Genomic DNA, 72,089 nt, shown 5'->3' on the forward strand with positions numbered 1-72,089 from the left:
TTACCATATGATACAGCAGTCCCACTACTGGGCATATACCCAGGCAAAACCATAAATCAAAAAGAGACATTCACCGCAATGTTCATTGCATCACTATTTACAATATCCAGGTAATGGAAGCAACCTAAATGCCCACAGACAGACGAATGCATAAAGATGTGGTACATATATAAAATGGAATATTACTAAGCCATAAAAAGGAATGAAATTGGGTCATTTGTAGAGACGTTGATGGATCTAGAGACTGTCATACAGAGTGAAGTAAGTCAGAAAGAGAAAAAGAAATCTTGTCTATTAATGCCTATATGTGGAACCTAGACAAATTGTACAGATGAACCGTTTTGCAAGGCAGAAATAGAGCAACAGATGTAGACAACAAACGTATGGACACCAAGGGGGGAAAGCTGTTGGGGGGTGGTGGTGGGAGGAGTTGAGAGATTGGGATTGGCATGTATACATTTATATGTATAAAATAGATAACCAAAAAGAACCTGCTGTATAAAAAAATAAAATAAAATTCAAATTACAAAAAGTAAAACAGAAAAAATATTCTTCCCTTCACATACATGTATTTATATGAATAAATTATTTCCATGCTTATATCTGTAAATACAAAAAAGAGGAATAAAATCTACCTTGAACCAAAAAAGAAAAAAAAACAGAACCCACCAGCTACACAGAGGAAAACCGTATCAGGGCACTTGCTCCAGTTGTAAACAATTCTGAAGTTGGTCAGTGGTGGGGAATCATCTCCCATTCAGCCAGCATGCCCCACGCAACAAGCGTCCTCATTGCAAAGCTGGGGGACCGTGCCGAGGCATCTGTGAGTAAACGTGGGCTGAGCCCCAGGCCAGCTGCTGCTGAAATGTTCCCACCCTTCCCAGGTAAAACACCTGAATATGTACAAGGACTTGAAAGCCTAGAGGAAGGGCCATGGAGCCACATGAGCGACAGCATGCCAGCCGACTTGGTGCCTGCAGGCCAGCCAGGATGGTCCTGGCCCTGGGTGCTCTTCTGGAAGCTTTCCATTTCCCTGCCTGAGATACCCCTGCTGTCCCGGCCCCCACTGCTTTCTTCCTCACTCACCTCTGCCCAGGGAGAAATTCCAGCGGCAGGTATGGGTGACACATCCTCTTCTTTAGCAGGTGGCATCTTGGCAACTGCTGCAGAAAGTCCAGCAGAGCCCCACTCACACTGGGCCACCCACAAAGCCGTGGCCTCTCACTCCCTCCCACCAGTCCAGCCCCAAGACTGCTGACAGGGCAGAGAAAATGGCGTCAGGCACAGCTGCAGGGGCTCTTGCTGCCTGGAGCGGTGTTTATATTGATCTGAACCCAGGCACACCTGGGGAGGGCTGGCCGGCACGGTCGGGCTTCCCAGGCCAGCCAATAATCACCCCTCAGGGGCTCACAGTTGCAGAAACTGGAACTTGCTGAATCGGCCAGGTCCAAGGAACAGGTGTGGGCTCCTGAGAGTCAGGATAGACAAGGGGCTGCAGCTCTGGCTTGTTTTCTAATTATATTATCTGGCCCATGAGTGGGAGACAACTTCAAGAAAACCCTCTCCTAATGAGAGGAACCCAGGAGTCAGGGAGAGGAGGGGTGGGTGGTGGGTAGAGACAGAGGCCTGGTGCCCCGGGTGCAGTGGAAGTCTCTGGAAGACCAGGTGGAGGGAGGCCACACAGAGTGATGCCCAGGGTCACAGACCTGTCGGAGCTGCTGTTTGTTAGTTCAAGTCCTGCTCTGAGGTGCTCTGTGTCAGATCTGAGTGACAGGTGAGCTGGGAGTGCTCTGCAATGAGGGCGATATGCACGGTTCCTGTGTTCCCAGCCCTGCTATGGTACCTGCAAGGGTAGCTCTGTATCCTGGGAGGGGCCTGACCACGAGAGCCCCATGGGCTGCAGGGGGACCTGCCCAGGGAGCCCCATATCCTGGGAGGGTCCTGAACACGAGAGCCCCGTGGGCTCGGGTGGGGTACCTGCCCAGGTGAGCTCCATATCCTGGGATTGGCCTGACCTCGAGAGCCCCATGGGCTGCTGGAGTCCTGGTAAAGGATGTCAGGACAGTCAGTGAAGCCACCGAGGATATACCTCCAGTAGTTCCTAAATCCTACACCCTGCTGGTCATTCTACCAACCACCAGGACATGGTATTCTGTATTAGTCTTCAATGATGCCTTCTTTTGTATTCTATTAGTCCCAGAGTCACAAGAAATTTTGGCTTGTGAGTGGCAGGACTCAACATACAACTAAAACAATACTTCCGGGCCGTGTTGCCCCAAGGGTTCAAAAATTCCCACACCATCTTTGGGGAAAGCTCAGCTAAAGACCTAAAAGTTCTACCTCTGGAAAAGGAAACACTCCTTCAATATGCAGACGACATTCTGATCGCCAGCCCTACTGAGGAGACCTCTGAACTACCAAGCCAATAAAGGATACATGTTGTCCAAGAAAAAGCTCAAATATCACAGACTATGGTGACCTTCCTGGGCTTCATTCTCACAGAAGGTCGGAGAAGCCCATCCCAGGAAAGGGAAGAAACAATTTACAGCCATACCCATTTCTAAAACTAGAAGACAGCTTAGGGGTTCCTGGGGAGGCCAGGGTTTGCTGCTTCTGGATCCCTAACTACAGTCTACTAGCTCGGCGTCTATATGAAAAACTGAAAGGAAAAGGTGATGATCCTTTTGAATAGAATGCAGAAGTGGCCTTTCAAGAATGGAAAGAGCAGTCAATTCAGACCCTTGCCCTGGAACTCCCTAATTTAGCTAAACCCTTTGACCTTTACATTCCTGGTGAATGGTGAATCGCCATTGGAGTATTAGTGCAAAACCTGGGACCACTTGAAATGGAACAATGCAAGAATGCGATCCAGGTAGGATAAACTATGGTCACCAAGGGGCTTGGCCCACCGCCACATCTGGCCAAGATACTGGCAGTATCTGATAACCTGGAAATCAGCAGCCCAAAAGGCCACCTCCCTCCTAAGGGAAAAGGAACCCTCGTGGTGATCCTAACCCCCAACCATGCCTGAAGTTGCAGGGTTGGCTCTGTGGGCACACTGATCTTGAGTGAGAAGGCCCTCCAACTCCAACCTCCATAGAGATAACCGGGGCAAAGGGGCACCATGATGACTCACGTGAAGGTGTCTGCACATGCAAATTTAACGCTCATTTCCCACCAGGAATAGGAATTAACCAAAGGCTCAGCATGCCATGCCGGAACCATATTAGGGCCTGAAGCAATCCTGCGGGTTTGCGGCCAGCTCACAAGAAAGCGAGTTGAAGAAAGGAGCTCAGGGGCACTGTAATTCACAAACCTGCAGAGTAAAGAATGACAGCTATCGTCCAAAAATGTTTTGAAGTAAGACTTCGAAGAGGACTTGAAATCGGGGAAGAATTTCAGGAAAACGATTTCAGAGGGTAGACTGGAATTGCACTTAAAGAATAAGATTAGAGGCAGAATGTCGACAATGATGCACTTGGCCAAAAAGGGCGTATGCGTTTTTTCCTGAATATATTCAGGAAAAAACGCATACGCCCTTTTTGGCCAACCAAGCAACCGTGTAAAGGAAATGTGCACTACAATGAAGTCTCACTGCCCCCTGGTCAAAAGGGCCATCTGAAAAATGTGTAAATACCAGAAAGGCAGGACAGGTCATGGAGAACAGGGAGCCTTGTTATGCTGATGGGCGGGATGTAAATTGCCAACAGCCACTCTGGAGAAGTGTATGGTGTTTCCAGAAACACGTAGGAAACAAAGCAACACAGCCTATGGCACTTCCACTTATGGTCCTATAGCATAGAGAAATTAAAATCAAAAACACACAGCCACCCCAAAATTTGGGATGGCTCTGTTTACAAGAACCTCGTTTACGGTACAAGTTAAATATCCGAGAAAGCAAAAAATGGATAAAGAAGTTGTGGTACGCACGTACAATGGAATATCACTCAGCAATGAAACCTACGTCATCAGGCCCGGAGCGGCATAATGAGTGGATTCAGGTACGATGATTCTACGAGACATAAGTCACACAGAAAAAGAAACATCATAAGATATCACTAATCTACGGAATGTAAACTTGGCTACACATGAACTGAATTACAAAACAGAACAGGATCTCAAATTTAGAAAACCAAATTATGCTTGCTTATGGGGAAAGGTGAGTTGGGGTGCTACATCAAACCACAGATTGAAATTAGCACAGATACCGTTCCATAAGCCAAATATATAATATACAAGACCTACTCCTTGCTCAATGAAATGTATCCAACACCCCATATTCAACGCCTGGGAACATACCTGACAAGTAAGAATCTTAAAACCCATGGATATGTCTCCATATGGAAATCAAGTGTGTGTACAGCGAACTAAATGCAGCAGTGAAAATCCGATAAATCCCATTATCAAAATAAATTTTGAAAAAAAAACACAATGACAGTGAAATAGAGAGCAATTCTTAAATAATTCACTCAGGGCTTTTGATGCAACCTGGATTTACCACATACACACGCAGAGCTGTGTGAGACATAAGGCTGGACTCTTTGGGCTGATAGCATTGGTGAGGTTCGGTGAGCAAACGCAGACCCTTTGAAGTCATACTGCCTGGTACCCATTCCAAGGGTCTTAAATCTCCAGGTTTAAGGGATTCTTCCTTCAGCTAAAACATGCATGGGAAACCCAGAGTATGGTCCACCGTGTGATTGGCAAACGTTTCCAAATGCATCTCAGTTTTCGGCCCCTGGTACTCGGGTTCACCATTCCAGACACTTTACTAACACTCTCCCCACTTTGAGAGTCAGTGCCTTTAACCTCCTCTTTGGCACAGTTTGCAATTTCTGCGCAAGTTGAACAGGAATAGGGAGGACCAATGAGAGACTAGCTGTAGGTGTCTGCACGGGCAAATGTAACGCTCATTTCCCACCAGGAAGAGGAATTAACCAAAGGCTCAGCTTGCACTGCCCTAAACAGATTAGGGACTGAAGCAATCCTGCGGTTTTGCGGCCAGCTCACAAGAAAGCGAGTTGCGGAAAGGAGCTCAGGGGCACTGTAATTCACAAACCTGCAGAGTTATGAATGACAGTTATCGTCCAAAAATGTATTGAAGTAAGTCTTTGAAGAGGACTTGAAAGTGGGGCAGAATTTCAGGAAAACGATTTCAGGGGGTAGACTGGATTTGCACTTAAAGCATAGGAAAAGGGGCAGAATGTCGACAATGATGCACTTGGCCAAAAAGGACGTATGCGTTTTTTCCTGAATATATTCAGGAAAAAACGCATACGCCCTTTTTGGCCAACCAAGCCTGCATGTAAAGGAAATCTGCACTACAATGAAGTCTCTCTGCCCCCCGGTCAAAAGGGCCATCTGAAAAAAGTGTAAAATCCAGAAAGGCAGGAGAGGTCATGGAGAACAGGGAGCCTTGTTATGCTGATGGGCGGGATGTAAGTTGCCAACAGCCACTCTGGAGAAGTGTATGGTGTTTCCTGAAATACATAGGAAACAAAGCAACACAGCCTATGGCACTTCCACTTATGGTCCTATAGCTTAGGGAAATTAAAATCAAAAACACACAGCCACCCCAAAGTTTGGGACGGCTCTGTTTACAAGAACCTCGTCTACGGTACAAGTTAAATATCTGAGAACGCAAAAAATGGATAAAGAAGTTGTGGTATGCACGTACAATGGAATATCACTCAGCAATGAAATCTACGTCATCAGGCCCGTAGCGGCATAATGAGTAGATTCAGGTACGATGATTCTACGAGAAATAAGTCACACAGAAAAAGAAACATCATAAGATATCACTAATACACGGAATGTAAACTTGGCTACACATGAACTGAATTACAAAACAGAACAGGGTCTCAAATTTAGAAAACCAAATTATGCTTGCTTTTGGGGAAAGGTGAGTTGGGGTGCTACATCAAACCAGAGATTGAAATTAGCACAGATACCATTCCATAAGCCAAATATATAATAGACAAGACCTACTCCTTGCTCAATGAAATGTACTCAACACCCCATATTCAACGCCTGGGAACATACCTGACAAGTAAGAATCTTAAAACCCATGGATTTACATGTCTCCATAAGGAAATCAAGCGTGTGTACAGCGGCCGAAACGCAGCAGTGAAAATCCGATAAATCCCATTATCAAAATAAATTTTGAAAACAAATCACAATGACAGTGAAATAGAGAGCAATTCTTAAATAATTCACTCAGGGCTTGTGATGCAACCTGGATTTACCACATCTACACGCAGAGCTGGGTGAGACATAAGGCTGCACACTTCGGGCTGATAGCATTGATGAGGTTCGGTGAGCAATCGCAGACCCTTTGAGGTCATACTGCATGGTACCCATTGCATCGGTCCCAACTCTCCAGGTTTAAGGGATTCTTCCTTCAGCTAAAACATGCATGGGAAACCCAGAGCATGGTCCACCGTGTGATTGGGAAACGTTTTCAAATGCATCTCAGTTTTCGAACCCTGGTACTCGGGTTCACCATTCCAGACACTTTACTAACACCCTCCCCACTTGGAGAGTCAGAGCCTTTAAACTCCTGTTTGGCACAGTTTGCAATTTCTGCGCAAGATGAACAGGAATAGGGAGAACCAATGAGAGACTAGCTGTAGGTGTCTGCACGGGCAAATCGAACGCTCATTTCCCACCAGGAAGAGGAATTAACCAAAGGCTCAGCGTGCCCTGCCAGAAACAGGTTAGCGCCTTAAGCAGTCCTGCGGTTTTGCGGCCAGCTCACAAGAAAGCGAATGGAAGAAAGGAGCTCAGGGGCACTGTAATTCACAAACCTGCAGAGTTATGAATGACAGCTATCATCCAAAAATGTATTGAAGTAAGTCTTCGAAGAGGATTTGAAAGCGGGGCAGAATTACAGGAAAACGATTTCAGGGGGTAGACTGGAATTGCACTTAAAGCATAGGAAAAGAGGCAGAATGTCGACAATAATGAACTTGGCCAAAAAGGGTGTATGCGTTTTTTCCTGAATATATTCAGGAAAAAATGCATACGCCCTTTTTGGCCAACCAAGCAAGCGTGTAAAGGATATCTGCACTACAATGAAGTCTCACTGCCCCCCGGTCAAAAGGGCCATCGGAAAAAAGTGTAAAATCCAGAAAGGCAGGACAGGTCATGGAGAACACGGAGCTTTGTTATGCTGATGGGCGGGATGTAAATTGCCAACAGCCACCCTGGAGAAGTGTATGGTGTTTCCTGAAACACGTAGGAAACAAAGCAACACAGCCTATGGCACTTCCACATATGGTCATATAGCTTAGGGAAATTAAAATCAAAAACACACAGCCACCCCAATGTTTGGGACGGCTCTGTTTACAAGAACGTCATCTACGATACTAGTTAAATATCTGAGAATGCAAAAAATGGATAAAGAAGTCGTGGTACGCACGTACAATGGAATATCACTCAGCAATGAAATCTACGTCATCAGGCCCGTAGCGGCATAATGAGTGGATTCAGGTACGATGATTCTACAAGAATTAAGTCACACAGAAAATGAAACATCATAAGATATCACTAATACACGGAATGTAAAGTTGGCTACACATAAACTGAATTACAAAACAGAACAGGGTGTCAAATTTAGAAAACCAACTTATGCTTGCATATGGGGAACGGTGAGTTGGGGTGCTGCATAAAACCAGAGACTGAAATTAGCACAGATACCGTACCATAAGCCAAATATATAATAGTCAAGACCTACTCCTTGCTCAACGAAATGGACTCAACACCCCATATTCAACGCCTGGGAATATACCTGACAAGTAAGAATCTTAAAACCCATGGATTTATATGTGTCTATAAGGAAATCAAGCATGTGTACAGCGGCCTAAACGCAGCAGTGAAAATCCGATAAATCCCATTATCAAAATAAATTTCAAAAACAGAACACAATGACAGTGAAATAGAGAGCAATTTTTAAATAATTGATTCAGGGCTTGTGATGCAACCTGGATTTACCACATCTACACCCAGAGCTGGGTCAGACATAAGGATGGACACTTCGGGCTGATAGCATTGATGAGGTTCGGTGAGCAATCGCAGACCCTTTGAGGTCATACTGCATGGTACCCATTCCATCGGTCCCAACTCTCCAGGTTTAAGGGATTCTTCCTTCAGCTAAAACATGCATGGGAAACCCAGAGCATGGCCCACCGTGTGATTGGGAAACGTTTTCAAACGCATCTCAGTTTTCGAACCCTGGTACTCGGGTTCACCATTCCAGACACTTTACTAACACCCTCCCCACTTGGAGAGTCAGAGCCTTTAAACTCCTGTTTGGCACAGTTTGCAATTTCTGCGCAAGATGAACAGGAATAGGGAGAACCAATGAGAGACTAGCTATAGGTGTCTGCACGGGCAAATCGAATGCTCATTTCCCACCAGGAAGAGGAATTAACCAAAGGCTCAGCGTGCCCTGCCAGAAACAGGTTAGTGCCTTAAGCAGTCCTGCGGTTTTGCAGCCAGCTCACAAGAAAGCGAGTTGAAGACATGAGCTCAGGGGCACTGTAATTCACAAACCTGCAGAGTTATGAATGACAGCTATCATCCAAAAATGTATTGAAGTAAGTCTTCGAAGAGGATTTGAAAGCGGGGCAGAATTACAGGAAAACGATTTCAGGGGGTAGACTGGAATTGCACTTAAAGCATAGGAAAAGAGGCAGAATGTCGACAATGATGAACTTGGCCAAAAAGGGCGTATGCGTTTTTTCCTGAATATATTCAGGAAAAAACGCATACGCCCTTTTTGGCCAACCAAGCCGGCATGTAATGGAAATCTGCACTACAATGAAGTCTCTCTGCCCCCCGGTCAAAAGGGCCATCTGAAAAATGTGTAAAATCCAGAAAGGCAGGACAGGTCATGGAGAACAGGGAGCCTTGTTATGCTGATGGGCGGGATGTAGATTGCCAACAGCCACTCTGGAGAAGTGTATGGTGTTTCCTGAAACACGTAGGAAACAAAGCAACACAGCCTATGGCACTTCCACTTATGGTCCTATAGCTTAGGGAAATTAAAATCAAAAAGACACAGCCACCCCAAAGTTTGGGACGGCTCAGTTTACAAGAACCTCGTCTACAGTACAAGTTAAATATCCGAGAAAGCAAAAAATGGATAAAGAAGTTGTGGTACGCACGTACAATGGAATATCACTCAGCAATGAAATCTACGTCATCAGGACCGTAGCGGCATAATGAGTGGATCCACGTACGATGATTCTACGAGAAATAAGTCACACAGAAAAAGAAACATCATAAGATATCACTAATACACGGAATGTAAACTTGGCTACACATGAATTACAAAACAGAACAGGGTCTCAAATTTAGAAAACCAACTTATGCTTGCTTATGGGGAAAGGTGAGTTGGGGTGCTGCATCAAACCAGAGATTGAAATTAGCACAGATACCGTTCCATAAGCCAAATATATAATAGACAAGACCTACTCCTTGCTCAACGAAATGGACTCAACACCGCATATTCAACTCCTGGCAAGATACTTGACAAGTAAGAATCTTAAAACCCATGGATTTATATGTCTCCATAAGGAAATCAAGCATGTGTATAGCGGCCTAAACGCAGCAGTGAACATCCAATAAATCCCATTATCAAAATAAATTTCAAAAAGAAAACACAATGACAGTGAAATAGAGAGCAATTCTTAAATAATTCATTCAGGGCTTGTGATGCAACCTGGATTTACCACATCTACACTCAGAGCTGGGTGAGACATAAGGCTGGACACTTTGGGCTGATAGCATTGGTGAGGTTCGGTGAGCAAACGCAGACGCTTTGCAGTCATACTGCGTGGTACCCATTCCATGGTTCCCAACTCTCCAGGTTTAAGGGATTCTTCCTTCAGCTAAAACATGCATGGGAAACCCAGACTATCGTCCGCCGTGTAATTGGGAAACGTTTTCAAATGCATCTCTGTTTTCGAACCCTGGTACTCGGGTTCACCATTCCAGAAGCTTTACTAACACTCTCACCACTTGGAGAGTCAGTGCCTTTAACCTCCTGTTTGGCACAGTTTGCAAATTCTGCGCAAGATGAACAGGAATAGGGAGAACCAATGAGACACTAGCTGTAGGTGTCTGCAAGGGCAAATGGAACGCTCATTTCCCACCAGGAAGAGGAATTAACCAAAGGCTCAGCATGCCCTGCCGGAAACATATTAGGGCCTGAAGCAATCCTGCGGTTTTGCGGCCAGCTCACAAGAAAGCGAGTTGAAGAAAGGAGCTCAGGGGCACTGTAATTCACAAACATGCAGAGTTATGAATGACAGACTGTCTTCCAAAAATGTATTGAAGTAAGTCTTCGAAGAGGACTTGAAAGCGGGGCAGAATTTCAGGAAAACAATTTCAGGGGGTAGACTGGAATTGCACTTAAAGCATAGGAAAAGAGGCAGAATGTCGACAATGATGCACTTGACCAAATAGGGCATATGCGATTTTTCTTGAATATATTCAGGATAAAACGCATACGCACTTTTTGGCCAACCAAGCAAGCGTGTAAAGAAATCTGCACTACAATGAAGTCTCACTGCTCCCCGGTCAAAAGGGCCATCTGAAAAAAGTGTAAAATCCAGAAATGCAGGACAGGTCATGGAGAACAGGGAGCCTTGTTATGCTGATGGGCGGGATGTAAATTGCCAACAGCCTCTCTGGAGAAGTGTATGGTGTATCCTGAAACACGTAGGAAACAAAGCAACACAGCCTATGGAACTTCCACTTATGGTCCTATAGCTTAGGGAAATAAAAATCAAAAACACACAGCCACCCGAAAGTTTAGGACGGCTCTGTTAACAAGAACCACGTCTATGGTTCAAGTTAAATATGCGAGAAAGCAAAAAATGGATAAAGAAGTTCTGGTACGCACGTACAATGGAATATCACTCAGCAATGAAATCTAAGTCATCAGGCCCGTAGCGGCATAATGAGTGGATTCAGGTACGATGATTCTACGAGAAATAAGTCACACAGAAAAAGAAACATCATAAGATATCACTAATACACGGAATGTAAATTTGGCTACACATAAACTGAATTACAAAACAGAACAGGGTCTCAAATTTAGAAAACCAACTTATGCTTGCTTATGGGGAAAGGTGAGTTGGGGTGCTGCATAAAACCAGAGATTGAAATTAACACATATACCGTTCCATAAGCCAAATATATAATAGACAAGACCTACTCCTTGCTCAACGAAATGGACTCAACACCCCATATTCAACGCCTGGCAAGATACCTGACAAGTAAGAATCTTAAAACCCATGGATTTATATGTCTCCATAAGGAAATCAAGCGTGTGTACAGCGGCCTAAACGCAGCAGTGAAAATCCGATAAATCCCATTATCAAAATAAATTTCAAAAACAAAACACAATGACAGTGAAATAGAGAGCAATTCTTAAATAATTCATTCAGGGCTTGTGATGCAACCTGTATTTACCACATCTACACCCAGAGCTGGGTGAGACATAAGGCTGGACACTTCCGGCTGATAGCATTGGTGAGGTTCGGTGACCAGACGCAGACCCTTTGAAGTCATACTGCATGGTACCCATTCCATGGGTCCCAACTCTCCAGGTTTAAGGGATTCTTCCTTCAGCTAAAACATGCATGGGAAACCCAGACTATCGTCCGCCGTGTGATTGGGAAACTTTTTCAAATGCATCTCAGTTTTCGTCCCCTGGTACACGGGTTCACCATTCCAGAAGCTTTACTAACACTCTCCCCACTTGGAGAGTCAGTGCCTTTAACCTCCTGTTTGGCACAGTTTGCAATTTCTGCGCAAGATTAACAGGAATAGGGAGAACCAATGAGAGACTAGCTGTAGGTGTCTGCACGGGCAAATGGAACGCTCATTTCGCACCAGGAAGAGGAATTAACCAATGGCTCAGCCTGCCCTGCCGGAAACAGATTAGGGCCTGAAGCAATCCTGCGGTTTTGCGGCCAGCTCACAAGAAAGCGAGTTGAAGAAAGGAGCTCAGGGGCACTGTAATTCACAAACATGCAGAATTATGAATGACAGCTATCGTCCAAAAATATACTGAAGTAAGTCTTCGAAGAGGACTGGAAAGTGGGGCAGAATTTCAGGAAAACGATTTCAGGGGGCAGACTGGAATGGCAGTTAAAGCATAGGAAAAGAGGCAGAATATCGACAATGATGCACTTGGCCAAAAAGGGCGTATGCGTTTTTTCCTGAATATATTCAGGTAAAAACGCATACGCCCTTTTTGGCCAAGGAAGCAAGCGTGTAAAGGAAATCTGCACTACAATGAAGTCTCACTGCCCCCCGGTCAAAAGGGCCATCGGAAAAATGTGTAAAATCCAGAAAGGCACGACAGGTAATGGAGAACAGGGAGCCTTGTTATGCTGATGGGCATGATGTAAATTGCCAACAGCCACTCTGGAGAAGTGTATTGTGTTTCCTGAAACACGTAGGAAACAAAGCAACACAGCCTATGTCACTTCCACTTATGGTCCTATAGCTTAGGGAAATTAAAATCAAAAACACACAGCCACCCCAAAGTTTGGGATGGCTCTTTTTACAAGAACCTCGTCTACGGTACAAGTTAAATACCCGAGAAGTGAAAAAATGGATAAAGAATTTCTGGTACGCACGTACAATGGAATATCACTCAGCAATGAAATCTACGTTTTCAGGCCCGTAGCCGCATAATGAGTGGATTCAGGTACGATGATTCTACGAGAAATAAGTCACACAGAAAAAGAAACATCATAATATATCAGTAATACACGGAATGTAACCTTGGCTACACATGAACTGAATTACAAAACAGAACAGGGTCTCAAATTTAGAAAACCAACTTATGCTTGCTTATGGGGAAAGGTCAGTTGGGATGCTGCATAAAACCAGAGATTGAAATTAGCACAGATACCGTTCCATAAACCAAATATATAATAGACAAGACCTACTCCTTGCTCAACGAAATGGACTCAACACCCTATATTCATTGCCTGGGAAGATACCTGACAAGTAAGAATCTTAAAACCCATGGATTTATATGTCTCCATAAGGAAATCAAGCGTGTGTACAGTGGCCTAAAAGCAGCAGTGAAAATCCGATAAATCCCATTATCAAAATGAATTTCAAAAACAAAACACAATGACAGTGAAATAGAGAGCAATTCTTAAATAATTCATTCAGGGCTTGTGATGCACCCTGTATTTACCACATCTACACCCAGAGCTGGATGAGATATAAGGCTGGACACTTCGGGCTGATACCATTGGTGAGGTTCGGTGAGCAAACGCAGACCCTTTGAAGTCACACTGCATGGTACCCATTCCATGGGGCCCAACTCTCCAGGTTTAAGGGATTCTTCCTTCAGCTAAAACATGCATGGGAAACCCAGAGTATGGTCCACCGTGGGTTTGGGAAACGTTTTCAAATGCATCTCAGTTTTCTTCCCCTGGTACTCGGGTTCACCATTTCAGCGCTTTACTAACACTCTCCCCACTTGGAGAGTCAGTGCCATTAACCTCCTGTTTGGCACAGTTTGCAATTTCTGCGTAAGATGAACAGGAATAGGGAGAACCAATGAGAGACTAGCTGTAGGTGTGTGCACGGGCAAATGGAACGCTCATTTCCCACCAGGAAGAGGAATTAAACAAAGGCTCAGCGTGCCCTGCCGGAAACAGATTAGGGTCTGAAGCAATCCTGCGGTTTTGCGGCCAGCTCACAAGAAAGCGAGTTGAGAAAAGGAGCTCAGGGGCACTGTAATTCACAAACCTGCAGAGTTATGAATGACAGCTATCGTCCAAAAATGTACTGAAGTAAGGATTCGAAGAGGACTTGAAAGTGGGGCAGAATTTCAGGAAAACGATTTCAGGGGATAGACTGGAATTGCACTTAAAGCATAGGAAAAGAGGCAGAATGTCGACAATGATGCACTTGGCCAAAAAGGGCGTATGCGTTTTTTCCTGAATATATTCAGGAAAAAACGCATACGCCCTTTTTGGCCAACCAAGCAAGCGTGTAAAGGAAATCTGCACTACAATGAAGTCTCACTGCCCCCCGGTCAAAAGGGCCATCTGAAAAAAGTGCAAAATCCAGAAAGGCAGGACAGGTCATGGGAAACAGGGAGCCTTGTTATGCTGATGGGCGGGATGTAAATTGCCAACAGCCTCTCTGGAGAAGTGTATGGTGTATCCTGAAACACGTAGGAAACAAAGCAACACAGCCTATGGCACTTCCACTTATAGTCCTATAGCTTAGGGAAATTAAAATCAAAAACACACAGCCACCCGAAAGTTTTGGACGGCTCTGTTTACAAGAACTTCGTCTACGGTACAAGTTAAATATGCGAGAAAGCAAAAAATGGATAAAGACGTTGTGGTACGCACGTACAATGGAATATCACTCAGCAATGAAATCTAAGTCATCAGGCCCGTAGCGGCATAATGAGTGGATTCAGGTACGATGATTCTACGAGAAATATGTCACACAGAAAAAGAAACATCATAAGATATCACTAATACACGGAATGTAAATTTGGGTACACATAAACTGAATTACAAAACAAAACATGGTCTCAAATTTAGAAAACCAACTTATGCTTGCTTATGGGGAAAGGTGAGTTGGGGTGCTGCATAAAACCAGAGATTGAAATTAGCACATATACCGTTCCATAAGCCAAATATATAATAGACAAGACCTACTCCTTGCTCAACGAAATGGACTCAACACCCCATATTCAACGCCTGGCAAGATACCTGACACGTAAGAATCTTAAAACCCATGGATTTATATGTCTCCATAAGGAAATCAAGCGTGTGTACAGCGGCCTAAACGCAGCAGTGAAAATCCGATAAATCCCATTATCAAAATAAACTTCAAAAACAAAACACAATGACAGTGAAATAGAGAGCAATTCTTAAATAATTCATTCAGGGCTTGTGATGCAACCTGTATTTACCACATCTACACCCAGAGCTGGGTGAGACATAAGGCTGGACACTTCGGGCTGATAGCATTGGTGAGGTTCGGTGACCAGACGCAGACCCTTTGAAGTCTTACTGCATGGTACCCATTCCATCGGTCCCAACTCTCCAGGTTTAAGGGATTCTTCCTTCAGCTAAAACATGCATGGGAAACCCAGACTATCGTCCGCCGTGTGATTGGGAAACTTTTTCAAATGCATCTCAGTTTTCGTCCCCTGGTACACGGGTTCACCATTCCAGAAGCTTTACTAACACTCTCCCCACTTGGAGAGTCAGTGCCTTTAACCTCCTGTTTCGCACAGTTTGCAATTTCTGCGCAAGATGAACAGGAATAGGGAGAACCAATGAGAGACTAGCTGTAGGTGTCTGCACGGGCAAATGGAACGCTCATTTCGCACCAGGAAGAGGAATTAACCAATGGCTCAGCCTGCCCTGCCGGAAACAGATTAGGGCCTGAAGCAATCCTGCGGTTTTGCGGCCAGCTCACAAGAAAGCGAGTTGAAGAAAGGAGCTCAGGGGCACTGTAATTCACAAACATGCAGAATTATGAATGACAGCTATCGTCCAAAAATGTACTGAAGTAAGTCTTCGAAGAGGACTGGAAAGTGGGGCAGAATTTCAGGAAAACGATTTCAGGGGGCAGACTGGAATTGCACTTAAAGCATAGGAAAAGAGGCAGAATATCGACAATGATGCACTTGGCCAAAAAGGGCGTATGCGTTTTTTCCTGAATATATTCAGGAAAAAACGCATACGCCCTTTTTAGCCAAGGAAGCAAGCGTGTAAAGGAAATCTGCACTACAATGAAGTCTCACTGCCCCCCGGTCAAAAGGGCCATCGGAAAAATGTGTAAAATCCAGAAAGGCACGACAGGTAATGGAGACCAGGGAGCCTTGTTATGCTGATGGGCATGATGTAAATTGCCAACAGCCACTCTGGAGAAGTGTATTGTGTTTCCTGAAACACGTAGGAAACAAAGCAACACAGCCTATGTCACTTCCACTTATGGTCCTATAGCTTAGGGAAATTAAAATCAAAAACACACAGCCACCCCAAAGTTTGGGATGGCTCTGTTTACAAGAACCTCGTCTACGGTACAAGTTAAATACCCGAGAAGTGAAAAAATGGATAAAGAATTTCTGGTACGCACATACAATGGAATATCACTCAGCAATGAAATCTACGTTTTCAGGCCCGTAGCCGCATAATGAGTGGATTCAGGTACGATGATTCTACGAGAAATAAGTCACACAGAAAAAGAAACATCATAATATATCAGTAATACACGGAATGTAACCTTGGCTACACATGAACTGAATTACAAAACAGAACAGGGTCTCAAATTTAGAAAACCAACTTATGCTTGCTTATGGGGAAAGGTCAGTTGGGATGCTGCATAAAACCAGAGTTTGAAATTAGCACAGATACCGTTCCATAAACCAAATATATAATAGACAAGACCTACTCCTTGCTCAACGAAATGGACTCAACACCCTATATTCATTGCCTGGGAAGATACCTGACAAGTAAGAATCTTAAAACCCATGGATTTATATGTCTCCATAAGGAAATCAAGCGTGTGTACAGTGGCCTAAAGGCAGCAGTGAAAATCCGATAAATCCCATTATCAAAATGAATTTCAAAAACAAAACACAATGACAGTGAAATAGAGAGCAATTCTTAAATAATTCATTCAGGGCTTGTGATGCACCCTGTATTTACCACATCTACACCCAGAGCTGGATGAGACATAAGGCTGGACACTTCGGGCTGATACCATTGGTGAGGTTCGGTGAGCAAACGCAGACCCTTTGAAGTCACACTGCATGGTACCCATTCCATGGGGCCCAACTCTCCAGGTTTAAGGGATTCTTCCTTCAGCTAAAACATGCATGGGAAACCCAGAGTATGGTCCACCGTGGGATTGGGAAACGTTTTCAAATGCATCTCAGTTTTCTTCCCCTGGTACTCGGGTTCACCATTTCAGCGCTTTACTAACACTCTCCCCACTTGGAGAGTCAGTGCCATTAACCTCCTGTTTGGCACAGTTTGCAATTTCTGCGTAAGATGAACAGGAATAGGGAGAACCAATGAGAGACTAGCTGTAGGTGTGTGCACGGGCAAATGGAACGCTCATTTCCCACCAGGAAGAGGAATTAAACAAAGGCTCAGCGTGCCCTGCCGGAAACAGATTAGGGTCTGAAGCAATCCTGCGGTTTTGCGGCCAGCTCACAAGAAAGCGAGTTGAGAAAAGGAGCTCAGGGGCACTGTAATTCACAAACCTGCAGAGTTATGAATGACAGCTATCGTCCAAAAATGTACTGAAGTAAGGATTCGAAGAGGACTTGAAAGTGGGGCAGAATTTCAGGAAAACGATTTCAGGGGATAGACTGGAATTGCACTTAAAGCATAGGAATAGAGGCAGAATGTCGACAATGATGCACTTGGCCAAAAAGGGCGTATGCGTTTTTTCCTGAATATATTCAGGAAAAAACGCATACGCCCTTTTTGGCCAACCAAGCAAGCGTGTAAAGGAAATCTGCACTACAATGAAGTCTCACTGCCCCCCGGTCAAAAGGGCCATCTGAAAAAAGTGCAAAATCCAGAAAGGCAGGACAGGTCATGGAAAACAGGGAGCCTTGTTACGCTGATGGGCGGGATGTAAATTGCCAACAGCCTCTCTGGAGAAGTGTATGGTGTATCCTGAAACACGTAGGAAACAAAGCAACACAGCCTATGGCACTTCCACTTATAGTCCTATAGCTTAGGGAAATTAAAATCAAAAACACACAGCCACCCGAAAGTTTTGGACGGCTCTGTTTACAAGAACTTCGTCTACGGTACAAGTTAAATATGCGAGAAAGCAAAAAATGGATAAAGACGTTGTGGTACGCACGTACAATGGAATATCACTCAGCAATGAAATCTAAGTCATCAGGCGCGGAGCGGCATAATGAGTGGATTCAGGTACGATGATTCTACGAGAAATATGTCACACAGAAAAAGAAACATCATAAGATATCACTAATACACGGAATGTAAATTTGGCTACAGATAAACTGAATTACAAAACAAAACATGGTCTCAAATTTAGAAAACCAACTTATGCTTGCTTATGGGGAAAGGTGAGTTGGGGTGCTGCATAAAACCAGAGATTGAAATTAGCACATATACCGTTCCATAAGCCAAATATATAATAGACAAGACCTACTCCTTGCTCAACGAAATGGACTCAACACCCCATATTCAACGCCTGGCAAGATACCTGACAAGTAAGAATCTTAAAACCCATGGATTTATATGTCTCCATAAGGAAATCAAGCGTGTGTACAGCGGCCTAAACGCAGCAGTGAAAATCCGATAAATCCCATTATCAAAATAAATTTCAAAAACAAAACACAATGACAGTGAAATAGAGAGCAATTCTTAAATAATTCATTCAGGGCTTGTGATGCAACCTGGATTTACCACATCTACACCCAGAGCTGGGTGAGACATAAGGCTGGACACTTCGGGCTGATAGCATTGGTGAGCTTCGGTGACCAGACGCAGACCCTTTGAAGTCTTACTGCATGGTACCCATTCCATGGGTCCCAACTCTCCAGGTTTAAGGGATTCTTCCTTCAGCTAAAACATGCATGGGAAACCCAGACTATCGTCCGCCGTGTGATTGGGAAACTTTTTCAAATGCATCTCAGTTTTCGTCCCCTGGTACACGGGTTCACCATTCCAGAAGCTTTACTAACACTCTCCCCACTTGGAGAGTCAGTGCCTTTAACCTCCTGTTTCGCACAGTTTGCAATTTCTGCGCAAGATGAACAGGAATAGGGAGAACCAATGAGAGACTAGCTGTAGGTGTCTTCACGGGCAAATGGAATGCACATTTCCCACCAGGATGAGGAATTAAACAAAGGCTCAGCGTGCCCTGCCAGAAAATGATTAGGGCCTGAAGTAATCCTGCAGTGTTGCGGACAGCTAACAAGAAAGCGAGTTGAAGAAAGGAGCTCAGGGACACTGTAGTTCACAAACCTGCAGAGTTATGAATGACAGCTATCGTCCAAAAATGTATTGAAGTAAGTCTTCAAAGAGGGCTTGAAAGCGGGGCAGAATTTCAGGAAAACGATTTCAGGGGGTAGACTGGAATTGCATTTAAAGCATAGGAAAAAAGTCAGAATGTCGACAATGATGCACTTGGCCAAAAATTGCGTATGCGTTTTATCCTGAATATATTCAGGAAAAGACGCATACGCACTTTTTGGCCAACCAACCAAGTGTGTAAAAGAAATCTGCACTACAATGAAGTCTCACTGCCCCCCGGTCAAAAGGGGCATCTGAAAATATTGTAAAATCCAGAAAGTCAGGAGAGGTCATGGAGAACAGGGAGCCTTGTTATGCTGATGGGCGGGATGTAAATAGCCAACAGCCACTCTGGAGAAGTGTACGGTGTTTCCTGAAACACGTAGGAAACAAAGCAACACAGCCTATGGCACTTCCACTTATGGTCCTATAGCTTAGGGAAATTAAAATGAAAAACACACAGCCACCCCAAAGTTTGGGACGGCTCAGTTTACAAGAACCTCGTCTACGGTACAAGTTAAATATCTGAGAAAGCAAAAAATGGGTAAAGAAGTTGTGGTACGCACGTACAATGGAATATCACTCAGCAATGAAATGTATGTCATCAGGCCCGTAGCGGCATAATGAGTGGATTCAGGTACGATGATTCTACGAGAAATAAATCCCACAGGAAAAGAAACATCATAAGATATCACTAATAAACGGAACGTAAACTTGGCTACACATGTAGTGAATTACAAAACAGAACAGGGTCTCAAATTGAGAAAACCAACTTATGCTTGCTTATGGGGAAAGGTGAGTTGGGGTGCTGCATAAAACCAGAGATTGAAATTAGCACAGATACCGTTACATAAGCCAAATATATAATAGACAAGACCGACTCCTTGCTCAAAGAAATGGACTCAACACCCCATATTCAACGCCTGGCAAGATACCTGACAAGTAAGAATCTTAAAACCCATGGATTTATATGTCTCCATAAGGAAGTCAAGCGTGTGTACAATGGCCTAAACGCAGCAGTGAAAATCCGATAAATCCCATTATCAAAATAAATTTCAAAAACAAAACACAATGACAGTGAAATAGAGAGCAACTCTTAAATAATTCATTCAGGGCTTGTGATGCAACCTGGATTTACCACATCTACACCCAGAGCTGGGTGAGACATAAGGCTGGACACTTCGGGCTGATAGCATTGCTGAGGTTCGGTGAGCAAACGCAGACCCTTTGAAGTCATACTGCATGGTACCCATTCCATGGGTCCCAACTCTCCAGGTTTAAGGGATTCTTCCTTCAGCTAACACATGCATGGGAAACCCAGACTATCGTGCGCCGTGTGATTGGGAAACGTTTTCAAATGCATCTCAGTTTTCGTCCCCTGGTACTCGGGTTCACCATTCCAGACGCTTTACTAACACTCTCCCCACTTGGAGAGTCAGTGCCTTTAACCTCCTGTTTGGCACAGTTTGCAATTCCTGCGCAAGATGAACAGGCATAGGGAGAACCAATGAGAGACTAGCTGTTGGTGTCTGCACGGGCAAATTGAATGCTCATTTCCCACCAGGAAGAGGAATTAACCAAAGGCTCAGCGTGCCCGGCTGGAAACAGATTAGGGCCTGAAGCAATCCTGCGGTTTTGCGGCCAGCTCACAAGAAAGCGAGTTGAAGAAATGAGCTCAGGGGCACTGTAATTCACAAACCTGCAGAGTTATGAATGACAGCTATCGTCCAAAAATGTACTGAAGTAAGTCTTGGAAGAGGACTTGAAAGCGGGGCAGAATTTCAGAAAAACGATTTCAAGGGGTAGACTAGAATTGCACTTAAAACATAGGAAAAGAGGCAGAATGTCGACAATGATGCACTTGGCCAAAAAGGGCGTATGTGTTTTTTCCTGAATATATTCAGGAAAAAACGCATACGCCCTTTTTGGCCAACGAAGCAAGCGTGTAAAGGAAATCTGCACTACAATGAAGTCTCACTGCCCCCCGGTCAAAAGGGCCATCTGAAAAAAGTGTAAAATCCAGAAAGGCAGGACAGGTCTTGGAGAACAGGGAGCCTTGTTATGCTGATGGGCGGTATGTAATTTGACAACAGCCACTCTGGAGAAATGTATGGTGTATCCTGAAACACGTAGGAAACAAAGCAACACAGCCTATGTCACTTCCACTTATGATCCTATAGCTTAATGAAATTAAAATCAAAAACACACAGCCACCCCAAAGTTTGGGATGGCTCTGTTTACAAGAACCTTGTCTACGGTACAAGTTAAATATCCGAGAAAGGAGAAAATGGATAAAGAAGTTCTGGTATGCACGTACAATGGAATATCACTCAGCAATGAAATCTACGTCTTCAGGCCCGTGGCAGCATAATGAGTGGATTCAGGTACGATGATTCTACGAGAAATAAGTCACACAGAAAAAGAAACATCATAATATATCAGTAATACACGGAATGTAAACTTGGCTACACATCAACTGAATTACAAAACAGAACAGGGTCTCAAATTTAGAAAACCAACTTATGCTTGCTTATGGGGAAAGGTGAGTTGGGGTGCTGCATAAAACCAGAGATTGAAATTAGCACAGATACCGTTCCATAAGCCAAATATATAATAGACAAGCCCTACTCCTTGCTCAACGAAATGGACTCAACACCCCATATTCAACGCCTGGGAAGATACCTGACAAGTAAGAATCTTAAAACCCATGGATTTATATGTCTCCATAAGGAAATCAAGCGTGTGTACAGCGGCCTAAACGCAGCAGTGAAAATCCGATAAATCCCATTATCAAAATAAATTTCAAAAACCAAACAAAATGACAGTGAAATAGAGAGCAATTCTTAAATAATTCATTCTGGGCTTGTGATGCAACCTGGATTTACCACATCTACACCCAGAGCTGGGTGAGACATAAGGCTGGAGACTTCGGGCTGATAGCATTGGTGAGGTTCGGTGAGCAAATGCAGACCCTTTGAAGTCATACTGCATGGTACCCATTCCATGGTTCCCAACTCTCCAGGTTTAAGGGATTCTTCCTTCAGCTAAAACATGCATGGGAAACCCACAGTACAGTGCACTGTGTGACCGGGAAACGTTTTCAAATGCATCTCAGTTTTCGTCCCTTTGTACTCGGGTTCACCATTCCAGACGCTTTACTAACACTCTCCCCTCTTGGAGAGTCAGTGCCATTAACCTCCTGTTTGGCACAGTTTGCAATTTCTGCGCAAGATGTACAGGAATAGGGAGAACCAATGAGAGACTAGCTGTAGGTGCCTGCACGGGCAAAAGGAACGCTCATTTCCGACCAGGAAGAGGAATTAAACAAAGGCTCAGCATGCCCTGCCGGAAAGAGATTATGGCCTGAAGCAATCCTGCGGTTTTGCGGCCAGCTCACAAGAAAGCGAGTTGAAGACATGAGCTCAGGGGCGCTGTAATTCACAAACCTGCAGAGTTATGAATGACAGCTATTGTCCAAAAATGTATTGAAGTAAGTCTTCGAAGAGGACTTGAAAGCGGGGCAGAATTTCAGGAAAAGGATTTCAGGGGGTAGACTGGAATTGTACTAAAAGCATAGGAAAAGAGGCAGAATGTCGACAACGATGCACTTGGCCAAAAAGGGCGTATGCGTTTTTTCCTGAATATATTCAGGAAAAAACGCATACGCCCTTTTTGGCCAACCAAGCAAGCATGTAAAGGAAATCTGCACTACAATGAAGTCTCACTGCCCGCCCGGTCAAAAGGGCCATCTGAAAAAAGTGTAAAATCCAGAAAGGCAGGACAGGTCATGGAGAAAAGGGAGCCTTGTCATGCTGATGGGCGGGATGTAAATTGCCAACAACCACTCTGGAGAAGTGTATGGTGTTTCCAGAAACACGTAGGAAACAAAGCAACACAGCCTATGGCACTTCCACTTATGGTCCTATAGCTTAGGGAAATTAAAATGAAAAACACACAGCCACCCCAGAGTTTGGGACGGCTCTGTTTACAAGAACCTCGTCTACGGTACAAGTAAAATATCCCAGAAATTAAAAAATGGATAAAGAAGTTGTGGTACGCACGTACAATGGAATATCACTCAGCAATGAAATCTACGTCATCAGGCCCATAGCGGCATAATGAGTGGATTCAGGTATGATGATTCTACGAGAAATAAGTCACACAGAAAAAGAAACATCATAAGATATCACTAATACACGGAATGTAAACTTGGCTACCCATGAACTGAATTACAAAACAGAACAGGGTCTCAAATTTAGAAAACCAACTTATGCTTGCTTATGGGGAAAGGTGAGTTGGGGTGCTGCATAAAACCAGAGATTGAAATTAGCACAGATACCGTTCCATAAGCCAAATATATAATAGACAAGACCTACTCCTTGCTCAACGAAATGGACTCAACACCCCATATTCAACGCCTGGCAAGATACCTGACAAGTAAGAATCTTAAAACCCATGGATTTATATGTCTCCACAAGGAAATCAAGCGTGTGTACAGCGGCATAAACGCAGCAGTGAAAATCCGATAAATCCCATTATCAAAATAAATTTCAAAAACAAAACACAATGACAGTGAAATAGAGAGCAATTCTTAAATAATGCATTCAGGGCATGTGATGCAACCTGGATTTACCACATCTACACCCAGAGCTGGGTGAGACATAAGGCTGGACACTTCGGGCTGATAGCATTGGTGAGGTTCGGTGAGCAAACGCAGACCCTTTGAAGTCATCCTGCATGGTACCCATTCCATGGGTCCCAACTCTCCAGGTTTAAGGGATTCTTCCTTCAGCTAAAACATGCATGGGAAACCCACAGTACAGTGCACTGTGTGACCGGGAAACGTTTTCAAATGCATCTCAGTTTTCGTCCCCTGGTACTCGGGTTCACCATTCCAGACTCTTTACTAACACTCTGCCCACTTGGAGAGTCAGTGCCATTAACCTCCTGTTTGGCACAGTTTGCAATTTCTGCGCAAGATGTACAGGAATAGGGAGAACCAATGAGAGACTAGCTGTAGGTGCCTGCACGGGCAAAAGGAACGCTCATTTCCCACCAGGAAGAGGAATTAGCCAAAGGCTCAGCATGCCGTGCCGGAACAAGATTAGGGCCTGAAGCAATCCTGCGGTTTTGCGGCCAGCTCACAAGAAAGCGAGTTGAAGAAAGGAGCTCAGGGGCACTGTAATTCACAAACCTGCAGAGTTATAAATGACAGCTATCGTCCAAAAATATATTGAAGTAAGGCTGCAAAGAGGACTTGAACGCGGGGCAGAATTCCAGGAATACGATTTCAGGAGGTAGACGGGAAGTCCTCTGAAAGTATAGGAGAAGAGGCAGAACCTCGACAATGATGCACTTGGTCAAAAAGGGCATATGCGTTTCTTCCAGGGCCCTTATTAAAGAGGGTAGGAGGCTCCCAGCATGCTTCAGTGGCCAACAGAGGGCCTATGTCGCCAAGGCGACATGAGACATCCAGGCAGGAGTGACCTCACATCAGAGGGCCCACCTCACAGAAGGGTAAGGAACCCAGTCAGGATCAGACTCTCACCAGAGTGCCCACATAAGCAAGGGGCTGGGAACCAGGCAGGAGTGTCCTCACACCCGTGGGGCCACATCATCGAAAGTTGAGGTACCCAGCACATGTGGCCTCAAACCAGAGGACCCACATCACCATGGGTCTCGGAGCGAGGCAGGCAGGATTAACCTCAAAACACATGTTCCATTGTATAAAAAAGGTGAGGAATCCAGCAGTTGGAACATCCCAGCAGGCGGCCCAGAGCACCGAGGCTATGGGATCCAGGCAGTGATGAACTCACAACAGAGGGCCCTCATCGTGATACTGTAAGCAACCCAGCCGTTGTAACCTCAGAGCACAAGGCCCACATCCCCATGGGGAAGGGAACCAAGCAGGAGTGTCATCGCACCAGTGGGCACACATCAGAAAAGGTGGGGAGCACAGCAGTTAGGGCCGGACGCCAGAGGGCCCTCATCACTGAGGAGAGGAGGCTCCCAGCAAGCTCCAACTGCTACCAGAAGGCCGACGTCGCCAATGCGGGGTGTGCCAGCCAGGCAGGAGTGACCTCAGAGCAGAGGGCCAATCACACAAAAGTGTGAGGAACCCAAAGAGGATCAGACTCTCACCGGAGGGCCCACATCACCAAGGGAATGGAAACCAGGCAGGAGTGTCCTCACACCAGTGGGGCCACATCACCGAAATGTGACGGACCCAGCACACGTGGCCTCAAACTACAGGACACACATCACCAAGGGGCTGGGAGTGAGGCAGGCAGGAGGAGCCTCCAAACAGAGGGCCCATAGCGTAAAAAAGGTGAGGAATCCCGCAGTTGGAACCTCCCAGCAGGTGGCCAGGAGCAGCGAGGCTATGGGATCCAGACCTGACTGAACTCAAAACAGAGGGGCCTCATCATGAAACTGTGAGCAACCCAGCCGTTGGGACCTCAGAGCAGAAGGCCCACATCCCCATGGGGTTGGGAACATGGCACGAGTGTCCTCACACCACTTAGCACGTATCAGAAAATGTGGGTACCCAGCAGTTAGGGCCTGAAGCCAGAGGGCCCTCATCACCGAGGGGAGGAGGCTCCGAGCAGGCTCCAACTGCCACAAGAGGGCCGACATTGCCAAGGCGGGGTGTGCCAGCCAGGCAGGAGTGACCTCACAGCAGAGGGCCCAACTCACAGAAGTGGGAGGAACCCAGCCAGGATCAGACTCTCACCAGAGGGCCCACATCACCAAGGGGATAGGAACCAGGCAGGAGTGTCCTCACACCAGTGGGGCCACATCATCGAAAGGTGAGGGACCCAGCACACGTGGCCTCAAACCAGAGGACACACATCACCAAGGGGCTGGGAGTGAGGCAGGCAGGAGGAGTCTCAAAACAGAGGGCCCATAGAAGGAAAAAGGTGAGGAATCCCGCACTTGGAACCTCCCCGCAGGAGGCCAGGAGCAGCGAGGCTATGGGGTCCATGCCGGAGTGAACTCACACCAGAGGGCCCTCATCATGAAACTGAGCAACGTACCATTGGGACCTCAGAGCAGAAGACCCACATTCCCATGGGGTTGGGATCCTGGCAGGAGTGTACTCGCACCACAGGGCGCACATCAGAAAATTTTGGGAGCCCAGGAGTTAGGGTCTGACGCCAGAGGGCCCTCATTACCGAGGGGAGGAGACTCCCAGCAGGCACCAACTCCCAACTGAGGGCCCACGTCGCCAAGTTGACGTGTGCCAGCCAGGCAGGAGTGACCTCACAGCAGAGGGCCTACCTCACAGAAGGGTGAGGAACCCAGCCAGGATAAGACTGTCACCAGAGGGCCCACATCACCAAGGGGATCGGAACAAGGCAGGAGTGTCCTCACACCAGTGTGGCCACATTATAGAAAGGTGAGGAACCCAGCACATGTGGCCTAAACCAGAGGACCCACATTTCCAAGGTGCTCTGAGTGAGGCAGGCAGGAGTAGCCTAACAACACAGGGCCCACAGAATAAAAAATGTGAGGAATCCAGCAGTTTGAACCTCCCAGCAGGTGGCCCAGAGCATGGAGTCTATGGGATCCAGGCCACAGTGAACTCACAGCAGAGGGCCCACATCATGAAACTGTGAGCAACCCAGCCAGTGGGACCTCAGAGCAGAAGGCCCACATCCCCATGGGGATGGGAACCTCGCAGGAGTGTCCTCGCACAACTTAGCACGTATCAGAAAATGTGGGAACCCAGCAGTTATGGCCTGACGCCAGAGGGCCCTCATCACTGAGGAGAGGAGGCTACCAGCAGGCTCCAAATGCCACCAGAGGGCCGACGTCACCAAGGCAATGGGAGCAAGCCAGGCAGGAGTTACCTCACAGCAGAGGGCCCAACTCACAGAAGTGTGAGGAGCCCAAACAAGATCAGACTCTAAGCAGAGCACCCACATCACCAATGGGATGGAAACCAGGCAGGAGTGTCCTCACACCAGTGGGGCCACATCAGCGAAAGGTGAGGAACACAGCACATGTGGCCTCAAACAAGGGGACACACATCACGAAAGGGCTGGGAGTGAGGCATGCAGGAGGAAACTCACAACAGAGCGCCCATAGAATAAAAAAGGTGAGGAACCCCGCAGTTGGAAGCTCCAAGCAGGTGGCCCAGAGCACCGAGGTATGGGATCCATGCCGGAGTGAACTCACAGCACAGGGCCCACATTCTGACACTGTGAGCAACCCAGCCTTTGGGACCTCAGAGCAGAAAGCCCACATCCCCATGGGGATGGGACCCTGGCTGGAGTGTACTCGCACGACAGGGCGCACATCAGAAAATTTTGGGAGCCCATGAGTTAGGGCCTGACGCCAGAGGGCCCTCATTACCGAGGGGAGGAGACTCCCAGCAGGCACCAACTCCCAACTGAGGGCCCACATCACCAAGGTGACGTGTGCCAGCCAGGCAGGAGTGACCTCACAGCAGAGGGCCCACCTCCCAGAAGTGTGAGGAATCCAGACAGGATCAGACTCTCACCAGAGGGCCCCCATCACCAAGGGGATGGGAACCAGGCAGGAGTGTCCTCACACCAGTGGGGCCACATCAATAAAGGTGAGGAAACCGGTACATGTGGCTTTAAACCAGAGGACCTACATCACAAATGGGCTGGAAGTGAGTCAGGAAGTAGGAGCATGAAAACACAGGACCCAAAGAATAAAAGAGGTAAGGAATCCAGCAGTAGGAACCTCCCAGCAGGCCGCTCAGAGCACAGAGTCTATGGGATCTAGGCCTGGGTGAACTAACGCCAGAGAGCCAACATCATGAAACGGTGAACAACACAGGTGTTGGGACCTTAGAGCAGAAGGCCCACATGCCCATGGGGATGGGAACCTGGCAGGAGTGTCCTCGCACCACTTAGCACGTATCAGAAAATGTGGGTACCCAGCAGTTAGGGCCTGAGGCAAGAGGGCCCCCATCACCGAGGGGAGGTTCCCAGCAGGCTCCAACTGCCACAAGAGGGCCGATGTTGCCCAGGTGGGGTGTGCCAGCCAGGCAGGAGTGACCTCACAGCAGAGGGCCCCCCTCACAGAAGGGTGAGGAACCCAGCCAGGATCAGACTCTCACCAGAGGGCCCACATCATCAAGGGGATAGGAACCAGGCAGGAGTGTCCTCACATCAGTGGGGCCACATCATCGAAAGGCGAGGGACCCAGCATACGTGGCCTCAAACCAGAGGACACACATCACCAAGTTGCTGGGAGTGAGGCAGGCAGAAGGAGTCTCAAAACAGAGGGCCCATAGAAGAAAAAAGGTGAGGAATCCCGCAGTTGTAACCTCCCAGCAGGTGGCCAAGAGCAGCGAGGCTATGGGATCCAGGCCGGAGAGAACTCGCAGCAGAGGGCCCTCATCATGAAACTGAGTAACCCACGGTTGGGACCTCAGAGCAGAAGGCCCACATTCCCATGGGGTTGGGAACCTGGCAGGAGTGTACTCGAACCACAGGGCGCATATCAGAAAATATTGGGAGCCCAGGAGTTAGGGCCTGACGCCAGAGGGCCCTCATTACCGAGGGGAGGAGACACCCAGCAGGCACCAAATCCCACCAGAGGACCGACGTCGCCAAGGTGGGGTGTGCCAGCCAGGCAGGAGTGACCTCAGAGAAGAGGGCCCACCTCACAGAAGTGTGAGGAACCCAACCAGGATCAGACTCTCACCGGAGGGCCCACATCACCAAGGGGATGGGAACCAGGCAGGAGTGTCCTCACACCAGTGGGGCCACATCAGCCAAAGGTGAGGAACCCAGCACATGTGGCCTCAAACCAGAGGACACACATCACCAAGGGGCTAGGAGTGAGGCAGGTGTCTGGAGGGGCACATTTAACTCTAATTTCCCACCAGGAAGTGGAATGAACCAAAGTCTCAGAGTGCCGTGCCGGACCCTGATTACGGCCTGAAGCAAACCTGCGGTTCTGTGGCCAGTTTTCAAGGAAACGAGTTAAGAAAGGAAATCACGGGCACTGTAATTCACAAACCTGCAGAGTTATAAATGACAGCTATTGGCAAAAATATATGGAAGTAAGTCTGCAAAGAGGACTTGAAAACGAGGCAGAATTGCAGGAATCATATTTCAGGAGGTAGACTGGAATTGCATTTAAAGCATGTGAAAAGCGGCAGATCTTTGACAGTGATGCACTTGGACCAAAGTGCGTAAACATTTTTTCCTGAATATATTCAGGAAAAAACACATATGCCCTTTTTGGCCAACCAAGCACTCGAGCAATGGAAATCCGCACTACAATGAAGTCTCATTTCCCATTCGTCAAAAGGGCCATCTGAAAAAAGTGTAAAAACCAGAAACACAGGACAGGCCATGGAGAACAGGGAGCCTTGTTATGCTGATGGGCGGGATGTAAATGCCAACAGCCACTCTGGAGAAGTGTATGGTGTTTCCTGAAACACCTAAGAAACAAAGCAACGGAGACTACGGCACTTCCACTTATGGTCTTATAGATCACGGAAATTAAAATCAAAAAGAGACAGCCACCCCAAAGTGTCGGACGGCTCTGTTTACAAGAACCTCGTCTACGGAACAAGTTAAATATCCCAGAAAGCGAAAAATGGATAAAGAAGTGTGGTACGTACGTACAAATGAATATCACTCACCAATGAAATCTATTTCATCAGGCCCGTCGCGGCATAATGAGTGGATTCAGGTACGATGATTCTAAGTGAAATAAGTCACACAGAAAATGAAACATCATAAGTTATCACTAATACACGGAATGTAAACTTGGCTACACATGAACTGAATTACAAAACAGAACAGGGTCTCAAATTTAGAAAACCAACTTATGCTTGCTTAAGGGGAAAAGTGAGTTGGGGTGCTGCATAAAAGCAGAGATAGAAATTAGCACAGATACCTTTCCATAAGCCAAATATGTAATAGTCAAGACCTACCACTTGCTCAACGAAATGGACTAAACACCCCATATTCAACGCCTAGGAATACACCTGACTAGTAAGAATCTTCAAACCCATGGATTTATATGTCTCCTTAAGACAATCAAGCGTGTGTACAGCTGCATGAACGCAGCAGAGAAAATCCAATAAATCCCATTATCAAAATGAATTAGAAAAACAAAACACAATGAGAGTGAAATAGAGAGCAATTCTTAAATAATTCATTCAGGGCATGTGATCCAACCTGGATTTACCACATCTACATCCAGAGCTGGGTGAGACATAAGGCTGGACACTTCGGGCTGATAGCATTGGTGAGGTTCGGTGAGCAAACGCAGACCATTTGAAGTCATACTGCATGGTACCCATTCCATGGGTCCCAACTCTCCAGGTTTAAGGGATTCTTCCTTCAGCTAAAACATGCATGGGAAACCCACAGAACTGTGCACTGTGTGACCGGGAAACGTTTTCAAATGCATCTCAGATTTCGTCCCCTGGTACTCGGGTTCATCATTCCAGACGCTTTACTAACACTCTCCCCACTTGGAGAGTCAGTGCCATTAACCTCCTGTTGGCACAGTTTGCAATTTCTGCGCAAGATGTACAGGAATAGGGAGAACCAATGAGAGACTAGCTGTAGGTGCCTGCATGGGCAAATGGAACGCTCATTTCTGACCAGGAAGAGGAATTAAACAAAGGCTCAGCGTTCCCCCCCGGAAAGAGATTATGGCCTGAAGCAATCCTGCGGTTTTGCGGCCAGCTCACAAGAAAGAGAGTTGAAGAAAGGAGCTCAGGGGCACTGCAATTCACAAAACTGCAGAGTTATGAATGACAGCTATCGTCCAAAAATGTATTGAAGTAAGTCTTCGAAGAGGACTTGAAAGCGGGGCAGAATTTCAGGAAAACGATTTCAGGGGGTAGACTGGAATTGCACTTAAAGCATAGGAAAAGAGGCAGAATGTCGACAATGATGCACTTGGCCAAAAAGGGCGTATGCGTTTTTTCCTGAATATATTCAGGAAAAAACGCATACGCACTTTTTCGACAACCAAGCAAGCGTGTAAAGGAAATGTGCACTACAATGAAGTCTCACTGCCCCCCGGTCAAAAGGGCCATCTGAAAAATGTGTAAAATCCAGAAAGGCAGGACAGGTTTTGGAGAACAGGGAGCCTTGTTATGCTGATGGGCGGGATGTAAATTGCCAACAGCCACTCTGGAGAAATGTATGGTGTATCCTGAAACACGTAGGAAACAAAGCAACACAGCCTATGTCACTTCCACTTATGGTCCTATAGCTTAAAGAAATTAAAATCAAAAACACAAAGCCACCCCAAAGTTTGGGATGGCTCTGTTTACAAGAACCTTGTCTACGGTACAAGTTAAATATCTGAGAAAGGAAAAAATGGATAAAGAAGTTCTGGTACGCACGTACAATGGAATATCATTCAGCAATGAAATCTACGTCATCAGGCCCATAGCAGCATAATGAGTGGATTCAGGTACGATGATTCTACGAGAAATAAGTCACACAGAAAAATAAACATCATAAGATATCAGTAATACACGGAATGTAAACTTGGCTACACATAAACTGAATTACAAAACAGAAGAGTGTCTCAAATTTAGAAAACCAACTTATGCTTGCTTATGGGGAAAGGTGAGTTGGGGTGCTGCATAAAATAAGAGATTGGAATTAGCACAGGTACCGTTCCATAAGCCAAATATATTATAGACAAGACCTACTACTTGCTCAACGAAATGGACTCAACAGCCCATATTCAACGCCTGGCAAGATACCTGACAAGTAAGAATCTTAAAAACCATGGATTTATATGTCTCCATAAGGAAAACAAGCGTGTGTACAGCAGCCTAAACGGAAAAGTGAAAATCCGGTAAATCCCATTATCAAAATAAATTTCAAAAACAAAACACAATGACAGTGAAATAGAGAGCAATTCTTAAATAATTCATTCAGGGCTTGTGATGCAACCTGGATTTACCACATCTACACCCAGAGCTGGGTGAGACATAAGGCTGGACACTTCAGGCTGATAGCATTGGTGAGGTTCGGTGAGCAAACGCAGACCCTTTGAAGTCATACTGCATGGTACCCATTCCATGGGTCCTAACTCTCCAGGTTTAAGGGATTCTTCCTTCAGCTAAAACATGCATGGGAAACCCAGATTATTGTCCGCCGTGTGATTGGGAAACGTTTTCAAATGCATCTCAATTTTCGAAACCTGGTACTCGGGTTCACCATTCCAGAAGTTTACTAACACTCTCCCCACTTGGAGAGTCAGTGCCTTTAACCTCCTGTTTGGCACAGTTTGCAATTTCTGCGCAAGATGAACAGGAATAGGGAGAACCAATGAGAGACTAGCTGTAGGTGTCTGCAAGGGCAAATGGAACGCTCATTTCCCACCAGGAAGAGGAATTAACCAAAGGCTCAGCATGCCCTGCCGGAAACATATTAGGGCCTGAAGCAATCCTGCGGTTTTGCGGCCAGCTCACAAGAAAGCGAGTTGAAGAAAGGAGCTCAGGGGCACTGTAATACACAAACATGCAGAGTTATGAATGACAGGTATCGTCCAAAAATGTACTGAAGTAAGTCTTCGAAGAGGACTTGAAAGCGGGGCAGAATTTCAGGAAAACTATTTCAGGGGGTAGACTGGAATTGCACTTAAAGCATAGGAAAAGAGGCAGAATGTCGACAATGATGCACTTGGCCAAAAAGGGCGTATGCGTTTTTTCCTGAATATATTCAGGAATAAACGCATACGCCCTTTTTGGCCAACCAAGCAAGCGTGTAAAGGAAATCTGCACTACAATTAAGTCTCACTGCCCCGCGGTCAAAAGGGCCATCTGAAAAAAGTGTAAAATCCAGAAAGGCAGGACAGGTCATGGAGAACAGGGAGCCTTGTTATGCTGATAGGCGGGATGTAAATTGCCAACAGCCACTCTGGAGAAATGTATGGTGTATCCTGAAACACGTAGGAAACAAAGCAACACAGCCTATGGCACTTCCACATATGGTCCTATAGCTTAGGGAAATTAAAATCAAAAAGACACAGCCACCCCAAAGTTTGGGACGGCTCTGTTTACAAGAAACTCGTCTACAGTACAAGTTAAATATCTGAGAAAGCAAAAAATGGATAAAGATGTTGTGGTACGCACGTACAATGGAATATAACTCAGCAATGAAATCTACGTCATCAGGCCCGTAGCGGCATAATTAGTGGATTCAGGTACGATGATTCTACGAGAAATAAGTCACACAGATAAAGAAACATCATAAGATATCACTAATACACGGAATATAACCTTGGCTACACATGAACTGAAATACAAAACAGAACAGGGTCTCAAATTTGGAAAACCAACTTATGCTTGCTTATGGGGAAAGGTGAGTTGGGGTGCTGCATAAAACCAGAGATTGAAATTAGAACAGATACCATTCCATAAGCCAAATATATAATAGACAAGACCTACTCCTTGCTCAACGAAATGGACTCAACACCCCATATTCAACGCCTGGGAAGATACCTGACAATTAAGAATCTTAAAACCCATGGATTTATATGTCTCCATAAGGAAATCAAGCGTGTGTACAACGGCCTGAACGCAGCAGAGAAAATCCGATAAATCCCATTATCAAAATAAATTTCAAAATCAAAACACAATGACAGTGAAATAGAGAGCAATTTTTAAATAATTCATTCAGGGCTTGTGATGCAACCTGGATTTACCACATCTACACACAGAGCTGTGTGAGACATAACGCTGGACACTTCGGGCTGATAGCATTGGTGAGGTTCGGTGAGCAAACGCAGACCCATTGAAGTCATCCTGCATGGTATCCATTCCATGGGTCCCAACTCTCCAGGTTTAAGGGATTCTTCCTTCAGCTAAAACATGCATGGGAAACCCACAGTACAGTGCACTGTGTGACCGGGAAACGTTTTCAAATGCATCTCAGTTTTCGTCCCCTGGTACTCGGGTTCACCATTTCAGACGCTTTACTAACACTATCCCCACTTGGAGAGTCAGTGCCTTTAACCTCCTGTTTGGCACAATTTGCAATTTCTGCGCAAGATGAACACGAATAGGGAGAACCAATGAGAGACTAGCTGTAGGTGTCTGCACGGGCAAATGGAACGCTCATTTCCCACCAGGAAGAGGAATTAACCAAAAGCTCAGCGTGCCCTGCCAGAAAGACATTATGGCCTGAAGCAATCCTGCGGTTTTGCGACCAGCTCACAAGAAAGGGAGTTGAAGAAAGGAGCTCAGGGGCAGTGTAATTCAGAAACCTGCAGAGTTATGAATGACAGCTATCGTCCAAAAATGTATTGAAGTAAGTCTTTGAAGAGGACTTGAAAGCGGGGCAAAATTTCAGGAAAACGATTTCACGAGGTAGACTGGAATTGCACTTAACGCATAGGAAAAGAGGCAGAATGTCGACAATGATGCACTTGGCCAAAAAGGGCGTATGCGTTTTTTCCTCAATACATTCAGGAAAAAACGCATACGCCCTTTTTGGCCAACCAAGCAAGCATGTAAAGGAAATCTGCACTACAATGAAGTCTCACTTCCCCCCGGTCAAAAGGGCCATCTGAAAAAAGTGTAAAATCCAGAAAGGCAGGACAGGTCATGTAGAACAGGGAGCCTTGTTATGCTGATGGGCGGGATGTAAATTGCCAACAACCACTCTGGAGAAGTGTATGGTGTTTCCTGAAACACGTAGGAAACAAAGCAACACAGCCTATGGCATTTCCACTTATGTTCCTATAGCTTAGGGAAATTAAATTCAAAAACACACAGCCACCCCAAAGTTTGGGAGGGCTCTGTTTACAACAACCTCGTCTACGGTACAAGTTAAATATCCCAGAAAGCAAAAAATGCAAAAAGATGTAGTGGTACACACGTACAATGGAATATCACACAGCAATGAAATCTACGTCATCAGGCCCTTAGCGGCATAATGAGTGGATTCAGGTATGATGATTCTACGAGAAATAAGTCACACAGAAAAAGAAACATCATAAGATATCACTAATACACGGAATGTAAACTTGGCTACACATGAACTGAATTACAAAACAGAACAGGGTCTCAAATTTAGAAAACCAACTTATGCTTGCTTATGGGGAAAGGTGAGTTGGGGTGCTGCATCAAACCAGAGATTGAAATTAGCACAGATACCGTTTCATAAGGCAAATATATAATAGACAAGACCTACTCCTTGCTCAACGAAATGGACTCAACACCCAATATTCCACGCCTGGGAAGATACCTGAAAAGTAAGAATCTTAAAACCCATGGATTTATATGTCTCCATAAGGAAATCAAGCGTGTGTACAACGGCCTAAACGCAGCAGTGAATATCCGATAAATCCCATTATCAAAATGAATTTCAAAAACAAAACACAATGACAGTGAAATAGAGAGCAATTCTTAAATAATTCATTCAGGGCTTGTGATGCAACCTGGATTTACCACATCTACACCCAGAGCTGGGTGAGACATAAGGCTGGACACTTCGGGCTGATAGCATTGGTGAGGTTCGGTGAGCCAACGCAGACCCTTTGAAGTCATACTGCATGGTACCCATTCCATGGGTCCCAACTCTCTAGGTTTAAGGGATTCTTCCTTCAGCTAAAACATGCATGGGAAACCCAGAGTATGGTCCACCGTGTGATTGGGAAACGTTTTCAAACGCATCTCAGTTTTCGCCCCTGATACTCGGGTTCACCATTCCAGGCGCTTTACAAACACTCTCCCCACTTGGAGAGTCAGTGCCTTTAACCTCCTGTTTGGCACAGTTTGCAATTTCTGTGCAAGATGAACAGGAATAGGGAGAACCAATGAGAGACTAGCTGTAGGTGTCTGCACGGGCAAATGGAACGCTCATTTCCCACCAGGAAGAGGAATTAACCAAAGCCTCACCGTTCCCCCCCTTGAAAGAGATTATGGCGTGAAGCAATCCTGCGGTTTTGCGGCCAGCTCACAAGAAAGCGAGTTGAAGAAAGGAGCTCAGGGGCACTGTAATTCACAAACCTGCAGAGTTATGAATGACACCTATCGTCAAAAAATGTACTGAATTAAGTATTCGAAGAGGACTTGAAAGCGGGGCAGAATTTCAGGAACACGATTTCAGGGGGTAGACTGGAATTGCACTTAAAGCATAGGAAAAGAGGCAGAATGTCGACAATGATGCACTTGGCCAAAAAGGGCGTATGCGTTTTTTCCTGAATATATTCAGGAAAAAAAGCATACGCCCTTTTTGGCCAACTAAGCAAGCGTGCAAAGGAAATCTGCAATACAATGAAGTCTCACTGCCCCCCGGTTAAAAGTGCCATCTGAAAAAAGTGTAAAATCCAGAAAGGCAGGACAGGTCATGGAGAACACGGAGCCTTGTTATGCTGATGGGCGGGATGTAAATTGCCAACAGCCACTCTGGAGAAGTGTATGGTGTTTCCTGAAACGCGTAGGAAACAAAGCAACACAGCCTATGGCACTTCCACTTATGGTCCTATAGCTTAGGGAAATTAAAATCAAAAAGACACAGCCACCCCAAAATTTCGGACGGCTCTGTTTACAGGAATGTCATCTATGATACTAGTTAAATATCTGAGAATGCAAAAAATGGATAAAGAAGTTCTGGTACGCACGTACAATGGAATATCACTCAGCAATGAAATCTACGTCATCAGGCCTGCAGCGGCATAATGAGTGGATTCACGTACGATGATTCTCCAAGAATTATGTCACACAGAAAATGAAACATCATAAGATATCAATAATACACGGAATGTATAGTTGGCTACACATGAACTGAATTACAAAACAGAACAGGGTCTCAAATTTAGAAAACCAACTTATGCTTGCTTATGGGGAAAGGTGAGTTGGGGTGCTGCATAAAACCAGAGATTGAAATTAGCACAGATACCGTACCATAAGCCAAATATATAATAGACAAGACCTACTCCTTGCTCATCGAAATGGACTCAACACCCCATATTCAACGCCTGGGAATATACCTGAGAAGTAAGAATCTTAAAACCCATGGATTTATATGTGTCCATAAGGAAATCAAGCGTGTGTACAGCGGCCTAAACGCAGCAGTGAAAATCCGATAAATCCCATTATCAAAATAAATTTCAAAAACAAAACACAATGACAGTGAAATAGAGAGCAATTCTTAAATAACTCATTCAGGGCTTGTGATGCAACCTGGATTTACCACATCTACACCCAGAGCAGGGTGAGACATAAGGCTGGCCACTTCGGGCTGATAGCATTGGTGAGGTATGATGAGCAAACGCAAACCCTTTGAAGTCATACTGCATGGTACCCATTCCATGGGTCCCAACTCTCCAGGTTTAAGGGATTCTTCCTTCAGCTAAAACATGCATGGGAAACCCACAGTACAGTGCACTGTGTGACTGGGAAACGTTTTCAAATGCATCTCAGTTTTCGTTCCCTGGTACTCGGGTTCACCAATCCAGACGCTTTACTAACACTCTGCCCACTTGGAGAGTCAGTGCCATTAACCTCCTGTTTGGCACAGTTTGCAATTTCTGCGCAAGATGAACAGGAATAGGGAGAACCAATGAGAGACTAGCTCTAGGTGTCTGCACGGGCAAATGGAACGCTCATTTCCGACGAGGAAGAGGAATTAACCAAAGGCTCAGCGTGCCCTGCCGGAAAGAGATTATGGCGTGAAGCAATCCTGCGGTTTTGCGGCCAGCTCACAAGAAAGCGAGTTGAAGAAAGAGCTCAGGGGCAGTGTAATTTAGAAACCTGCAGAGTTATGAATGACAGCTATCGTCCAAAAATGTATTGTAGTAAGTCTTCGAAGAGAACTTGAAAGCGGGGCAGAATTTCAGGAATACGATTTCAGGGGATAGACTGGAATTGCACTTAAAGCATAGGAAAAGAGGCAAAATGTCGACAATGATGCAGTTGGCCAAAAAGGGCGTATGCGTTTTTTCCTGAATATATTCAGGAAAAAACGCATACGCCCTTTTTGGCCAACCAAGCAAGCGTGTAAAGGAAATCTGCACTACAATGAAGTCTCACTGCCCCCCGGTCAAAAGGGCCATCTGAAAAAAGTGTAAAATCCAGAAAGGGAGGACAGGTCATGGAGAACAGGGAGCCTTGTTATGCTGATGGGCGGGATGTAAATTGCGAACAACCACTCTGGAGATGTGTATGGTGTTTCCAGAAACACGTAGGAAACAAAGCAACACAGCCTATGGCACTTCCACTTATGGTCCTATAGCTTAGGGAAATTAAAATCAAAAACACACAGCCACCCCAAAGTTTGGAATGGCTCTGTTTACAAGAACCTTATCTACGGTAGAAGTTAAATATCCGTGAAAGCATAAAATGGATAAAGAAGTTGTGGTACGCACGTATAATGGAATATCACTCAGCAATGAAATCTACGTCATCAGGACCGTAGCGGCATAATGAGTGGATTCAGGTACGATGATTCTATGAGAAATAAGTCAGACAGAAAAAGAAACATCATAAGTTATCACTAATACACGGAATGTAAACTTGGCTACCCATGAACTGAATTACAAAACAGAACAGGGTCTCAAATTTAGCAAACCAACTTATGCTTGCTTATGGGGAAAGGTCAGTTGGGATGCTGCATAAAACCAGAGATTGAAATTAGCACAGATACCGTTCCATAAGCCAAATATATAATAGACAAAACCTACTCCTTGCTCAACGAAATGGACTCAACACCCTATATTCAACGCCTGGGAAGATACCTGACAAGTAAGAATCTTAAAACCCATGGATTTATATGTCTCTATAAGGAAATCAAGCGTGTGTACAGCGGCCTAAAAGCAGCAGTGAAAATCCGATAAATCCCATTATCAAAATGAATTTCAAAAACAAAACACAATGACAGTGAAATAGAGAGCAATTCTTAAATAATTCATGCAGGGCATGTGATGCAACCTGGATTTACCACATCTACATCCAGAGCTGGGTGAGACATAAGGCTGGACACTTCGGGCTGATAGCATTGGTGAGGTTCGGTGAACAAACGCAGACCCTTTGAAGTCATACTGCATGGTACCCATTCCATGGGTCCCAACTCTCCAGGTTTAAGGGATTCTTCCTTCAGCTAAAACATGCATGGGAAACCCAGAGTATCGTCCGCTGTGTGATTGGGAAACGTTTTCAAATGCATCTCAGATTTCGTCCCCTGGTACTTGGTTTCACCATTCCAGACGCTTTACTAACACTCTCCCCACTTGGAGAGTCAGTGCCTTTAACCTCCTGTTTCGCACAGTTTGCAATTTCTGCGCAAGATGAACAGGCATAGGGAGAACCAATGAGAGACTAGCTGTTGGTGTCTGCACGGGCAAATTGAACGCTCATTTCCCACCAAGAAGAGGAATTAACCAAAGGCTCAGTGTACCATGCCGGAAACAGATTAGGGCCTGAAGCAATCCTGCGGGTTTGCGGCCAGCTCACAAGAAAACGAGTTGAAGAAAGGAGCTCAGGGGCACTGTAATTCACAAACCTGCAGAGTTATGAATGACAGCTATCGTCCAAAAATGTACTGAAGTAAGTCTTCAAAGAGGATTTGAAAGCGGGGCAGAATTTCAGGAAAACGATTTCAGGGGGTAGACTGGAATTGCACTTAAAGCATAGGAAAAGAGGCAGAATGTCGACAATGATGCACTTGGCCAAAAAGGGCGTATGCGTTTTTTCCTGAATATATTCAGGAAAAAACGCATACGCCCTTTTTGGCCAACCAAGCAAGCGTGTAAAGGAAATCTGCACTACAATGAAGTCTCACTGCCCCCCGGTCAAAAGGGCCATCTGAAAAAAGAGTAAAATCCAGAAAGACAGGACAGGTCATGGAGAACAGGGAGCCTTGTTATGCTGATGGGCGGGATGTAAATTGCCAACAGCCACTCTGGAGAAATGTATGGTGTATCCTGAAACACGTAGGAAACAAAGCAACACAGCCTATGTCACTTTCACTTATGGTCCTATAGCTTAGGGAAATTAAAATCGAAAACACACAGCCACCCCAAAATTTGGGATGGCTCTGTTTACAAGAACCTTGTCTACGGTACAAGTTAAATATCCGAGAAAGGAAAAAATGGATAAAGAATTTCTGGTACGCACGTACAATGGAATATCACTCAGCAATGAAATCTACGTCTTCAGGCCCATAGCGGCATAATGAGTGGATTCAGGTACGATGATTCTACGAGAAATAAGTCACACAGAAAAAGAAACATCATAATATATCAGTAATACATGGAATGTAAACTTGGCTATGCATAAACTGAATTACAAAACAGAACAGGGTCTCAAATTTAGAAAACAAACTTATGCTTGCTTATGGGGAAAGGTGAGTTGGGGTGCTGCATAAAACCAGAGATTGAAATTAGCACAGATACCGTTCCATAAGCCAAATATATAATAGACAAGACCTACTCCTTGCTCAACGAAATGGACTCAACACCCCATATTCAACGCCTGGCAAGATACCTGACAAGTAAGAATCTTAAAACCCATGGATTTATATGTCTCCATAAGGATATCAAGCGTGTGTACAGCGGCCTAAACGCAGCAGTGAAAATCCGATAAATCCCATTATCAAAATAAATTTCAAAAACAAAACACACTGACAGTGAAATAGAGAGCAATTCTTAAATCATTCATTCAGGGCTTGTGATGCAACCTGGATTTACCACATCTACACCCAGAGCTGGGTGAGACATAAGGCTGGACACTTCGGGCTGATAGCATTGCTGAGGTTCGGTGAGCAAACGCAGACCATTTGAAGTCATACTGCATGGTACCCATTCCATGGGTCCCAACTCTTCAGGTTTAAGGAATTCTTCCTTCAGCTAAACATGCATGGGCAACCCAGAGTATGGTCCACCGTGTGATTGGGAAACGTTTTCAAGTGCATCTCAGTTTTCGTCCCCTGGCACTCGGGTTCACTATTCCAGACGCTTTACTAACACTCTCCGCACTTGGAGAGTCACTGCCTTTAACCTCCTGTTTGGCACAGTTTGCAATTTCTGCGCAAGATGAACAGGAATAGGGAGAACCAATGAGAGACTAGCTGTAGGTGTCTGCACGGGCAAATGGAACGCTCATTTCCCACCAGGAAGAGGAATTAACCAAAAGCTCAGCGTTCCCTGCCAGAAAGAGATTATGGCCTGAAGCAATCCTGCGGTTTTGCGGCCACCTCACAAGAAAGCGAGTTGAAGAATGGAGCTCAGGGGCAGTGTAATTCAGAAACCTGCAGACTTATGAATGACAGCTATCGTCCAAAAATGTATTGAAGTAAGTCTTTGAAGAGGACTTGAAAGCAGGGCAGAATTTCAGGAAAACGATTTCACGGGGTAGACTGGAATTGCACTTAAAGCATAGGAAAAGAGGCAGAATGTCGACAATGATGCACTTGGCCAAAAAGTGCGTATGCGTTTTTTCCTGAATACATTCAGAAAAAAACGCATACGCCCTTTTTGGCCAACCAAGCAAGCGTGTAAAGGAAATCTGCACTACAATGAAGTCTCACTGCCCCCCGGTCAAAAGGGCCATCTGAAAAATGTGTAAAATCCAGAAAGGCACGACAGGTCATGGAGAACAGGGAGCCTTGTTATGCTGATGGGCGTGATGTAAATTGCCAACAGCCACTCTGGAGAAGTGTATGGTGTTTCCTGAAACACGTAGGAAACAAAGCAACACAGCCTATGGCACTTCAACTTATGGTCCTATAGCTTAGGGAAATTAAAATCAAAAACACAGCCACCCCAAAGTTTGGGACGGCTCTGTTTACAAGAACCTCGTCTACGGTACAAGTTAAATATCCGAGAAAGCAAAAACTGTATAAAGCAGTTGTGGTACGCACGTACAATGGAATATCACTCAGCAATGAAATCTACGTCATCAGGCCCGTAGCAGCATAATGAGTGGATTCAGGTACGATGATTCTACGAGAAATAAGTCACACAGAAAAAGAAACATCATAAGATATCACTAATACACGGAATGTAAACTTGGCTACACATGAACTGAATTACAAAACAGAACAGGGTCTCAAATTGAGAAAACCAACTTATGCTTACTTATGGGGAAAGGTGAGTTGGGGTGCTGCATAAAACCAGAGATTAAAATTAGCACAGATACCGTTCCATAAGCCAAATATATAATAGACAAGACCTACTCCTTGCTCAACGAAATGGACTCAACACCCCATATTCAACGCCTTACAAGATACCTGACAAGTAAGAATCTTAAAAGCCATGGATTTATATGTCTCCATAAGGGAATCAAGCGAGTGTACAGCGGCCTAAACGCAGCAGTGAAAATCCGATAAATCCCATTATCAAAATAAATTTCAAAAACAAAACACAATGACAGTGAAATAGAGAGCAATTCTTAAATAATTCATTCAGGGCTTGTGACGCAACCTGGATTTACCACATCTACACCCAGAGCTGGGTGAGACATAAGGCTGGACACTTCAGGCTGAAAGCATTGGTGAGGTTCGGTGAGCAAACGCAGACACTTTGAAGTCATACTGCATGGTACCCATTCCATGGGTCCCAACTCTCCAGGTTTAAGGGATTCTTCTTCAGTTAAAACATGCATGGGAAACCCAGAGTATGGTCAACCGTGTGATTGGGAAACGTTTTCAAATGCATCTCAGTTTTCGTCCCCTGGTACTCGGGTTCACCATTCCAGACGCTTTACTAACACTCTCCTCACTTGGAGAGTCAGTGCCTTTCACCTCCTGTTTGGCACAGTTTGCAATTTCTGCGCAAGGTGAACAGGAATAGGGAGAACCAATGAGAGACTAGCTGTAGGTGTCTGCACGGGCAAATGGAACACTCATTTCCCACCAGGAAGAGGAATTAACCAAAGGCTCAGCGTGTCCTGCCGGAAACAGATTAGGGCCTGAAGCAATCCTGCGGTTTGGCGGCCCGCTCACAAGGAAGCGAGTTGAAGAAAGGAGCTCAGGGGCACTGTAATTCACAAACCTGCAGAGTTATGAATGACAGCTATCGACCAAAATGTACTGAAGTATGTCTTCGAAGAGGACTTGAAAGCGGGGCAGAATTTCAGGAAAACGATTTCAGGGGGTAGACAGGAATTGCGCTTAAAGCATAGGAACAGAGGCAGAATGTCGACAATGATACACTTGGCCAAAAAGGGCGTATGCGTTTTTTCCTGAATATATTCAGGAAAAAACGCATACGCCCTTTTTGGCCAACCAAGCAAGCATGTAAAGAAAATCTGCACTACAATGAAGTCTCACTGCCCCCCGGTCAAAAGGGCCATCTGAAAAAAGTGTAAAATCCAGAAAGGCAGGACAGGTCATGGAGAACAGGGAGCCTTGTTATGCTGATGGGCGGATGAAAATTGCCAACAGCCACTCTGGAGAAGTGTATCGTGTTTCCTGAAACAGGTAGGAAACAAAGCAACACAGCCTATGGCACTTCCACTTATGGTCCTATAGCTTAGGGAAATTAAAATCAAAAACACACAGCCACCGCAAATTTTCGGACGGCTCTGTTTTCAAGAACCTCGTCTATGGTACAAGTTAAATATCCAAGAAAGCAACAAATGGATAAAGAAGTTGTGGTACGCACGTACAATGGAATATCACTCAGCAATGAAATCTAAGTCATCAGGTCCCTAGCGGCATAATGAGTGGATTCAGGTACCATGATTCTACGAGAAATAAGTCACACAGAAAAAGAAACATCATTAGATATCCCTAATACACGGAATGTAAACTTGGCTACACATGAACTGAATTACAAAACAGAACAGGGTCTCAAATTGAGAAAACCATCTTATGATTGCTTACGGGGAAAGGTGAGTTGGGGTGCTGCATAAAACCAGAGATTGAAATTAGCACAGATACCGTTCCATAAGCCAAATATATAATAGACAAGACCTACTCCTTGCTCAACGAAATGGACTCAACACCCCATATTCAACGCCTGGGAAGATACCTGACAAGTAAGAACCTTAAAACCCATGGATTTATATGTCTCCATAAGGAAATCAAGCGTGTGAACAGCGGCCGAAACGCAGCAGTGAAAATCCGATAAATCCCATTGTCAAAATAAATTTCAAAAACAAAACGCAATGACAGTGAAATAGAGAGCAATTCTTAAATAATTCATTAAGGTCTTGTGATTCAACCTGGATTTACCACTTCTACACCCAGAGCTGGGTGAGACATAAGGCTGTACACTTCGGGCTGATAGCATTGGTGAGGTTCGGTGAGCAAACGCAGACCCTTTGAAGTCATACTGCATGGTACCCATTCCATGAGTCCCAACTCTCCAGGTTTAAGGGATTCTTCCTTCAGCTAAAACATGCACGGGAAACCCAGAGTATGGTCCACCATGTGATTGGGAAACGTTTTCAAATGCATCTCAGTTTTCGCCCCTGGTACTCGGGTTCACCATTCCAGATGCTTTACTAACACTCTCCCCACTTGGAGAGTCAGTGCCTTTAACCTCCTGTTTGGCACAGTTTGCAATTTCTGCGCAAGATGAACAGGAATAGGGAGAACCAATGAGAGACTAGATGTAGGTGTCTGCACGGGCAAATGGAACGCTCATTTCCCACCAGGAAGAGGAATTAAGCAAAGGCTCAGCGTGCCATGCCATAAAGAGATTATGGCGTGAAGCAATCCTGCGGTGTTGCGGCCAGCTCACAAGAAAGCGAGTTGAAGAAAGGAGTTCAGGGGCAGTGTAATTCAGAAACCTGCAGAGTTATGAATGACAGCTATCGTCCAAAAATATATTGAAGTAAGTCTTCGAAGAGGACTTGAAAGCGGGGCAGAATTTCAGGAACACCATTTCAGGGGGTAGACTGGAATTGCACTTAAAGCATAGGAAAAGAAGCAGAATGTTGACAATGATGCACTTGGCCAAAAAGGGCGTATGCGTTTTTTCCTGAATATATTCAGGAAAAAAAGCAAACGCACTTTTTGACCAACCAAGCAAGCGTGTAAATGAAATCGGCACTACAATGAAGTCTCACTGCCCCGTGGTCAAAAGGGCCATCTGAAAAAAGTGTAAAATCCTGAAAGGCAGGAAAGGTCATGGAGAACAGGGAGCCTTGTTATGCGTATGGGCGGGATGTAAATTGGCAACAGCCACTCTGGAGAAGTGTATGGTGTTTCCTGAAACAGGTAGGAAACAAAGCAACACAGCTTATGGTACTTCCACTTATGGTCCTATAGCTTAGGGAAATTAAAATCAAAAAGACTGAGCCACCCCAAAGTTTGGGACGGCACTGTTTACAAGGACCTCGTCTACGGTACAAGTTAAATATCCGAGAAAGCAAAAAATGGATAAAGAAGTTGTGGTACGCACGTACAATGGAATATCACTCAGCAATGAAATCTACGTCATCAGGACCCTAGCGGCATAATGAGTGGATTCAGGTATGATGATTCTACGAGAAATAAGTCACACAGAAAAAGAAACATCATTAGATATCCCTAATACACGGAATGTAAACTTGGCTACACATGAACTGAATTACAAAACAGAGCAGGGTCTCAAATTGAGAAAACCAACTTATGCTTTCTTAAGGGGAAAGGTGAGTTGGGGTGCTGCATAAAACCAGAGATTGAAATTAGCACAGATACCGTTCCATAAGCCAAATATATAATAGACAAGACCTACTCCTTGCTCAACGAAATGGACTCAACACCCCATATTCAACGCCTGGCAAGATACCTGACAAGTAAGAATCTTAAAACCCATGGATTTATATGTCTCCATAAGGAAATCAAGAGCGTGTTCAGCGACCTAAATGCAGCAGTGAAAATCCGATAAATCCCATTATCAAAATAAATTTCAAAAACAAAACACAATGACAGTGAAATAGAGAGCAATTCTTAAATAATTCATTAAGGTCTTGTGATGCAACCTGGATTTACCAGTTCTACACCCAGAGCTGGGTGAGACATAAGGCTGGACACTTCGGGCTGATAGCATTGGTGAGGTTCGGTGAGCAAATGCAGACCCTTTGAAGTCATACTGCATGGTACCCATTCCATGAGCCCCAACTCTCAAGGTTTAAGGGATTCTTCCTTCAGCTAAAACATGCATGGGAAACGCAGACTATCGTCCGCTGTGTGATTGGGAAACGTTTTCAAATGCATCTCAGTTTTCGTCCCCTCGTACTCGGTTTTACCATTTCAGACGCTTTACTAACACTCTCCCCACTTGGAGAGTCAGTGCCTTTAACCTCCTGTTTGGCATTGTTTGGAATTTCTGTGCAAGATGAACAGGAATAGGGAGAACCAATGAGAGATTAGCTGTAGGTGTCTGCACGAACAAATTTAACGCTCATTTCCCACCAGGAAGAGGAATTCACCAAAGGCTCAGCGTGCCCTGACGGAAACAGATTAGGGCCTGCAGCAATCCTGCGGTTTTGCGGCCAGCTCACAAGAAAGCGAGTTCAGGAAACGAGCTCAGGGGTACTGTAATTCACAAACCTGCAGAGTTATGAATGACAGCTATCGTCCAAAAATGTATTGAAGTAAGTCTTCGAAGAGGACTTGAAAGCGGGGCAAAATTTCAGGAAAACGATTTCAGGGGGTAGACTGGAATTGCACTTAAAGCATAGGAATAGAGGCAGAATGTCGACAATGATGCACTGGCCAAAAAGTGCGTATGCGTTTTTTCCTGAATATATTCAGGAAAAAACGCATACGCCATTTTTGGCCAAGCAAGCAAGCAGGTAAATGAAATCTGCACTACAATGAAGTCTCACTGCCCCCCGGTTAAAAGGGACATCTGAAAAAGTGTAAAATCCAGAAAGGCAGGACGGGTCATGGAGAACAGGGAGCCTTGTTATGCTGATGGGGGGGATGTAAATTGCAAACAGCCACTCTGGAGAAGTGTATGGGGTTTCCTGAAACACGTAGGAAACAAAGCAACAGAGCCTATGGCACTTCCACTTATGGTCCTATAGCTTAGGGAAATTAAAATCAAAAACACACAGCCACCCCAAAGTTTGGGATGGCTCTGTTTACAAGAACGTCGTCTACGGTACAAGTTAAATATCCCAGAATGTGAAAAATGGTTAAAGAAGTTGTGGTACGCACGTACAATGGAATATCACTCACCAATGAAATCTATGTCATCAGGCCCGTCGCGGCATATTGAGTGGATCCAGGTACGATGATTCTAAGTGAAATAAGTCACACAGAAAATGAAACATCATAAGATATCACTAATACACGGAATGTAAACTTGGCTACACATGAACTGAATTACAAAACAGAACAGGGTCTCAAATTTAGAACACCAACTTATGCTTGCTTATGGGGAAAGGTGAGGTGGGGTGCTGCATAAAACCAGAGATAGAAATTAGCACACATACCTTTCCATAAGCCAAATATGTAATAGTCAAGACCTACACCTTGCTCAACGAAATGGACTAAACACACCATATTCAACTCCTAGGATTACACATGACTAGTAAGAATCTTCAAACCCATGGATTTATATGTCTCCGTAAGAGAATCAAGTGTGTGTACAGCTGCATGAAGGCAGCAGAGAAAATCCGATAAATCCCATTATCAAAATAAACTACAAAAACAAACACAATGACAGTGAAATAGAGAGCAATTCTTAAATAATTCATTCAGGGCTTGTGATGCAACCTGGATTTACCACATCTACACCTAGAGCTGAGTGAGACATAAGGTTCGACACTTTGGGCTGATAGCATTGGTGAGGTTCGGTGAGAAAATGCAGGCCCTTAGAAGTCATACTGCATGGTACCCATTGCATGGGTCCCACCTCTCCAGGTTTAAGGGATTCTTCCTTCAGGTAAAACACGCATGGGAAACCCAGAATATGGTCCACCGTGTGACCGGGAAACCTTTTTACATGCATCTCAGTTTTCTTCCCCTCATACTCGGTTTTACCATTCCAGACACTTTACTAACTCTTTCCCCAATTGGAGAGTCAGTGCCTTTAACCTCCTGTTTGGCACAGTTTGGAATTTCTGAGCAAGATGAACAGGAATAGGGAGAACCAATGAGAGATTAGCTGTAGGTGTCTGCACGAGCAAATTTAACGCTCATTTCCCATCAGGAAGAGGAATTAGCCAAAGGCTCAACATGCCGTGCCGGAACCAGATTAGGGCCTGAAGCAATCCTGCGGTTTTGCGGCCAGCTCACAAGAAAGCGAGTTGAAGAATGGAGCTCAGGGGCACTGTAATTCACAAACCTGCAGAGTTATAAATGACAGCTATCGTCCAAAAATATATTGAAGTAAGGCTGCAAAGAGGACTTGAACGCGGGGCAGAATTCCAGGAATACGATTTCAGGAGGTAGACGGGAAGTCCTCTGAAAGTATAGGAGAAGAGGCAGAACTTCGACAATGATGCACTTGGTCAAAAAGGGCATATGGGTTTCTTCCAGGGCCCTCATTAAAGAGGGTAGGAGGCTCCCAGCATGCTTCAGTGGCCAACAGAGTGCCTACGTCGCCAAGGCGACGTGAGCCATTCAGGCAGGAGTGACCTCACATCAGAGCGCCCACCTCACAGAAGGGTAAGGAACCCAGTCATGATCAGACTCTCACCAGAGTGCCCACATAAGCAAGGGGCTGGGAATCAGGCACGAGTGTCCTCACACCCGTGGGGCCACATCATCGAAAGTTGAGGTACCCAGCACATGTGGCCTCAAACCAGAAGTCCCACATCACCATGGGTCTCAGAGCGAGGCAGGCAGGATTAACCTCAAAACACATGGCCCATTGTATAAAAAGGTGAGGAATCCAGCAGTTGGAACATCCCAGCAGGCGGCCCAGAGCACCGAGGCTATGGGATCCAGGCAGTGATGAACTCACAACAGAGGGCCCTCATCGTGATACTGTAAGCAACCCAGCCGTTGTGACCTCAGAGCACAAGGCCCACATCCCCATGGGGAAGGGAACCAAGCAGGAGTGTCATCGCACCAGTGGGCACACAACAGAAAATGTGGGGAGCCCAGCAGTTAGGGCCGGATGCCAGAGGGCCCTCATCACTGAGGAGAGGAGGCTCCCAGCAAGCTCCAACTGCTACCAGAGGGCCGACGTCGCCAATGCGGGGTGTGCCAGCCAGGCAGGAGTGACCTCAGAGCAGAGGGCCAACCACACAAAAGTGTGAGGAACCCAAAGAGGATCAGACTCTCACCAGAGGGCCCACATCACCAAGGGAATGGAAACCAGGCAGGAGTGTCCTCACACCAGTGGGGCCACATCACCGAAATGTGTGGACCCAGCACACGTGGCCTCAAACTACAGGACACACATCACCAAGGGGCTGGGAGTGAGGCAGGCAGGAGGAGCCTCAAAACAGAGGGCCCATTGCGTAAAAAAGGTTAGGAATCCCGCAGTTGGAACCTCCCAGCAGGCGGCCAGGAGCAGCGAGGCTATGGGATCCAGGCCTGACTGAACTCAAAACAGAGGGCCCTCATCATGAAACTGTGAGCAACCCAGCCGTTGGGACTTTAGAGCAGAAGGCCCACATTCCCATGTGGTTGGGAACTTGGCAGAAGTGTACTCGCACCACAGGGCGCACATCAGAGAATTTTGGGAACCCAGAAATTAGGGCCTGATGCCAGAGGGCCCTCATTACCAAGGGGAGGAGACCCCAAGCAGGCACCAATTCCCTATGGAGGGACCATGTCGCCAAGGTGACGTGCAACAGCCAGGCAGGAGTGACCTCACAGCTGAGGGCCTACCTCACAGAATGGTGAGGAACCCAGCCAGGATTAGACTCTCACCAGAGGGCCCACATCACCAAGGGCATCAGAACCAGGCAGGACTGTCTTCACACCAGGGTGACCACATCATAGAAAGGTGAGGAACCCAGCACATGTGGCCTAAACCAGCGGACCCAGATCTCCAAGGGGTTCGGAGTGAGGCAGGCATGAGTAGCCTCACAACACAGGGTGAATAGAATAAAAAAGCTGAGGAATCCTGCAGTGGGAACCTCCCAGTGGGCGGCCCAGAGCACCGAGTCTATGTGATCCAGGCCACAGTGAACTCACAGCAGAGGGCCCACATCATGAAACTGTGAGCAACCCAGCCGTTTGGACCTCAGAGCAGAAGGCCCACATCACCATGGGGTTGGGAACATGGCACGAGTGTCCTCGCACAACTTAGCACGTATCAGAAAATGTGGGTACCCAGCAGTTAGGGCCTGACGCCAGAGGGCCCTCATCACCGAGGGGAGGAGGCTCCCAGTAGGCTCCAACTGCCACAAGAGGGCCGACATTGCCAAGGCGGGGTGTGCCAGCCAGGCAGGAGTGACCTCACAGCAGAGGGCCCACCTCACAGAAGTGTGAGGAACCCAGCCAGGATCAGACTCTCACCAGAGGGCCCACATCACCAAGGGGATAGGAACCAGGCAGGAGTGTCCTCACACCAGTGGGGCCACATCATCGAAAGGTGAGGGACCCAGCACACGTGGCCTCAAACCAGAGGACACACATCACCAAGGGGCTGGGAGTGAGGCAGGCAGGAGGAGTCTCAAAACAGAGGGCCCATAGAAGGAAAAAGGTGAGGAATCCCGCAGTTGAAACTTCCCCGCAGGTGGCCAGGAGCAGCGAGGCTATGGGATCCATGCTGGAGTGAACTCACACCAGAGGGCCCTCATCAAGAAACTGAGCAACCCACGGTTGGGACCTCAGAGCAGAAGGCCCACATTCCCATGGGGTTGGGAACCTGGCAGGAGTGTACTAGCACCACAGGGCGCACAACAGAAAATTTTGGGAGCCCAGGAGTTAGGGTCTGACGCCAGAGGGCCCTCATTACCGAGGGGAGGAGACTCCCAGCAGGCACCAACTCCCAACTGAGGGCCCACGTCGCCAAAGTGACCTGGGCCAGCCAGGCAGGAGTGACCTCACAGCAGAGGGCCTACCTCACAGAAGGGTGAGGAACCCAGCCAGGATAAGACTCTCACCAGAGGGCCCACATCACCAAGGGGATCGGAACAAGGCAGGAGTGTCCTCACACCAGTGGGGCCACATCTGCGAAAGGTGAGGAACCCAGCACATGTGGCCTAAACCAGAGGACCCACATTTCCAAGGTGCTCTGAGTGAGGCAGGCAGGAGTAGCCTAACAACACAGGGCCCACAGAATAAAAAATGTGAGGAATCCAGCAGTTTGAACCTCCCAGCAGGTGGCCCAGAGCATGGAGTCTATGGGATCCAGGCCACAGTGAACTCACAGCAGAGGGCCCACATCATGAAACTGTGAGCAACCCAGCCAGTGGGACCTCAGAGCAGAAGGCCCACATCCCCATGGGGATGGGAACCTCGCAGGAGTGTCCTCGCACAACTTAGCACGTATCAGAAAATGTGGGAACCCAGCAGTTATGGCCTGACGCCAGAGGGCCCTCATCACTGAGGAGAGGAGGCTACCAGCAGGCTCCAAATGCCACCAGAGGGCCGACGTCACCAAGGCAATGGGAGTAAGCCAGGCAGGAGTTACCTCACAGCAGAGGGCCCACCTCACAGAAGTGTGAGGAGCCCAAACAGGATCAGACTCTAACCAGAGCGCCCACATCACCAATGGGATGGAAACCAGGCAGGAGTGTCCTCACACCAGTGGGGCCACATCAGCGAAAGGTGAGGAACACAGCACATGTGGCCTCAAACAAGGGGACACACATCACGAAAGGGCTGGGAGTGAGGCATGCAGGAGGAAACTCACAACAGAGCGCCCATAGCATAAAAAAGGTGAGGAACCCCGCAGTTGGAAGCTCCAAGCAGGTGGCCCAGAGCACCGAGGCTATGGGATCCATGCCGGAGTGAACTCACAGCAGAGGGCCCACATTCTGACACTGTGAGCAACCCAGCCGTTGGGAACACAGAGCAGAAAGCCCACATACCCATGGGGATGGGACCCTGGCTGGAGTGTACTCGCACGACAGGGCGCACATCAGAAAATTTTGGGAGCCCATGAGTTAGGGCCTGACGCCAGAGGGCCCTCATTACCGAGGGGAGGAGACTCCCAGCAGGCACCAACTCCCAACTGAGGGCCCACATCGCCAACGTGACGTGTGCCAGCCAGGCAGGAGTGACCTCACAGCAGAGGGCCCACCTCCCAGAAGTGTGAGGAATCCAGACAGGATCAGACTCTCACCAGAGGGCCCCCATCACCAAGGGGATGGGAACCAGGCAGGAGTGTCCTCACACCAGTGGGGCCACATCAATAAAGGTGAGGAAACCGGTACATGTGGCCTTAAACCAGAGGACCTACATCACAAATGGGTTGGAAGTGAGTCAGGAAGTAGGAGCATGAAAACACAGGACCCAAAGAATAAAAGAGGTAAGGAATCCAGCAGTAGGAACCTCCCAGCAGGCCGCTCAGAGCACAGAGTCTATGGGATCTAGCCCTGGGTGAACTAACACCAGAGAGCCAACATCATGAAACGGTGAACAACACAGGTGTTGGGACCTTAGATCAGAAGGCCCACATGCCCATGGGGATGGGAACCTCGCAGGAGTGTCCTCACACCACTTAGCACGTATCAGAAAATGTGGGTACCCAGCAGTTAGGGCCTGAGGCAAGAGGGACCCCATCACCGAGGGGAGGTTCTCAGCAGGCTCCAACTGCCACAAGAGGGCCGATGTTGCCCAGGTGGGGTGTGCCAGCCAGGCAGGAGTGACCTCACAGCAGAGGGCCCCCCTCACAGAAGGGTGAGGAACCCAGCCAGGATCAGACTCTCACCAGAGGGCCCACATCATCAAGGGGATAGGAACCAGGCAGGAGTGTCCTCACATCAGTGGGGCCACATCATCGAAAGGCGAGGGACCCAGCATACGTGGCCTCAAACCAGAGGACACACATCACCAAGGGGCTGGGAGTGAGGCAGGCAGGAGGAGTCTCAAAACAGAGGGCCCATAGAAGAAAAAAGGTGAGGAATCCCGCAGTTGTAACCTCCCAGCAGGTGGCCAAGAGCAGCGAGGCTATGGGATCCAGGCCGGAGAGAACTCGCAGCAGAGGGCCCTCATCATGAAACTGAGTAACCCACGGTTGGGACCTCAGAGCAGAAGGCCCACATTCCCATGGGGTTGGGAACCTGGCAGGAGTGTACTCGAACCACAGGGCGCATATCAGAAAATATTGGGAGCCCAGGAGTTAGGGCCTGACGCCAGAGGGCCCTCATTACCGAGGGGAGGAGACACCCAGCAGGCACCAAATCCCACCAGAGGGCCGACGTCGCCAAGGCGGGGTGTGCCAGCCAGGCAGGAGTGACCTCAGAGAAGAGGGCCCACCTCACAGAAGTGTGAGGAACCCAACCAGGATCAGACTCTCACCGGAGGGCCCACATCACCAAGGGGATGGGAACCAGGCAGGAGTGTCCTCACACCAGTGGGGCCACATCAGCCAAAGGTGAGGAACCCAGCACATGTGGCCTCAAACCAGAGGACACACATCACCAAGGGGCTAGGAGTGAGGCAGGTGTCTGGAGGGGCACATTTAACTCTAATTTCCCACCAGGAAGTGGAATGAACCAAAGTCTCAGAGTGCCGTGCCGGACCCTGATTACGGCCTGAAGCAAACCTGCGGTTCTGTGGCCAGTTTTCAAGGAAACGAGTTAAGAAAGGAAATCACGGGCACTGTAATTCACAAACCTGCAGAGTTATAAATGACAGCTATTGGCAAAAATATATGGAAGTAAGTCTGCAAAGAGGACTTGAAAACGAGGCAGAATTGCAGGAATCATATTTCAGGAGGTAGATTGGAATTGCATTTAAAGCATGTGAAAAGCGGCAGATCTTTGACAGTGATGCACTTGGACCAAAGTGCGTAAACATTTTTTCCTGAATATATTCAGGAAAAAACACATATGCCCTTTTTGGCCAACCAAGCACTCGAGCAATGGAAATCCGCACTACAATGAAGTCTAAATTCCCATTCGTCAAAAGGGCCATCTGAAAAAAGTGTAAAAACCAGAAACACAGGACAGGCCATGGAGAACAGGGAGCCTTGTTATGCTGATGGGCGGGATGTAAATGCCAACAGCCACTCTGGAGAAGTGTATGGTGTTTCCTGAAACACCTAAGAAACAAAGCAACGGAGACTACGGCACTTCCACTTATGGTCTTATAGATCACGGAAATTAAAATCAAAAACAGACAGCCACCCCAAAGTGTCGGACGGCTCTGTTTACAAGAACCTCGTCTACGGAACAAGTTAAATATCCCAGAAAGCGAAAAATGGATAAAGAAGTGTGGTACGTACGTACAAATGAATATCACTCACCAATGAAATCTATTTCATCAGGCCCGTCGCGGCATTATGAGTGGATTCAGGTACGATGATTCTAAGTGAAATAAGTCACACAGAAAATGAAACATCATAAGTTATCACTAATACACGGAATGTAAACTTGGCTACACATGAACTGAATTACAAAACAGAACAGGGTCTCAAATTTAGAAAACCAACTTATGCTTGCTTAAGGGGAAAAGTGAGTTGGGGTGCTGCATAAAAGCAGAGATAGAAATTAGCACAGATACCTTTCCATAAGCCAAATATGTAATAGTCAAGACCTACCCCTTGCTCAACGAAATGGACTAAACACCTCATATTCAACGCCTAGGAATACACCTGAGTAGTAAGAATCTTCAAACCCATGGATTTATATGTCTCCTTAAGACAATCAAGCGTGTGTACAGCTGCATGAACGCAGCAGAGAAAATCCAATAAATCCCATTATCAAAATGAATTAGAAAAACAAAACACAATGAGAGTGAAATAGAGAGCAATTCTTAAATAATTCATTCAGGGCATGTGATCCAACCTGGATTTACCACATCTACATCCAGAGCTGGGTGAGACATAAGGCTGGACACTTCGGGCTGATAGCATTGGTGAGGTTCGGTGAGCAAACGCAGACCCTTTGAAGTCATACTGCATGGTACCCATTCCATGGGTCCCAACTCTCCAGGTTTAAGGGATTCTTCCTTCAGCTAAAACATGCATGGGAAACCCACAGAACTGTGCACTGTGTGACCGGGAAACGTTTTCAAATGCATCTCAGATTTCGTCCCCTGGTACTCGGGTTCATCATTCCAGACGCTTTACTAACACTCTCCCCACTTGGAGAGTCAGTGCCATTAACCTCCTTTTGGCACAGTTTGCAATTTCTGCGCAAGATGTACAGGAATAGGGAGAACCAATGAGAGACTAGCTGTAGGTGCCTGCATGGGCAAATGGAACGCTCATTTCCGACCAGGAAGAGGAATTAAACAAAGGCTCAGCGTTCCCCCCCGGAAAGAGATTATGGCCTGAAGCAATCCTGCGGTTTTGCGGCCAGCTCACAAGAAAGAGAGTTGAAGAAAGGAGCTCAGGGGCACTGCAATTCACAAACCTGCAGAGTTATGAATGACAGCTATCGTCCAAAAATGTATTGAAGTAAGTCTTAGAAGAGGACTTGAAAGCGGGGCAGAATTTCAGGAAAACGACTTCAGGGGGTAGACTGGAATTGCACTTAAAGCATAGGAAAAGAGGCAGAATGTCGACAATGATGCACTTGGCCAAAAAGGGCGTATGCGTTTTTTCCTGAATATATTCAGGAAAAAACGCATACGCACTTTTTCGACAACCAAGCAAGCGTGTAAAGGAAATGTGCACTACAATGAAGTCTCACTGCCCCCCGGTCAAAAGGGCCATCTGAAAAATGTGTAAAATCCAGAAAGGCAGGACAGGTTTTGGAGAACAGGGAGCCTTGTTATGCTGATGGGCGGGATGTAAATTGCCAACAGCCACTCTGGAGAAATGTATGGTGTATCCTGAAACACATAGGAAACAAAGCAACACAGCCTATGTCACTTCCACTTATGGTCCTATAGCTTAAAGAAATTAAAATCAAAAACACACAGCCACCCCAAAGTTTGGGATGGCTCTGTTTACAAGAACCTTGTCTACGGTAAAAGTTAAATATCCGAGAAAGGAAAAAATGGATAAAGAAGTTCAGGTACGCACGTACAATGGAATATCATTCAGCAATTTAATCTACGTCTTCAGGCCCGTAGCGGTATAATGAGTGGATTCAGGTACGATGATTCTACGAGAAATAAGTCACACAGAAAAATAAACATCATAAGATATCAGTAATACACGGAATGTAAACTTGGCTACACATAAACTGAATTACAAAACAGAACAGGGTCTCAAATTTAGAAAACCAACTTATGCTTGCTTATGGGGAAAGGTGAGTTGGGGTGCTGCATAAAACCAGAGATTGGAATTAGCACAGGTACCGTTCCATAAGCCAAATATATTATAGACAAGACCTACTACTTGCTCAACGAAATGGACTCAACACCGCATATTCAACGCCTGGCAAGATACCTGACAAGTAAGAATCTTTAAAACCATGGATTTATATGTCTCCATAAGGAAAACAAGCGTGTGTACAGCAGCCTAAATGGAACAGTGAAAATCCGGTAAATCCCATTATCAAAATAAATTTCCAAAAAAAAACACAATGACAGTGAAATAGAGAGCAATTCTTAAATAATTCATTCAGGGCTTGTGATGCAACCTGGATTTACCACATCTACACCCAGAGCTGGGTGAGACATAAGGCTGGACACTTCGGGCTGATAGCATTGGTGAGGTTCGGTGAGCAGACGCAGACCCTTTGAAGTCATACTGCATGGTACCCATTCCATGGGTCCCAACTCTCCAGGTTTAAGGGACTCTTCCTTCAGCTAAAACATGCATGGGAAACCCACAGTACTGTGCACTGTGTGACCAGGAAACGTTTTCAAATGCATCTCAGTTTTCGCCCCTGGTACTCGGGTTCACCATTATAGACACTTTAGTAACACTCTCCCCACTTGGAGAGTCAGTGCCCTTAACCTCCTGTTTGGCACAGTTTGCAATTTCTGCGCAAGATGAACAGGAATAGGGAGAAGCAATGAGAGACTAGCTGTAGGTGTGTGCACCGGCAAATGGAACGCCCATTTCCCACCAGGAAGAGGAATTAACCAAAGGCTCAGCGTGCCCTGCCGGAAACAGATTAGGGCCTGAAGCAATCCTGCGGTTTTGCGGCCTGCTCACAAGAAAGCGAGTTGAAAAAAGGAACTCAGGGGCACTGTAATTCACAAACTTGCAGAGTTATGAATGACAGCTATCGTCCAAAAATGTACTGAAGTAAGGATTCGAAGAGGACTTGATAGCGGGGCAGAATTTCAGGAAAACGATTTCAGGGGGTAGACTTGAATTGCACTTAAAGCATAGGAAAAGAGGCAGAATGTCGACAATGATGCACTTGGCCACAAAGGGCGTATGCGTTTTTTCCTGAATATATTCAGGAAAAAAAGCATACGCCCTTTTTGGCCAACCAAGCAAGCGTGTAAAGGAAATCTGCACTACAATGAAGTCTCACTGCCCCGCGGTCAAAAGGGCCATCTGAAAAAAGTGTAAAATCCAGAAAGGCAGGACAGGTCATGGAAAACAGGGAGCCTTGTTATGCTGATGGGCGGGATGAAAACTGCCAACAGCCACTCTGGAGAAGTGTATGGTGTATCCTGAAACACGTAGGAAACAAAGCAACACAGCCTATGGCACTTCCACTTATGGCCCTATAGCTTAGGGAAATTAAAATCAAAAAGACACAGGCACCCCAAAGTTTGGGACGGCTCTGTTTACAAGAACCTCGTCTACGGTACAAGTTAAATATCCCAGAATGTGAAAAATGGATAAAGAAGTTGTGGTACGCACGAACAATGGAATATCACTCAGCAATGAAATCTACGTCATCAGGCCCATAGCGGCATAATGAGTGGATTCAGGTACGATGATTCTACGAGAAATAAGTCACACAGAAAAAGAAACATCATAAGATATCACTAATACACGGAATATAACCTTGGCTACACATGAACTGAAATACAAAACAGAACAGGGTCTCAAATTGAGAAAACCAACTTATGCTTGCTTATGGGGAAAGGTGAGTTGGGGTGCTGCATAAAACCAGAGATTGAAATTAGCACAGATACCGTTCCATAAGCCAAATATATAATAGACAAGACCTACTCCTTGCTCAACGAAATGGACTCAACACCCCATATTCAACGCCTGGGAACATACCTGACAATTAAGAATCTTAAAACCCATGGATTTATATGTCTCCATAAGGAAATCAAGCGTGTGTACAACGGCCTGAACGCAGCAGAGAAAATCCGATAAATCCCATTATCAAAATTAATTTCAAAAACAAAACACAATGACAGTGAAATAGAAGGCAATTTTTAAATAATTCATTCAGGGCTTGTGATGCAATCTGGATTTACCACATCTACACACAGAGCTGCGTGAGACATAAGGCTGGACACTTCGGGCTGATAGCATTGGTGAGGTTCGGTGAGCAAACGCAGACCCATTGAAGTCATCCTGCATGGTATCCATTCCATGGGTCCCAACTCTCCAGGTTTAAGGGATTCTTCCTTCAGCTAAAACATGCATGGGAAACCCACAGTACAGTGCACTGTGTGACCGGGAAACGTTTTCAAATGCATCTCAGTTTTCGTCCCCTGGTACTCGGGTTCACCATTTCAGACGCTTTACTAACACTATCCCCACATGGAGAGTCAGTGCCTTTAACCTCCTGTTTGGCAGAATTTGCAATTTCTGCGCAATATGAACACGAATAGGGAGAACCAATGAGAGACTAGCTGTAGGTGTCTGCACGGGCAAATGGAACGCTCATTTCCCACCAGGAAGCGGAATTAACCAAAAGCTCAGCGTGCCCTGCCAGAAAGAGATTATGGCCTGAAGCAATCCTGCGGTTTTGCGGCCAGCTCACAAGAAAGCGAGTTGAAGTAAGGAGCTCAGGGGCAGTGTAATTCAGAAACCTGCAGAGTTATGAATGACAGCTATCGTCCAAAAATGTATTGAAGTAAGTCTTTGAAGAGGACTTGAAAGCGGGGCAAAATTTCAGGAAAACGATTTCACGAGGTAGACTGGAATTGCACTTAACGCATAGGAAAAGAGGCAGAATGTCGACAATGATGCACTTGGCCAAAAAGGGCTTATGCGTTTTTTCGTGAATACATTCAGGAAAAAACGCATAAGCCCTTTTTGGCCAACCAAGCAAGCATGTAAAGGAAATCTGCACTACAATGAAGTCTCACTGCCCCCCGGTCAAAAGGGCCATCTGAAAAAAGTGTAAAATCCAGAAAGGCAGGACAGGTCATGTAGAACAGGGAGCCTTGTTATGCTGATGGGCGGGATGTAAATTGCCAACAACCACTCTGGAGAAGTGTATGGTGTTTCCTGAAACACGTAGGAAACAAAGCAACACAGCCTATGGCATTTCCACTTATGTTCCTATAGCTTAGGGAAATTAAATTCAAAAACACACAGCCACCCCAAAGTTTGGGAGGGCTCTGTTTACAACAACCTCTTCTACGGTACAAGTTAAATATCCGAGAAAGCAAAAAATGCAAAAAGATGTAGTGTTACGCACGTACAATGGAATATCACACAGCAATGAAATCTACGTCATCAGGCCCGTAGCGGCATAATGAGTGGATTCAGGTATGATGATTCTACGAGAAATAAGTCACACAGAAAAAGAAACATCATAAGATATCACTAATACACGGAATGTAAACTTGGCTACACATGAACTGAATTACAAAACAGAACAGGGTCTCAAATTTAGAAAACCAACTTATGCTTGCTTATGGGGAAAGGTGAGTTGGGGTGCTGCATCAAACCAGAGATTGAAATTAGCACAGATACCGTTTCATAAGGCAAATATATAATAGACAAGACCTACTCCTTGCTCAACGAAATGGACTCAACACCCCATATTCAACGCCTGGGAAGATACCTGACAAGTAAGAATCTTAAAACCCATGGATTTATATGTCTCCATAAGGAAATCAAGCGTGTGTACAACGGCCTAAATGCAGCAGTGAATATCCGATAAATCCCATTATCAAAATGAATTTCAAAAACAAAACACAATGACAGTGAAATAGAGAGCAATTCTTAAATAATTCATTCAGGGCTTGTGATGCAACCTGGATTTACCACATCTACACCCAGAGCTGGGTGAGACATAAGGCTGGACACTTCGGGCTGATAGCATTGGTGAGGTTCGGTGAGCAAACGCAGACCCTTTGAAGTCATACTGCATGGTACCCATTCCATGGGTGCCAACTCTCTAGGTTTAAGGGATTCTTCCTTCAGCTAAAACATGCATGGGAAACCCAGAGTATGGACCACCGTGTGATTGGGAAACGTTTTCAAATGCATCTCAGTTTTCGCCCCTGATACTCGGGTTCACCATTCCAGGCGGTTTACAAACACTCTCCCCACTTGGAGAGTCAGTGCCTTTAACCTCCTGTTTGGCACAGTTTGCAATTTCTGTGCAAGATGAACAGGAATAGGGAGAACCAATGAGACACTAGATGTAGGTGTCTGCACGGGCAAATGGAACGCTCATTTCCCACCAGGAAGAGGAATTAACCAAAGGCTCAGCGTTCCCCCCCTGGAAAGAGATTATGGCGTGAAGCAATCCTGCGGTTTTGCGGCCAGCTCACAAGAAAGCGAGTTGAAGAAAGGAGCTCAGGGGCACTGTAATTCACAAACCTGCAGAGTTATGAATGACACCTATCGTCAAAAAATGTACTGAATTAAGTATTCGAAGAGGAGTTGAAAGCGGGGCAGAATTTCAGGAACACGATTTCAGGGGGTAGACTGGAATTGCACTTAAAGCATAGGAAAAGACGCAGAATGTCGACAATGATGCACTTGGCCAAAAAGGGCGTATGCGTTTTTTCCTGAATATATTCAGGAAAAAAAGCATACGCCCTTTTTGGCCAACCAAGCAAGCGTGCAAAGGAAATCTGCAATACAATGAAGTCTCACTGCCCCCCGGTTAAAAGTGCCATCTGAAAAAAGTGTAAAATCCAGAAAGGCAGGACAGGTCATGGAGAACACGGAGCCTTGTTATGCTGATGGGCGGGATGTAAATTGCCAACAGCCACTCTGGAGAAGTGTATGGTGTTTCCTGAAACGCGTAGGAAACAAAGCAACACAGCCTATGGCACTTCCACTTATGGTCCTATAGCTTAGGGAAATTAAAATCAAAAAGACACAGCCACCCCAAAATTTCGGACGGCTCTGTTTACAGGAACGTCATCTACAATACTAGTTAAATATCTGAGAATGCAAAAAATGGATAAAGAAGTTCTGGTACGCACGTACAATGGAATATCACTCAGCAATGAAATCTACGTCATCAGGCCTGCAGCGGCATAATGAGTGGATTCACGTACGATGATTCTACAAGAATTAAGTCACACAGAAAATGAAACATCATAAGATATCAATAATACACGGAATGTATAGTTGGCTACACATGAACTGAATTACAAAACAGAACAGGGTCTCAAATTTAGAAAACCAACTTATGCTTGCTTATGGGGAAAGGTGAGTTGGGGTGCTGCATAAAACCAGAGATTGAAATTAGCACAGATACCGTACCATAAGCCAAATATATAATAGACAAGACCTACTCCTTGCTCATCGAAATGGACTCAACACCCCATATTCAACGCCTGGGAATATACCTGAGAAGTAAGAATCTTAAAACCCATGGATTTATATGTGTCCATAAGGAAATCAAGCGTGTGTACAGCGGCCGAAACGCAGCAGTGAAAATCCGATAAATCCCATTATCAAAATAAATTTCAAAAACAAAACACAATGACAGTGAAATAGAGAACAATTCTTAAATAACTCATTCAGGGCTTGTGATGCAACCTGGATTTACCACATCTACACCCAGAGCAGGGTGAGACATAAGGCTGGCCACTTCGGGCTGATAGCATTGGTGAGGTATGATGAGCAAACGCAAACCCTTTGAAGTCATACTGCATGGTACCCATTCCATGGGTCCCAACTCTCCAGGTTTAAGGGATTCTTCCTTCAGCTAAAACATGCATGGAAAATCCACAGTACATTGCACTGTGTGACTGGGAAACGTTTTCAAATGCATCTCAGTTTTCATCCCCTGGTACTCGGGTTCACCATTCCAGACGCTTTACTAACACTCTCCCCACTTGGAGAGTCAGTGCCATTAACCTCCTGTTTGGCACAGTTTGCAATTTCTGCGCAAGATGAACAGGAATAGGGAGAACCAATGAGAGACTAGCTCTAGGTGTCTGCATGGGCAAATGGAACGCTCATTTCCGACGAGGAAGAGGAATTAACCAAAGGCTCAGCGTGCCCTGCCAGAAAGAGATTATGGCGTGAAGCAATCCTGCGGTTTTGCGGCCAGCTCACAAGAAAGCAAGTTGAAGAAAGAGCTCAGGGGCAGTGTAATTCAGAAACCTGCAGAGTTATGAATGACAGCTATCGTCCAAAAATGTATTGAAGTAAGTCTTCGAAGAGGACTTGAAAGCGGGGCAGAATTTCAGGAATACGATTTCAGGGGATAGACTGGAATTGCACTTAAAGCATAGGAAAAGAGGCAGAATGTCAACAATGATGCAGTTGGCCAAAAAGGGCGTATGCGTTTTTTCCTGAATATATTCAGGAAAAAACGCATACGCCCTTTTTGGCCAACCAAGCAAGCGTGTAAAGGAAATCTGCACTACAATGAAGTCTCACTGCCCCCCGGTCAAAAGGGCCATCTGAAAAAAGTGTAAAATCCAGAAAGGAAGGACAGGTCATGGAGAACAGGGAGCCTTGTTATGCTGATGGGCGGGATGTAAATTGCCAACAACCGCACTAGAGATGTGTATGGTGTTTCCAGAAACACGTAGGAAACAAAGCAACACAGCCTATGGCACTTCCACTTATGGTCCTATAGCTTAGGGAAATTAAAATCAAAAACACACAGCCACCCCAAAGTTTGGAATGGCTCTGTTTACAAGAACCTCATCTACGGTAGAAGTTAAATATCCGTGAAAGCATAAAATGGATAAAGAAGTTGTGGTACGCATGTATAATGGAATATCACTCAGCAATGAAATCTACGTCATCAGGACCGTAGCTGAATAATGAGTGGATTCAGGTACGATGATTCTATGAGAAATAAGTCAGACAGAAAAAGAAACATCATAAGTTATCACTAATACACGGAATGTAAACTTGGCTACCCATGAACTGAATTCCAAAACAGAACAGGGTCTCAAATTTAGCAAACCAACTAATGCTTGCTTATGGGGAAAGGTCAGTTGGGATGCTGCATAAAACCAGAGATTGAAATTAGCACAGATACCGTTCCATAAGCCAAATATATAATAGACAAAACCTACTCCTTGCTCAACGAAATGGACTCAACACCCTATATTCAACGCCTGGGAAGATACCTGACAAGTAAGAATCTTAAAACCCATGGATTTATATGTCTCTATAAGGAAATCAAGCGTGTGTACAGCGGCCTAAAAGCAGCAGTGAAAATCCGATAAATCCCATTATCAAAATGAATTTCAAAAACAAAACACAATGACAGTGAAATAGAGAGCAATTCTTAAATAATTCATTCAGGGCTTGTGATGCAACCTGGATTTACCACATCTACACCCAGATCTGGGTGAGACATAAGGCTGGACACTTCGGGCTGATAGCATTGGTGAGGTTCGGTGAGCAAATGCAGACCCTTTGAAGTCATACTGCATGGTACCCATTCCATGCGTCCCAAATTTCCAGTTTTAAGGGATTCTTCCTTCAGCTAAAACATGCATGGGAAACCCATAGTGTGGTCCACCGTGTGATTGGGCAACGTTGTCAAATGCATCTCAGTTTTCGTCCCCTGGTACTCGGGTTCACCATTCCAGACGCTTTACTAACACTCTCCCCACTTGGAGAGTCAGTGCATTTAACCTCCTGTTTGGCACACTTTGCAATTTCTGCGCAAGATGAACAGGCATACGGAGAAGCAATGAGAGACTAGCTGTAGGTGTCTGCACGGGCAAATGGAACGCTCATTTCCCACCAGGAAGAGGAATTAACCAAAGGCTCAGCGTGCCCTGCCGGAAACAGATTAGGGCCTGAAACAATCTTGCGGTTTTCCGGCCAGCTCACAAGAAAGCGAGTTGAAGAAAGGAGCTCAGGGGCAGTGTAATTCAGAAACCTGCAGAGTTATGAATGACAGCTATCGTCCAAAAATGTACTGAAGTATGTCTTCAAAGAGGAACTGAAAGCGGGGCAGAATTTCAGGAAAACGATTTCAGGGTGTATACTGGAATTGCACTTAAAGCGTAGGAAAAGAGGCAGAATGTCAACAATGATGCACTTGGCCAAAAAGGGCGTATGCGTTTTTTCCTGAATATATTCAGTAAAAAACGCATACGCCCTTTTTGGCCAACCAAGCAAGCGTGTAAAGGAAATCTGCACTACAATGAAGTCTCACTGCCCCCCAGTCAAAAGGGCAATCTGAAAAAAGTGTAAAATCCAGAAAGACAGGACAGGTCATGGAGAACAGGGCGCCTTGTTATGCTAATGGGCGGGTTGTAAATTGCCAACAGCCACTCTGGAGAAATGTATGATGTATCCTGAAACACGTAGGAAACAAAGCAACACAGCCTATGCCACTTCCACTTATGGTCCTATAGCTTAGGGAAATTAAAATCAAAAACACACAGCCACCCCAAAGTTTGGGATGGCTCTGTTTACAAAACCTTTTCTACGGTACAAGTTAAATATCCGAGAAAGCAAAAAATGAATAAAGAAGTTCTGGTACGCACGTACAATGGAATATCACTCAGCAATGAAATCTACGTCTTCAGGCCCATAGCGGCATAATGAGTGGATTCAGGTACGATGATTCTACGAGAAATAAGTCACACAGAAAAAGAAACATCATAATATATCAGTAATACACGGAATGTAAACTTGGCTACACATAAACTGAATTACAAAACAGAACAGGGTCTCAAATTTAGAAAACCAACTTATGCTTGCTTATGGGGAAAGGTGAGTTGGGGTGCTGCATAAAACCAGAGATTGAAATTAGCACAGATACCGTTCCATAAGCCAAATATATAATAGACAAGACCTACTCCTTGCTCAACGAAATGGACTCAACACCCCATATTCAACGCCTGGCAAGATACCTGACAAGTAAGAATCTTAAAACCCATGGATTTATATGTCTCCATAAGGAAATCAAGCGTGTGTACAGCGGCCTAAACGCAGCAGTGAAAATCCGATAAATCCCATTATCAAAATAAATTTCAAAAACAAAACACAATGACAGTGAAATAGAGAGAAATTCTTAAATAATTCATTCAGGGCTTGTAATGCAACCTGGATTTCCCACATCTACACCCAGAGCTGGGTGAGACATAAGGCTGGACACTTCGGGCTGATAGCATTGGTGAGGTTCGGTGAGCAAACGCAGACCCTTTGAAGTCATACTGCATGGTACCCATTCCATGGGTTCCAAATTTCCAGGTTTAAGGGATTCTTCCTTCAGCTAAAACATGCATGGGAAACCCATAGTATGGTCCACCGTGTGATTGGGAAACCTTTTCAAATGCATCTCAGTTTTCGTCCCCTGGTACTCGGGTTCACCATTCCAGACGCTTTACTAACACTCTCCCCACTTGGAGAGTCAGTGCATTTAACCTCCTGTTTGGCACACTTTGCAATTTCTGCGCAAGGTGAACAGGAATAGGGAGAAGCAATGAGAGACTAGCTGTAGGTGTCTGCACGGGCAAATGGAACGCTCATTTCCCACCAGGAAGAGGAATTAAACAAAGGCTCAGCGTGCCCTGCCAGAAACAGATTAGGGCCTGAAGCAATCCTGCGGTTTTGCGGCCAGCTCACAAGAAAGCGAGTTGAAGGAAGGAGCTCAGGGGCACTGTAATTCACAAACCTGCAGAGTTATGAATGACAGCTATCGTCCAAAAATGTATAGAAGTAAGTCTTCGAAGAGGACTTGAAAGTGGGGCAGAATTTCAGGAAAACGATTTCAGGGGGTAGACTGGAATTGCACTTAAAGCATAGGAAAAGAGGCAGAATGTCGACAACGATGCACTTGGCCAAAATGGGCGTATGCGTTTTTTCCTGAATATATTCAGGAAAAAACGCATACGCCCTTTTTGGCCAACCAAGCAAGCGTGTAAAGGAAATCTGCACTAAAATGAACTCTCACTGCCCCCCCGGTCAAAAGGGCAATCTGAAAATAGTGTAAAATCCACAAAGGCAGGACAGGTCATGGAGAACAGGGAGCCTTGTCATACTGATGGGCGAGATGTAAATTGCCAACAACCACTCTGGAGAAGTGTATGGTGTTTCCAGAAACACGTAGGAAACAAAGCAACACAGCCTATGGCACTTCCACTTATGGTCCTATAGCGTAGGGAAATTAAAATCAAAAACACACAGCCACCCCAGAGTTTGGGACGGCTCTTTTTACAAGAACCTCGTCTACGGTACAAGTTAAATATCCGAGAAAGCAAAAAATGGATAAAGAAGTTGTGGTACGCACGTACAATGGAATATCACTCAGCAATGAAATCTACGTCATCAGGCCCGTAGCGGCATAATGAGTGGATTCAGGTATGATGATTCTACGAGAAATAAGTCACACAGAAAAAGAAACATCATAAGTTATCACTAATACACGGAATGTAAACTTGGCTACCCATGAACTGAATTACAAAACAGAACAGGGTCTCAAATTTAGAAAACCAACTTATGCTTGCTTATGGGGAAAGGTGAGTTGGGGTGCTGCATAAAACCAGAGATTGAAATTAGCACAGATACCGTTCCATAAGCCAAATATATAATAGACAAGACCTACTCCTTGCTCAACGAAATGGACTCAACACCGCATATTCAACGCCTGGCAAGATACCTGACAAGTAAGAATCTTAAAACGCATGGATTTATATGTCTCCATAAGGAAATCAAGCGTGTGTACAGCGGCCTAAACGCAGCAGTGAAAATCCGATAAATCCCATTATCAAAATAAATTTCAAAAAGAAAACAAAATGACAGTGAAATAGAGAGCAATTCTTAAATAATTCATTCAGGGCTTGTGATGGAACCTGGATTTCCCACATCTACACCCAGAGCTGGGTGACACATAAGGCTGGACACTTCGGGCTGATAGCATTGGTGAGGTTCGGTGAGCAAACGCAGACCCTTTGTAGTCATACTGCATGTTACCCATTCCAGGGGTCCCAACTCTCGAGGTTTAAGGGATTCTTCCTTCAGCTAAAACATGCATGGGAAACCCATAGTATGGTCCACCGTGTGATTGGGAAACGTTTTCAAATGCATCTCAGTTTTCGTCCCCTGGTACTCGGGTTCACCATTCCAGACGCTTTACTAACACTCTCCCCACTTGGAGAGTCAGTGCCTTTAACCTCCTGTTTGGCACAGTTTGCAATTTCTGCGCAAGATGAACAGGCATAGGGAGAACCAATGAGAGACTAGCTGTTGGTGTCTGCACCGGCAAATTGAACGATCATTTCCCATCAGGAAGAGGAATTAACCAAAGGCTCAGCGTGCCCGGCCGGAAACATATTAGGGCCTGAAGCAATCCTGCGGTTTTGCGACCAGCTCACAAGAAAATGAGTTGAAGAAAGGAACTCAGGGGCACTGTAATTCACAAACCTGCAGAGTTATGAATGACAGCTATCGTCCAAAAATGTACTGAAGTAAGTCTTCAAAGAGGACTTGAAATCGGGGCAGAATTTCAGGAAAACGATTTCAGGGGGTATACTGGAATTGCACTTAAAGCGTAGGAAAAGAGGCAGAATGTCAACAATGATGCACTTGGCCAAAAAGGGCGTATGCGTTTTTTCCTGAATATATTCAGGAAAAAACGCATACGCCCTTTTTGGCCAACCAAGCAAGCGTGTAAAGGAAATCTGCACTACAATGAAGTCTCACTGCCTCCCAGTCAAAAGGGCCATTTGAAAAAAGTGTAAAATCCAGAAAGACAGGACAGGTCATGGAGAACAGGGCGCCTTGTTATGCTGATGGGCGGGATGTAAATTGCCAACAGCCACTCTGGAGAAATGTATGATGTATCCTGAAACACGTAGGAAAAAAGCAACACAGCCTATGTCACTTCCACTTATGGTCCTATAGCTTAGGGAAATTAAAATCAAAAACACACAGCCACCACAAAGTTTGGGATGGCTCTGTTTACAAAACCTTTTCTACGGTACAAGTTAAATATCCGAGAAAGCAAAAAATGAATAAAGAAGTTCAGGTACGCACGTACAATGGAATATCACTCAGCAATGAAATCTACGTCTTCGGTCCCATAGCGGCATAATGAGTGGATTCAGGTACGATGATTCTACGAGAAATAAGTCACACAGAAAAAGAAACATCATAATATATCAGTAATACACGGAATGTAAACTTGGCTACACATAAACTGAATTACAAAACAGAACAGGGTCTCAAATTTAGAAAACCAACTTATGCTTGCTTATGGGGAAAGGTGAGTTGGGGTGCTGCATAAAACCAGAGATTGAAATTAGCACAGATACCATTCCATAAGCCAAATATATAATAGACAAGCCCTACTCCTTGCTCAACGAAATGGACTCAACACCCCATATTCAACGCCTGGCAAGATACCTGACAAGTAAGAATCTTAAAACCCATGGATTTATATGTCTCCATAAGGAAATCAAGCGTGTGTACAGCGGCCTAAACGCAGCAGTGAAAATCCGGTAAATCCCATTATCAAAATAAATTTCAAAAACAAAACACACTGAAAGTGAAATAGAGAGCAATTCTTAAATAATTCATTCAGGGCTTGTGATGCAACCTGGATTTACCACATCTACACCCAGAGCTGGGTGAGACATAAGGCTGGACACTTCGGGCTGATAGCATTGGTGAGGTTCGGTGAGCAAACGCAGACCCTTTGAAGTCATACTGCATGGTACCCATTCCATGGGTCCCAACTCTTCAGGTTTAAGGAATTCTTCCTTCAGCTAAAACATGCATGGGAAACCCAGACTATCGTCGGCCGTGTGATTGAGAAACGTTTTCAAATGCATCTCAGTTTTCGAACCCTGGTACTCGGGTTCAACATTCCAGACGCTTTACTAACACGCTCCCCACTTGGAGAGTCAGTGCCTTTAACCTCCTGTTTGGCACAGTTTGCAATTTCTGCGCAAGATGAACAGGCATAGGGAGAACCAATGAGAGACTAGCTGTTGGTGTCTGCACGGGCAAATTGAACGATCATTTCCCACCAGGAAGAGGAATTAACCAAAGGCTCAGCGTGCCCGGCCGGAAACATATTAGGGCCTGAAGCAATCCTGCGGTTTTGCGGCCAGCTCACAAGAAAAGGAGTTGAAGAAAGGAGCTCAGGGGCACTCTAATTCACAAACCTGCAGAGTTATGAATGACAGCTATCGTCCAAAAATGTATTGAAGTAAGTCTTCAAAGAGGACTTGAAAGCGGGGCAGAATTTCAGGAAAACGATTTCAGGGAGTAGACTGGAATTGCACTTGAAGCATAGGAAAAGAGGCAGAATGTCGACAATGATGCACTTGGCCAAAAAGGGCGTATGCGTTTTTTCCTGAATATATTCAGGAAAAAACGCATACGCGCGTTTTGGCCAACCAAGCAAGCGTGTAAAGGAAATCTGCACTACAATGAAGTCTCACTGCCCCCCGGTCAAAAGGGCCATCTGAAAAAAGTGTAAAATCCAGAAAGGCAGGGCAGGTCTTGGAGAACAGGGAGCCTTGTTATGCTGATGGGTGGGATGTAAAGTGCCAACAGCCACTCTGGAGAAATGTATGGTGTATCCTGAAACACGTAGGAAACAAAGCAACACAGCCTATGTCACTTCCACTTATGGTCCTATAGCTTAGGGAAATTAAAATAAAAAACACACAGCCACCCCAAAGTTTGGGATGGCTCTGTTTACAAGAACCTCGTCTACGGTACAAGTAAAATATCCCAGAAAGTAAAAAATGGATAAAGAAGTTGTGGTACGCACGTACAATGGAATATCACTCAGCAATGAAATCTACGTCATCAGGCCCGTAGCGGCATAATGAGTGGATTCAGGTACGATGATTCTACGAGAAATAAGTCACACAGAAAAAGAAATATCATAAGATATCACTAATACACGGAATGTAAAGTTGGCTACCCATGAACTGAATTACAAAACAGAACAGGGTCTCAAATTTAGAAAACCAACTTATGCTTGCTTATGGGGAAAGGTCAGTTGGGATGCTGCATAAAATCAGAGATTGAAATTAGCACAGATACCGTTCCATAAGCCAAATATATAATAGACAAAACATACTCCTTGCTCAACGAAATGGACTCAACACCCTATATTCAACGCCTGGGAAGATACCTGACAAGTAAGAATCTTAAAACCCATGGATTTATATGTCTCTATAAGGAAATCAAGCGTGTGTACAGTGGCCTAAACGCAGCAGTGAAAATCCGATAAATCCCATTATCAAAATAAATTTCAAAAACAAAACACAATGACAGTGAAATAGAGAGCAATTCTTAAATAATTCATTCAGGGATTGTGATGCAACCTGGATTTCCCACATCTACACCCAGAGCTGGGTGAGACATAAGGCTGGACACTTCGGGCTGATAGCATTGGTGAGGTTCGGTGAGCAAACGCAGACCCTTTGAAGTCATACTGCATGGTACCCATTCCATGGGTCCCAACTCTCCAGGTTTAAGGGATTCTTCCTTCAGGTAAAACACGCATGGGAAACCCAGAATATGGTCCACCGTGTGACCGGGAAAGCTTTTTAAATGCATCTCAGTTTTCTTCCCCTCATACTCGGTTTTACCATTCCAGACGCTTTACTAACTCTTTCCCCAATTGGAGAGTCAGTGCCTTTAACCTCCTGTTTGGCACAGTTTGGAATTTCTGAGCAAGATGAACAGGAATAGGGAGAACCAATGAGAGATTAGCTGTAGGTGTCTGCACGAGCAAATTTAACGCTCATTTCCCATCAGGAAGAGGAATTAGCCAAAGGCTCAACATGCCGTGCCGGAACCAGATTAGGGCCTGAAGCAATCCTGCGGTTTTGCGGCCAGCTCACAAGAAAGCGAGTTGAAGAATGGAGCTCAGGGGCACTGTAATTCACAAACCTGCAGAGTTATAAATGACAGCTATCGTCCAAAAATATATTGAAGTAAGGCTGCAAAGAGGACTTGAACGCGGGGCAGAATTCCAGGAATACGATTTCAGGAGGTAGACGGGAAGTCCTCTGAAAGTATAGGAGAAGAGGCAGAACTTCGACAATGTTGCACTTGGTCAAAAAGGGCATATGCGTTTCTTCCTGGGCCCTCAGTAAAGAGGGTAGGAGGCTCCCAGCATGCTTCAGTGGCCAACAGAGGGCCTACGTCGCCAAGGCGACGTGAGCCATCCAGGCAGGAGTGACCTCACATCAGAGGGCCCACCTCACAGAAGGGTAAGGAACCCAGTCATGATCAGACTCTCACCAGAGTGCCCACATAAGCAAGGGGCTGGGAATCAGGCACGAGTGTCCTCACACCCGTGGGGCCACATCATCGAAAGTTGAGGTACCCAGCACATGTGGCCTCAAACCAGAAGACCCCCATCACCATTGGTCTCGGAGCGAGGCAGGCAGGATTAACCTCAAAACACATGGCCCATTGTATAAAAAGGTGAGGAATCCAGCAGTTGGAACATCCCAGCAGGCGGCCCAGAGCACCGAGGCTATGGGATCCAGGCAGTGATGAACTCACAACAGAGGGCCCTCATCGTGATACTGTAAGCAACCCAGCCGTTGTAACCTCAGAGCACAAGGCCCACATCCCCATGGGGAAGGGAACCAAGCAGGAGTGTCATCGCACCAGTGGGCACACAACAGAAAATGTAGGGAGCCCAGCAGTTAGGGCCGGATGCCAGAGGGCCCTCATCACTGAGGAGAGGAGGCTCCCAGCAAGCTCCAACTGCTACCAGAGGGCCGACGTCGCCAATGCGGGGTGTGCCAGCCAGGCAGGAGTGACCTCAGAGCAGAGGGCCAACCACACAAAAGTGTGAGGAACCCAAAGAGGATCAGACTCTCACCAGAG

Source organism: Delphinapterus leucas, unplaced genomic scaffold (assembly GCF_059928025.1).
Source record: "Delphinapterus leucas isolate spDelLeu-1000000601 "Yukka" unplaced genomic scaffold, BTC_Dleu_Yukka2 spDelLeu_asBTCV2_sq31, whole genome shotgun sequence".
Taxonomy (NCBI): Eukaryota; Metazoa; Chordata; class Mammalia; order Artiodactyla; family Monodontidae; genus Delphinapterus; species Delphinapterus leucas.